At 39.7% G+C, this 72,089-nt stretch overlaps 2 long non-coding RNA genes across 2 annotated transcripts; one reads left to right on the top strand and one right to left on the bottom strand.

Annotated features, from left to right (window-relative positions):
- Positions 1–18,359: 18,359 nt before the first annotated feature.
- Positions 18,360–50,181, bottom strand: LOC134485955 (uncharacterized). Its single transcript, XR_010064400.1, has 3 exons — positions 50,112–50,181; positions 47,801–47,961; positions 18,360–20,033 (listed from the first exon to the last, which is right to left on the bottom strand). It is a non-coding gene; the product is annotated as an uncharacterized LOC134485955 (long non-coding RNA).
- A 100-nt stretch (positions 50,182–50,281) lies between these two features.
- LOC134485956 (uncharacterized) lies at positions 50,282–52,980 on the top strand. The gene is made up of 2 exons (XR_010064401.1): positions 50,282–50,371; positions 52,598–52,980. It is a non-coding gene; the product is annotated as an uncharacterized LOC134485956 (long non-coding RNA).
- Positions 52,981–72,089: the final 19,109 nt, after the last annotated feature.

The raw sequence follows: 72,089 nt of genomic DNA, 5'->3' as shown, positions 1-72,089 counted from the left end.
ATGAGTCTTGTTCTATTGGGATATGAACAAGAACCTCACTCTCTCACTGCTGTGGATTCACCTGAAACCAGACTTTCTCAGCATGATTGACTGTTTTCTTTCAAACCAAAAGCCAAAATAAAATTTTCCTCCCTTAAGTTTTCTGTATGAGGTAGTTGGTCACAATAGTGAACAAAGCAAGTAAACAAGCCTAAAAGCAACAGAAAACTTCCCATAGCCAGTAGGCAGGTCTTAAATTGCCTAGTTCAGAGACCTTGTTCAATTTTATTTATGCAAGATTCCCTCCAAAGATACTTCATGTATCTGGAATTTAAATATGGATTTTATTCTTGAGCTCCATTTCCCTGCCTGTTCTCACATTAATTTTGAGAAAGAGAGAGAGAGAGAGAGAGAGAGAGAGAGAGAGAGAGAGAGAGAGAGAAATTGTTCTTTAAGCACTAAGTTCTTAGATTTATGGATTCAATAAAACACAGTGCCTCTTCAATTTTTCAGGGCTTGTGCTGATTTATATGGGCTTTGCTGGCACAAAAATTAGATTAAAAATTTTTTATTGAATCTTGTCTGAAATGCTTAAAGTTGAAGGGAGACTTCAAAAAAAAAGAAAGAAAGAAAATTCATTCTTCTAATTCTCTCAGTGGATCTGGCTTAGGAACTACAGAACCTGGGCACACTAACTAGGCGACTTGTTTATTTCTGGACACATCCCACTCCTTTCAGTCTGTTAGAGGAATAGCTTCTCTGAGCCATTCATAATCTTACCAGAACTCTGGGCTGGGCTGGATATTACAGAGCATGTCTGTCTCTGTTATCATCTCTTGTGACAGGCATTTGAATTAGCCAGGATCTCACAAGTTGATGCCACCTCCTTCCTACTTGTGCATAAGTGAGATAGTGATCAAGAGACTTCTTTTGTGAATTTGGAAGAACCTGTTTGCCTGAGCTCAAAATTCAGATTTCTGGGTTGCAACTCCCTGCTGCTCTAATCATATCTCTTCTCTGCTTGGGTATGATTTTCTTCATTTCAGCTTGGTTTGGTCTCTAGAAGTCCAGTCGCGCTTCATGCACCTGGATGAGCATTGAGTCAGGAGGACAATTAAATCTCAGAGAATGGACTCAGGGCACTCTGCCTTTCTTCTTTGTTTAAATCTAGGAATTCTTCTAGGCTTCACTTGCAGGATGATCAAAACCTTTTGGTTTCTATCCTTCGGTGGCAGACTACCAGCAAAGTGTGGAATTGGTTTCATTACCTTGTGAGATTGCAGGCGACAGTGGCTCATGCAGGGACAGTTATTTGCTTCCTGTGATTTTTCCTGCCATGCAGGTGGTTGGTTATTAAAAAAAAAGTCCTGAAATAATATCACCTCTGTTGGGTTGTCTACGGTAATAGGACACTGAAGGATGAGAGGTAGGGGGTTTGGTCTTATACAATGGCAGCAGAAAGGTAAGGTAAAGAAATGGCAGTATGAGGTAGAAGACCTGGATGCAGACTATAATGCTGGGGTGGCTTGGGTCTTAAAAATATCAAGAAATCTTTAATAACACAGTTATTCACTTGGCTGACCTGGTACAAGGTGGCAGCTTTATTAATGTGATTTTTGAGTAACATTTTAATATGAAATATTCACTGTGAAAATTAGAAGACTTAATGCCCATTTTCTGCATTTTTCCAAGTATGCTCTTACTTTTGCATCCCCACCCCCACCCCACCACTGCCACAAGGAATCCTTTTTCTTATTTAGAAAAATTTTGTGGACAGAACCATTGTTTATAATACTTCTGAAGTATAGATGATACACAGATTTTCTTTTGTTTTGAAATAGGTTTTCACGTAGCCCAGGCTAGCCTTGAATGTTATGTATAGCTGAAGATTTGAACTTCCAATTCATCTTCTAAGTGCTGGTATTAGATGCGGCTGAAACCATACCCAGTCATTTGGTACTAGCCATGGTGTATATGAGGCAAGCACTCTATCAATCGAATCAGTTGAGCTCTATTATTACCCTGTTAGATGGATTTTATACATGGACACATCACTACAATTTGTATATCAATATGGCTAGTAAGTTGGAAGTATGTTTTTAAGAATCCATTTCTACAGACTAGACATGTGGGCATTTCATCTTGGCATAGATTAGCAGCTCAAGTTCTAGTTGCTCCACTTTCCTATGTGGTAAACACACTAAATTCAGTTGTCCTTATAAATTATATCAACCCCACAAAATGGTTCCTGGGAGCTATGAGTGAGGCACTGTAATGTCTTGGTATCTGGAAGTCTCGGCTTGTCTGGCTGTCTTTGTCTATGTTTCTATCTATCTTTCTTGTTCCCTCTCTGTTTCTCTGTGTCTGTGTCTGTGTCTGTGTCTGTGTCTGTGTCTGTGTCTGTGTCTGTGTCTGTGTCTGTGTCTGTGTCTGTGTCTGTGTCTGTCTCTCTCTCTCTCTCTCTCTCTCTCTCTCTCTCTCTCTCTCCTTTGAGTGTGGTTGAGAGGTCAAGGCAATCCAAATTCACCTCTCTTCCACGGTCAAGAAGTTCTTCCAGGAAACAATGGGAAAGTGACCCTTGCTTGGACCAGCAGCAGCCTGCTTCCTATGGTTGTTGCTTTCAAAGGCAGTATTCTTTCTCTAGTTCCTTTTACACTTGGGTTTTATTACCTTGTAAGAACACAAATGTCAGAAGAAGTGCAGATTTACTCTGAGAGGGTATCACTGGCTCAGTCTCCTGAGATCCCGTCACTCCCACACATTTGTTTGCCATTGTTATGGATGGGATGTTTTACATTAATCACGAAGAGTATGATCCCTGAAATTGGTGCAGTTGGCAGTTTTTCCAGTGCAGGGTTCTATCATTTTTAAACATTTGATGGCAGTAAAATTTCTTTAGATTCTGAGTCAGAAAAGGATTTGGGGAAAAATGAGGTGTTTGTGTTCTTAATTGAAGAGCCTGTTTCTCACAGTGAACTCATGGACATTAAAGGTGTGGTTTTGTGTTTTACCTAAAGGTCAGATGTCAAGTTCTTTTTTCCACCAAACATTTAATTTTTTATGCCTAATTTAAAGCCTGAGATTTGAGAACTGTTAGTTTATAAACAAAATGTATATTCCTTTTTTTCTTTTTCCTTTTTTTTTTTTGAGTTCAAACATTGCTGAGAGAAAGAGGGAAAGTGGGATCCGACTTTTGGTTTGCCTACTTCTCATTCCCTGGAAAGATAAGGAACTTGGGCTCATTTGTGTGATCAAATGTCCAAGAACATATTGCCATAATGAGATAATGACTTTCTCACTTAATACTGAGAATAGGGAGGTGAGAGGAAAAACTCATTGGGAAAAATAATTGCTCCTGATGGTTGGGGTTTGTCTGAGCTGTGTGTTTCAAGGTTCTGGTCTTTTACGCAAAGGACTGGGAAAAAAATAGGAACCGATTTGTAAGGGAGATGGGAGAATTGTATCCAGATTAAAGTGACAGATTAAAGAGGGATACGATGTGAAGATTGACAGTGTGACATGACTGAAGATACCCACGGGCCCAGATGACAGCTTGGGGTCTAATAGAAGGAAAGGCTGTTTACTACGAGGCAATTTGTGTGGTTCTCTACTTTTATTGGTAGATTAGGTTGTAGAACTGTTTTGTTGTTGTTTTTTGGGTTTGTTTTTTGCTTTTGCTTTTGTTTTTGTTTTTTTGCTATATGTGTTCCTTTCCATATTACATCTGATCTTAGTCCTACACATGCCTGTTTTACATAGGTATAAGATGATAAATACGGGGTCCTCCCTTAAAGGTTACTAGGGGACATCGTTTTGCCATACTGTGTGCATTATCCAAAAGTAGTGCAGGCTAGACACACTACTTGTTTCTTGTCTTCACATTCAGATGTGACTGGAATGCATGTAAATATAAACTGAGATTTATTGTTAACAGGGACAGGGAGACTCATACTACTGTTCAACATCCAGGTCTAGTGTTTCAGAGGTTGTCCTGGGGCATGGTTTGTAGAGAGGTACGTGTACCTGAAGGAACCAAGAGTATTATTACAACAAGAAGAAGGAATGCATCACCCTAACCCAAATGGGGCTCCCAGGGTACTAAACTGTCTCCCTTGCCTTATTATAGGTACTCAGAAACTGTTTTTGATAAAAATGTATTTACTCCTCACTCAGGCCTATACAGTAAGTCACAGCAGGGTCAAAGTTCAAATCTTCACCTGAATTTTGTGTATGTCTCCTTTCTTTTGGTTAAGCTCTACCTAGGTATTATAGTTACTCAAAGAATTATTAGAGTACCTTACTTGTCTTATCCTCCTTCAGTATGGAGGGGCAGTGATGTAATTGTTCCAAACCTTTACACACTCTGGTTTCAGGGATAGAAAAACTTGGGTGACAATCACCCCTCCTCCCAAGGGCAATCTTCTCTGATGGGCAGTCTGTACTCTAGATGAAGAGTAATCAGGTCTTGTGAACAACAGGACTTCTTTTTTTTCTTCATCTTTATTAAATTGGGTATTTCTTATTTACATTTGAAATGTTATTCTCTTTCCCGGTTTCCAGGCCAACATCCCTCTAACCCCTCCCCCTCCCCTTCTATACGGGTGTTCCCCTCCCAACCCTTCCCACATTGCCGCCCTCCCCCCACCAGTCTAGTTCCCTGGGGGTTCAGTCTTGGCAGGACCAAGGGCCTCCCCTTCCACTGGTGCCCTTACTAGGCTATTCATTGCTACCTATGAGGTCAGAGTCCAGGGTCAGTCCATGTATAGTCTTTGGGTAGTGGCTTAGTCCCTGGAAGCTCTGGTTGCTTGGCATTGTTGTTCATATGGGGTCTCAAGCCTCTTCAAACTCTTTCAGTCCTTTCACTGATTCCTTCAACGGGGGTCCCGTTCTCAGTTCACTGGTTTGCTGCTGGCATTCGCCTATGCATTTGCTGTATTCTGGCTGTGTCTCTCAGGAGAGATCTACATCTGGTTCCTGTCAGCATGCACTTCTTTGCTTCATCCATCTTATCTAGTTTGGTGGATATATATATATATATATATATATATATATATATATATATATATATATATATGGGCCACATGTGGGGCAGATTCTGAATGGGCGTTCCTTCAACATCTGTTCTAAACTTTGCCTCCCTATCCCCTCCTAAGGGTATTTTTGTTCCCCTTTTAAAGAAGGAGTGAAGCATCTGCATTTTGGTCATTCTTCTTGAATTTCATGTGTTCTGTGCATGTAGGATAATTTGAGCATTTGGGCTAATATCCACTTATCAATGAGTACATACCATGTGTGTTTTTCTGTGATTGGGTTAACTCACTCAGGATGATAGTTTCCAGTTCCATCCATTTGCCTATGAATTTCATAAAGTCATTGTTTTTGATAGCTGAGTAATATTCCATTGTGTAGATGTACCACATTTTCTGTATCCATTCTTCTGTTGAAGGGCATTTGGGTTCTTTCCAGCTTCTGGCTATTATAAATAAGGCTGCGATGAACATAGTGGAGCATGTGTCTTTTTTATATGTTGGGGCATCTTTTGGGTATATGCTCAAGAGAGGTATAGCTGGGTCCTCAGGTAGTTCAATGTCCAATTTTCTGAGGAACCTCCAGACTGATTTCCAGAATGGTTATACCAGTCTGCAATCACACCAACAATGGAGGAGTGTTCCTCTTTCTCCACATCCTTGCCAGCATCTTCTGTCACCGGAGCTTTTGATCTTAGCCATTCTCACTGGTGTGAGGTGAAATCTCAGGACAACAGGACATTCTTAAGGAACAAGGTTCTTCTGGTCATCTTGTAGAATCAGAGGTAGTACACCGATGCATTAGACAATATCTTAACCCAAACTACTTAAGTACGTTTCTGTGATTCTTCTGTTTGTATTTAAAGCTCATGGCAGTATTCTTGGCTTCCTGAATCTCCTTCTGCTGTTTTACTAGCATTCCTCATCTGCTTACTTGTGCAGAGATTGGGATATCAGTGATGGGGAATAAGTAGCTGTTGGGACTGCCAAGGTATGACCTTTTATTTTAAAACACCAGCTACAGAGTCCTAAACCGGCGTTCAAGGACCAGATAAGAGCATCACTGTAGACTAAGTCAAGACAGATGTTTTGTGTTTATCAGGTTATTATGAATTTAAACAAGAGTTCCATGCAATAAATAAATGATCCACACTGAAAACAAAAGATCAGAAAATGTGTCATTATTAACTTGATTCATCCACTCAGAATTTCAAATCACTTTCTGCATCCCGTGTTTGCGCTGAGCAGAGCACCTCTAGCATGTTTTGGAAATGGTTTCAGGTCGAATAGTTCTTGCTGTTAGTGCTGCTGCTGCTGCTGCTGCTGGTGGTGGTGGTGTAAAGCTGCAGAGAGACTTGATATACCGTACTCAACTTCTCTTCCATCGCAAGTTTAGGATCTCTACTGTGACCCTCAGAATATAAATACAGCCAGGTTGGGGAGAAACACGATCAACTCCCCAAAGTCCAGGCTCAAGGCAATTTTGTGTGTGAGATTATATCCTATTTAGTAACTTTCTGAACTAGCACATAACAGCCCTAAGAAACATTCACCCTGTAGGAAGAGTTTATATCTAGTCAGTGAGTACTCCATTAGAAAGTAAACAGAAGTAATGAATCTTCTTGGTTATGCAGGTGGTTTTGGGTCTCTTACCCCAAATTCTTTTGGTCCAGGTAGCCAGTTTCTATTAATACTGAACATAATATTTATTATTTACGACATCCACAGCATCTAGCATCTCATTCAACCTTCTTCTTTACAGTTTTTCTTTTAACTATCGTGTCTCAGATTTTAGAAGATATCACCAGAATAATTTAACTTTCCTTGTCTTGACCATGCATGGAATGTTTATTGTAGGAGTCCTCTGGGTCTTCTTTCTCCTTTTTCTAGTTTGCTATCTATCTGACCAGCCTGGTATCTCAGCTTGTCTGGCTTAGATGCTCAGAGAATGAAATGTCCATTCCTCTTTGAAGGCTGGCTTACATGTTTCTGGTTACACTTGGATTGTTTCAACAGAATATAATCCCTAACCTGTGAGTTACCAGAACTTTCAGTGTAGTGACTAAAATCAGAATCCTCTGAATCTCTCTACTTGTCAAATAGTTTTCTGAAAGGAGAACTTTCACTTTTCAAGTGACACTTTGCATAGTACCAGTTAATGGAAGTGAAATGGGTTAAAGAAGGGTTACTTGCTTAAGCAATTGGCAGGGGTGGGGGAGCAGAAAGGTGCATTCCAGAGGCAACTCTCTTTTCAGTATGGTTGCTAAACATCTTTGTCTTGAAGTGCTCTGAGTATAACTAACTAGAAACCAATCCTAAGAGTTTTTTCTTTTCTTTCATGATGCTGGGAATCCAACTTCTACATGCCAATAATCCTTCTTCTACATATAATCCTAATTTACTTGACCATTTTGTCTGTCAGTGCCATGAGAATCACTGCATCTCTACATTGCAAAAAGGAATGTGTTGTTTATTTCTCTCTGGAAGCAAGCATTAATTAATTAGGTAATCAAATTAAAGACTTCTTGAAAATATTTATATGGATTTTCTAAAGTAAGATTATGAAGAAATGATCTGACTCAGTGGGTAAAGTTGCTTGCTGAAAAGCCTGGTGCCATGAGTTTGATCCCTAGTAATACAAGGAAGAGAGAACCTACTTCTTCAAGTTGTCCTCTGACTTCCACATGAATGGTGTAGCATGCACACCTTTTCTAACTAGTTAGCTAACTAACTTACTAGGTAGCTAGCTAGCTAGCTAGCTAACAAACTAACTGAATGTAATTAAAACATAAAGCAAGGTTATAATGATATATTTTGGGCAAAAGTCATGGTTCCTGGAGCCCTAACAAATCAGCTTCAGCCACCTGCCCCACCTGATTAATGAGACCAACACTGGTGCAAGGCAGGGAGATTTGTTCAATGCCTCGGGAAGAGGAACAAATAAATGGGTTCAGTGACTGACTCCAAGACTGTTTTTAGGCTACTAACTTGAATGACTAAAGAATACACAAGTATTTGGTGCAGGGTACAAGAGATCTACATAATTAAAAAGTCCTGAGAAATGGTGGGGTGGTTGGTTACTGTCTTAACTCTCATTCAAGGAGGCAATCTGAGGACACTGTTGTGACTGACAGAGGTTGATAGCATCCATGTGGCTCTTACAGGATGATGACTTCTGCTCTGTATGAAGCATCATCCTCCAGACTGTCTTTGTTTAGGGAGGTTGCTGGCCTGCACAGTGAGGCTGTGCTATTCCTGGCATCTTGGTGAGTCCAGGTTAAGAAAACAACTTATTTTTGTGTCTTCATCTTAAAAGAGGATGATATCAGTTAACTAGACAGCAGCTCCTTTAATTACTAACATTTCTGTATACAGTCAAGAAAGAATTGGACCCAAAGTAGAGAAGAAATAAAAAATAAAGACAGAAAAATCAAGTCTCTCTCTTGCTTTTAGTTACTTCATGGGTCCAAAGAAGAGTCAATTCCTTTTAGCAAAAAACACCCTCTCAATACCTGTAACAATTAGACTTAACACCTATGTTAACTTGTTGGTTTTACACAATAGAAAAACCACAATGTGTATTTTTGACAGTGTGTGTGTACAAATATAGGGAGGCCTGAGGTTGTCAGAAATCATCAACAGCACTTTCTTCTACCTTTACTTTTGCAGTCAATATCTTTCCATCAGACACAGAGTATAAACTGGCCTATGAGAGCACTGCCCATTTTAAAGACTTGCATCCCAAGCCCTGTAGAGATTTTTCTGAGACATGAAGGAAATGAGTGACTTAGTCTTCAGAAGAATTGTCACCCATTTAGATGTGAAGAAATACTTACAGCTGTTGACTGAGTAAAATATTCTGTGGGAGTGCAAAAGGATAAATTCTTTCTCCAACTTTCAACACAGTAAATTAAGCCTTTCATTTTAAACATGTATCTGCTCCTTCACAAGCAAATTTACAGAAGTACCAACAATTGTTTTCAGAATTACTTGCTAATAAAGTCTGGTGTGTAAATGCTTTTGTCTGATTATTAGAATCATGTTCAGTGTTTTGATGCATTCCAATTTCCTGGACATTTGGAATCTTTACTGGTAAGGACTTTCACTGGAGAGTCTAAGGATTAGACTTTGTAAGAGACAAGGGCTTTGATAGGCACATGTACACAGTCACACACACATATCTGTATCTATAGATTTATGTACATCTACATGCAAATACGTCTTTGTTTCTTGGTTAAAATTTAGCACCATATCGGATTTTGAGATCCTTAATTGATATAGTGAGTAATTTCTGTTTGATTTGCCCAATATAATTGTTATTAATGTAGCTATGCTTATTATATTTTGTTTGTTGTCTATAGCACCAACTCTTTCATTTTTTTTTCTTTTCTTTTTTTTTTTCGGAGCTGGGGACCGAACCCAGGGCCTTGTGCTTGCTAGGCAAGCGCTCTACCACTGAGATAAATCCCCAACCCTCTTCTTTCATTTTATTTTACAGCACCAACTCTTAACACTGGCTATACCTGATAGTCTTCGATGGATCTTTAACTATGATGCTTAATGGAAAGTAAGGCACTTTTGAAACATTTCTCTCTGTCTCTCTGTCTCTGACTCTGTCTCTCTGTCTGTCTCTGTCTCTGTCTCTCTCTGACTCTCTCCCCGTCTCTCCCTGTCTCTCTCTGTCTCCCCCCCCCCTCTCTCTCTCTCTGTGTGTGTGTGTGTGTGTGTGTGTGTGTGTGTGTGTGTGTGTACTGCCATGATGAGGTCAGGGGAAAATTTTCAGGGATTTTGTTAAGTTCAGAAATGTGTTATTTCTATCTTCTTCCATTATGTGGGTTCTGGATCAAACTTAGGTTGTCAGGTTTTGTGGAAAGCATATTCATGAACTGAGCTATTGATCTAGCCTAGACAGATTTTTAAAGGTGGTAGTTGTGTCTAGGATCCCATTTTCAGACCTTCGCATTTCTTTGATTGTCAATGGAACCCAAATATCAACTTTTTAAAGATTGTGTCTATGAAATTTCGAGCCACAGGTTAGGATAAGTGATCAGCCGTGAAAGGACTCATTAATCACAGCGATTAGTGTGTACAATACTTCCATACTCATCTCTGTAGAGATGAATATTGGGAACTTTGGGAACTTTGTTTTATTGGATTTTTCTACAATGGGGGGCATTTTCTAGAGAAGTTCACATCACACATTATCATTCCATCAGCACTGACCCCCGCTGTTAATACAAGTTACACGTTTGAGGTCTTGGTGCTTTAAACAGTCTGGGAATCATTTGGTAAACATTTATGGAGTGAATAGCAATGGCCTAGTTATTAGACAGTGAGCATCAAAGAGGCAGAGCACGTAGCTCTTGCATGTAAAGAAGGTCTCTTCTGAAATTCCAATTCTAACTCTGGGGATGTGGGATCACAGCCAAACTCAAGTACATGGTTCTTTGCTGTTGAGAATAATTAAGGTGTGATCATAAGCTTTGAGGATCTAGTAAAGGGGGGAACTCAAAGTCAGAGAAATGTGAATAGTAATTAATTCCTGGATTTTCAAACATTTTAGTTATGAGATATCAATAAGATCTTTTCTGCCATAGTCTATTCATCTCTCTACTGAGACAGGCAGGGGAAAAAACACCACCTGGATTCCTTGCTAAATCATCACTATTTCTTCCACTCTTGACTTGAGTGGGAAGGGTAATAGAGAAAAATATGTCAAGGAGAAAAATAAGGAAAATGTGTCTTTAGGGTTGAGGAGGAGCGAAGTAAATGAGAGAGGAAGCCAGAAAATTGATAGAGTGGGGCTTTGCTCTCAAGTCACGGAGAGTTCGAAGAGGAATTTTTCTTTTACACAAATGCAGTAGTGTAGTGGCTTAAAAGACATAAAATAATTCCAGAACTGCCTCTCTTATTTGTATTTATCTTGTACTTTTAGTAAATCTGCTTACTGGCTCCTGCACCACCCCCAAATTCACTTAGGACCCAGCCTAATATGCTCTTTTGAAAACTGCAGTGGTTTTTCCTCCGTTTGAATGACAGAGATTTAAGCACAGACTTATTTAAAGATGACCCAGTGACTTCTCATCCCCCACTGTGATGTTATAGTCTCACACATTCAGATATACTGAGAAGCCTGAGAAGAAAGGAGAAAGAAGGCATGCCAAATATCAGCCTACTATTCTGCAAAACTATGACAATGGAGAAACCCATGTGTAACACATTTACAGGGTGAGTGACCTGACCTGTGTAACATGTAGACAGTACTACATTCACTTACTTTGCCTGTGTCATACATCCTGCTCCAGGTCTGTAATAAAACCTTGGTATTTTCTGTTATGTGTTGTAATAACATCCTTTATCTGTGCTGCTGAAAGCCTAAGAAAGAGGGAGAAATTGAATTTAGGGAGATGGTTTAGGAAAAAGAGGATGACAGGACCAATGAGATGCCTCAGTGCACAGAGGAGCTTGCTTCCAAGCCTGATGACCTGAGTTTGAGCCCTAAAATTCACATAGTAGAATGAGAGAAGCAACTCTTATGTGTTATCCTCTGACTTCCACATGCACAATGTGCTATGTCCAGACCTCCATTGCCAATAGCTATTGACAGAGGGAGAGCGAGAGCGAGAGAGAGAGCGAGAGCGAGAGCGAGAGTGAGAGCGAGAGAGAGAGAGAGTATCTAGAATTGTAACACTGTTGACATAGACCTAAACACAGGTAGATTTAGTGAGTTAAAACCGTTGTATGCCACTTAATATGAAGAGAAAGAAAGAGATTGAGAGACTAGCCTAGCCTTTTAAGTTTGTAATTATAGAACTGCTACTCTGTTCAGATGCAATCTTGCTTTCAGACACAGAGCTTGTTCAAAAGAATTTTGATGAACATGAGCTGAGCATGTGTTGAGTGTTTTTGAGGAAAATTTAGGACACTGAAGGAAATACTTAGATTTCTGATGATTTTATAATTTTTAAAGAAATCTCATTTGGGTCATATGGTCTTTTTTCTTCTGTCTGCCACTTCTTTACCTGCTAGAAATTTATTATGTGCCAAGCACAATTAACAATAATGTGGTTTTTAATGAGAGAGATTTTATTTATCACTCCACACTTAAAAATGACAAACCTACAAAAGAACGCAAGGTAAAGGATTTGTGTGATGTGCAGGTGACCAGACCTATGAAATCAGTCTCTGAAGGGCTTTGCATTGAGTGCCTAATTTGGTGCAGATGAAGCATTGTGATGATCTTAGTTTGTGGATGAGAAGTTTAATGATTTGCTTGAGATCCCATTGCTATGACAGCCTGCACCCAGACTCAGATCTTCAGGCTCCTAATTCGATCTCCATTTTGATATAAGCACAGCCTTTTTTCATCCCAGATCTTATGCCGTTACAGTAAACAGACTCTCAAATTTCATGTAAAAATGACCACATAGTGTCATAATTACTTTTCTGTAGATAGCATGACCAAGATGACTTTTAAAAGAGTTTTGGGGGAGCTTGCTTACAGTTTCTGAGTGTATATTCATGACCATCATGGTGAGGGGCATGGTAGTAGGCAAGCATAGTGTTGGAGTAGTAGCTGAGAGACCAAACCCTTTGGGTTCAGACACCATCTTAGAGAACTTGACCTAAGGTTGAACTCAAGCTAAATAACAGGCCAGTACCTAGAACCAGTTTCCAGGCTATCCCCCAACAAGACTTACATCCAGCACCAGTTTCTAGGTTATTCCTTCAACAAACCTGCACCTCCCGGCTACAGCCTTCCCCTGACACTTCATTTCCTAACAACAACCAACTAGGAGGAAAGTAGAAGTTAAGTTTGTGGTTTGGTTCTCAGCACCAGTCAATTATGTTAAAGGCCATAATGGCCCCCAATCATATGTGTATCAGCTAGATACCCACTTCTTGCCTCTATAATAGCTTGCCAATAACTAGGCTCAGGGCTCTACCTTCCTGCTATGTCAGGAATGTCAAGGAGCCCAAACTTGAGCTTGAATAAAGAGACCCTAATATGATTTCTTCAGATTCACCTCCTTGGTGGCCCTTTAGAGTTTTGAACATTTCCTAACACTGCAGTGACAACCATGAAGCACTGGTGCTGGTGCAGGCAGCACTAAATAGAATAGTGTGAGATTTTGAAACTTCAAAGCCTACTCTAGTAACACACCTCCTCTAAAAAGGCCCCGCCTTGTAAGCCTTCTCAAACTGTTCCACCAACTGGGGCCATTTTCATTCAAACCAGCACTGTTAATCACCAATAGCTTATGGCTGCTAAGGACTCAATATATTTGTTGGAAGGTTTATTCTATGTCTCCTTCACTTAGCTCTCACAATATTTTTATGTACCTTTTTTATTTCTACATATTTTTTATTAACTTGAGTATTTCTTATATACATTTTGAGTGTTATTCCCTTTCCCAGTTTCCGGGCAAACAACCCCCTCCCCCCTCCCCTTCCTTATAGGTGTTCCCCTCCCAACCCTCCCCCCATTGCCACCCTCCCCCCCACAGTCTAGTTCACTGGGGGTTCAGTCTTAGCAGGACCCAGGGCTGCCCCTTCCACTGGTGCTCTTACTAGGATATTCATTGCTACCTATGAGGTCAGGGTCCAGGGTCAGTCCATGTATAGTCTTTAGGTAGTGGCTTAGTCCCTGGAAGTTCTGGTTGCTTGGCATTGTTGTACATATGGGGTCTCGAGCCCCTTCAAGCTCTTCCAGTTCTTTCTCTGATTCCTTCAACGGGGGTCCTATTCTCAGTTCAGTGGTTTGCTGCTGGCATTCGCCTCTGTATTTGCTGTATTCTGGCTGTGTCTCTCAGGAGCTATCTACATCCGGCTCCTTTCGGTCTGCACTTCTTTGCTTCATCCATCTTGTCTAATTGGGTGGCTGTATATGTATGGGCCACATGTGGGGCAGGCTCTGAATGGGTGTTCCTTCAGTCTCTGTTTTGATCTTTGCCTCTCCCTTCCCTGCCAAGGGTATTCTTTTTCCTCGTTTAAAGAAGGAGTGAAGCATTCACATTTTGATCATCCGTCTTGAGTTTCGTTTGTTCTAGGGATCTAGGGTAATTCAAGCATTTGGGCTAATAGCCACTTATCAATGAGTGCATACCATGTATGTCTTTCTGTGATTGGGTTAGCTCACTCAGGATGATATTTTCCAGTTCCAACCATTTGCCTATGAATTTCATAAACTCGTTGTTTTTGATAGCTGAGTAATATTCCATTGTGTAGATGTACCACATTTTCTGTATCCATTCCTCTGTTGAAGGGCATCTGGGTTCTTTCCAGTTTCTGGCTATTATAAATAAGGCTGCGATGAACATAGTGGAGCACGTGTCTCTTTTATATGTTGAGGCATCTTTTGGGTATATGCCCAAGAGAGGTATAGCTGGATCCTCAGGCAGTTCAATGTCCAATTTTCTGAGGAACCTCCAGACTGATTTCCAGAATGGTTTTACCAGTCTGCAATCCCACCAACCATGGAGGAGTGTTCCTCTTTCTCCACATCCTCGCCAGCATCTGCTGTCACCTGAGTTTTTGATCTTAGCCATTCTCACTGGTGTAAGGTGAAATCTCAGGGTTGTTTTGATTTGCATTTCCCTTATGACTAAAGATGTTGAACATTTCTATAGGTGTTTCTCAGCCATTCGGCATTCCTCAGCTGTGAATTCTTTGTTTAGCTCTGAACCCCATTTTTAATAGGGTTATTTGTTTCCCTGCGGTCTAACTTCTTGAGTTCTTTGTATATTTTGGATATAAGGCCTCTATCTGTTGTAGGATTGGTAAAGATCTTTTCCCAATCTGTTGGTTGCAGTTTTGTCCTAACCACCATGTCCTTTGCCTTACAGAAGCTTTGCAGTTTTATGAGATCCCATTTGTCGATTCTTGATCTTAGAGCGTAAGCCATTGGTGTTTTGTTTAGGAAATTTTTTCCAGTGCCCATGTGTTCCAGATGCTTCCCTAGTTTTTCTTCTATTAGTTTGAGTGTGTCTGGTTTGATGTGGAGGTCCTTGATCCACTTGGACTTAAGCTTTGTACAGGGTGATAAGCATGGATCGCTCTGCATTCTTCTACATGTTGACCTCCAGTTGAACCAGCACCATTTGCTGAAAATGCTATCTTTTTTCCATTGGATGGTTTTGGCTCCTTTGTCAAAAATCAAGTGACCATAGGTGTGTGGGTTCATTTCTGGGTCTTCAATTCTATTCCATTGGTCTATCTGTCTGTCTCTGTACCAATACCATGCAGTTTTTATCACTATTGCTCTGTAATACTGCTTGAGTTCAGGGATAGTGATTCCCCCTGAAGTCCTTTTATTGTTGAGGATAGCTTTAGCTATCCTGGGTTTTTTGGTATTCCAGATGAATTTGCAAATTGTTCTGTCTAACTCTTTGAAGAATTGGATTGGTATTTTGATGGGGATTGCATTGAATCTGTAGATTGCCTTTGGTAAAATGGCCATTTTTACTATATTAATCCTGCCAATCCATGAGCATGGGAGATCTTTCCATCTTCTGAGGTCTTCTTCAATTTCCTTCTTCAGTGTCTTGTAGTTCTTATTGTACAGATCTTTTACTTGCTTGGTTAAAGTCACACCGAGGTACTTTATATTATTTGGGTCTATTATGAAGGGTGTCGCTTCTCTAATTTCTTTCTCTGCTTGTTTCTCTTTTGTGTAGAGGAAGGCTACTGATTTATTTGAGTTAATTTTATACCCAGCCACTTTGCTGAAGTTGTTTATCAGCTTTAGTAGTTCTCTGGTGGAACTTTTGGGATCACTTAAATACACTATCATATCATCTGCAAACAGTGATATTTTGACTTCTTCTTTTCTGATCTGTATCCCCTTGACCTCCTTTTGTTGTCTGATTGCTCTGGCTAGAACTTCAAGAACTATATTGAATAAGTAGGGAGAGAGTGGGCAGCCTTGTCTAGTCCCTGATTTTAGTGGGATTGCTTCGAGTTTCTCTCCATTTAGTTTAATGTTAGCAACTGGTTTGCTGTATATGGCTTTTACTATGATTAGGTATGGGCCTTGAATTCCTATTCTCTCCAGGACTTTTATCATGAAGGGGTGTTGAATTTTGTCAAATGCTTTCTCAGCGTCTAATGAAATGATCATGTGGTTTTGTTCTTTCAGTTTGTTTATATAATGGATCACGTTGATGGTTTTCCGTATATTAAACCATCCCTGCATGCCTGGGATGAAGCCTACTTGGTCATGGTGGATGATTGTTTTGATGTGCTCTTGGATTCGGTTTGCCAGAATTTTGTTGAGTATTTTTGCATCGATATTCATAAGGGAAATTGGTCTGAAGTTCTCTTTCTTTGTTGTGTCTTTGTGTGGTTTAGGTATAAGAGTAATTGTGGCTTCGCAGAAGGTATTCGGTAGTGATCCATCTGTTTCAATTTTGTGGAATAGTGTGGATAATATTGGTATGAGGTCTTCTATGAAGGTTTGGTAGAATTCTGCACTAAACCCGTCTGGACCTGGGCTCTTTTTGGTTGGGAGACCTTTAATGACTGCTTCTATTTCCTTAGGAGTTATGGGGTTGTTTAACTGGTTTATCTGTTCCTGATTTAACTTCGGTACCTGGTATCTGTCTAGGAAATTATCCATTTCCTGAATATTTTCAAGTTTTGTTGAATATAGGTTTTTATAGTAAGATCTGATGATTTTTTGAATTTCCTCTGAATCTGTTGTTATGTCTCCCTTTTCATTTCCGATTTTGTTAATTTGGACGCACTCTCTGTGTCCTCTCGTTAGTCTGGCTAAGGGTTTATCTATCTTGTTGATTTTCTCAAAGAACCAACTTTTGGTTCTGTTGATTCTTTCTATGGTCCTTTTTGTTTCTACTTGGTTGATTTCAGCTCTGAGTTTGATTATTTCCTGCCTTCTACTCCTCCTGGGTGTATGTGCTTCTTTTTGTTCTAGAGCTTTTAGGTGTGCTGTCAAGTTGCTGACATATGCTCTTTCCTGTTTCTTTCTGCAGGCACTCAGCGCTATGAGTTTTCCTCTTAGCACAGCTTTCATTGTGTCCCATAAGTTTGGGTATGTTGTACCTTCATTTTCATTAAATTCTAAAAAGTTTTTAATTTCTTTCTTTATTTCTTCCTTGACCAGGGTATCGTTGAGTAGAGCATTGTTCAATTTCCACGTATATGTGGGCATTCTTCCTTGATTGTTATTGAAGACCAGTTTTAGGCCGTAGTGGTCCGATAGCACGCATGGGATTATTTCTATCTTTCTGTACCTGTTGAGGCCCGTTTTTCGACCAATTATATGGTCAATTTTGGAGAAAGTACCATGAGGAGCTGAGAAGAAGGTATATCCTTTTGCTTTAGGATAGAATGTTCTATAAATATCCGTTAAGTCCATTTGGCTCATGACTTCTCTTAGTCTGTCTACATCTCTGTTTAATTTCTGTTTCCATGAACTGTCCATTGATGAGAGTGGGGTGTTGAAATCTCCCACTATTATTGTGTGAGGTGCAATGTGTGTTTTGAGCTTTAGTAAGGTTTCTTTTACGTATGTAGGTGCCCTTGTATTTGGGGCATAGATATTTATGATTGAGAGTTCATCTTGGTGGATTTTTCCTTTGATGAATATGAAGTTTCCTTCCTTATCTTTTTTAATGACTTTTAGTTGAAAATTGATTTTATTTGATATTAGAATGGCTACTCCAGCTTGCTTCTTCTGACCATTTGCTTGGAAAGTTGTTTTCCAGCCTTTCACTCTGAGGTAGTGTCTGTCTTTGTCTCTGAGGTGTGTTTCCTGTAGGCAGCAGAATGCAGGGTCCTCGTTGCGTATCCAGTTTGTTAATCTATTTCTTTCTATTGGGGTGTTGAGGCCATTGATGTTGAGAGATATTAAGGAATAGTGATTATTGCTTCCCGTTATATTCATATTTGGATGTGAGGTTATGTTTGTGTGCTTTCATTCTCTTTGTTTTGTTGCCAAGACGATTAGTTTCTTGCTTCTTCTAGGGTATAGCTTGCCTCCTTATGTTGGGCTTTACCATTTATTATCCTTTGTAGTGCTGGATTTGTAGAAAGATATTGTGTAAATTTGGTTTTGTCATGGAATATCTTGGTTTCTCCATCTATGTTAATTGAGAGTTTTGCAGGATACAGTAACCTGGGCTGGCATTTGTGTTCTCTTAGGGTCTATATGACATCAGTCCAGGATCTTCTGGCCTTCATATTTTCTGTCAAGAAGTCTGGTGTGATTCTGATAGGTCTGCCTTTATATGTTACTTGACCTTTTTCCCTTACTGCTTTTAATATTCTTTCTTTATTTTGTGCGTTTGGTGTTTTGACAATTATGTGACAGGAGGTGTTTCTTTTCTGGTCCAATCTATTTGGAGTTCTGTAGGCTTCTTGTATGTCTATGGGTATCTCTTTTTTTAGGTTAGGGAAGTTTTCTTCTATGATTTTGTTGAAGATATTTACTGGTCCTTTGAGCTGGGAGTCTTCACTCTCTTCTATACCTATTATCCTTAGGTTTGATCTTCTCATTGAGTCCTGGATTTCCTGTATGTTTTAGACCAGTAGCTTTTTCCGCTTTACATTATCTTTGACAGTTGAGTCAATGATTTCTATGGAATCTTCTGCTCCTGAGATTCTCTCTTCCATCTCTTGTATTCTGTTGGTGAAGCTTGTATCTACAGCTCCTTGTCTCTTCTTTTGGTTTTCTATATCCTGGGTTGTTTCCATGTGTTCTTTCTTGATTGCTTGTATTTCCATTTTTAATTCCTTCAACTGTTTGATTGTGTTTTCCTGGAATTCTTTCAGGGATTTTTGTGTCTCCTCTCTATGTGCTTCTACTTGTTTGTTTCTGTTTTCCTGGAATTCTTTCAGGGATTTTTGCGATTCCTTTTTGTAGGCTTCTACTTGTTTATTAATGTTTTCCTGCGTTTCGCTAAGGGAGTTCTTCACGTCTTTCTTGAAGTCCTCCAGCATCATGATCAAATATGATTTTGAAACTAGATCTTGCTTTTCTGGTGTGTTTGGATATTCCATGTTTGTTTTGGTGGGAGAATTGGGCTCCGATGATGCCATGTAGTCTTGGTTTCTGCTGCTTGGGTTCCTGTGCTTGCCTCTCGCCATCAGATTATCTCTAGTGTTACTTTGTTCTGCTATTTCTGACAGTGGCTAGACTGTCCTATAAGCCTGTGTGGCAGGAGTGCTGTAGACCTGTTTTCCTCCCTTTCAGTCAGTTATGGGGACAGAGTGTTCTGCTTTCGGGCTTGTAGTTTTTCCTCTCTACAGGTCTTCAGCTGTTCCTGTGGGCCTGTGACTTGAGTTCACCAGGCAGGTCACTTGCAGCAGAAAAGTTGGTCTTACCTGTGGTCCCGAGGCTCAAATTCGCTCATGGGGTGCTGCCCACGGGCTCTCTGCAGTGGCAGCAACCAGGAAGATATGCGCCGCCCCTTCCGGGAGCTTCAGTGCACCAGGGTTCCAGATGGCCTTTGGTGTTTTCCTCTGGCGTCCGAGATGTGTGTGCATAGAGCAGTCTCTTCTGGTTTCCCAGGCTTGTCTGCCTCTCTGAAGGTTTAGCTCTCCCTCCCACGGGATTTGGGTGCAGAGAACTGTTTATCAGGTCTGTTTCCTTCAGGTTCGGGCAGTGTCTCAGGTAGGGATCCTGCCGCTCCTGGGCCCTCCCCCACGGGAGCCCAGAGGCCTTATACAGTTTCCTCTTGGGCCAGGGATGTGGGCAGGGGTGGGCAGTGTTGGTGGTCTCTTCTGCTCTGCAGCCTCAGGAGTGCCCACCTGACCAGGCCGTTGGGTCTCTCTCTCAGTAGGTCTGGGAGCAGAGAGATGCTACGGGCAGGGATCCGCGGGTGTGGGACTTCCGGTAAACACAGGACGTGCCCGGTCCTAGAGGAATTCTGCCTCCGTGTGTCCCGAGCTCACCAGGCAGCTTTCTTGCAGCAGAAAAGTTGGTCTTACCTGTGGTCCCGAGGCTCAAGTTCGCTCGTGGGGTGCTGCCCATGGGCTCTCTGCAGCGGCAGCAACCAGGAAGTATTTCTACATTTTATTTAAGGAGAAGAAAGCCTAGGTGAGCTGAGGTCTGGAATTGAGTCTTAGGTCTGTTTGACACTAGGATTCACAGTTCAGTCACATACTTCCTTCTATCCATTTTCTATTGCTTCTGTCACAATTTACCACAAAGTCAAAGCTTATAACAGCATACATTTCTATGGATTAAAAGTGAACCCAAGTCTTGAGTTTGGACAGGGCTCTCAGTTTGGAGTAGTCCTGGAGACTACTTGGTTGTCTTTCTAGCTTTTATAAGCCAGTCACATCCCTTGGCTTCTGGTCCCTTCTATCTGAAAAATTATGTAAAAATTACCAAATATTATGCTTCTTTCCATATTGGATCTTCCTAATTTCTTCTAAAAAAATAAATCTTGGGATTATTTTGATCATACCTGGATAACCCAGTATAGTCTCCTTGTGTTAAAGGAATTAAGCACCAACAGTACTAATTCCATCTGTATCCTTAACTTTCTTTCTTTCTTTCTTCCTTCCTTCCCTTCTTCCTTCCTTCCCTTCTTTCTTTCTTTCTTTCTTTCTTTCTTTCTTTCTTTCTTCCTTCCTTCCTTCCTTCCTTTCTTTCTTTCTTTCTTTCTTTCTTTCTTTCTTTCTTTCTTTCTTTCTTTCTTTTATCATTTTCACCATTGCAGAGGTCAGATGAGAACTGCTTTGGAGAAGACTGCTACTATGGTACTCTATTTTTCTTTCTCTTTTTGCATAAATGGAGATTTGGAGTATCATACTTTATTTACTTATATAGACGATATTACAATATTTCAGAAGAAATTTTACTAATAATATATATATTATAATTATAATAATTATAATAATATTATATATATTATATATATATGGGACCAAAATATCATAGTTAACAGTAAAGAAACAGAAAGTATTGTTTCAATAGAACTGTCTAAATTGTACATAGCACAGCATAAGGCTTTTCAGTCTACAGCATATTTTCACAGACAACAGTTGCATACAGAGAACACATGAAAAAAAGGAACTGAGGGCTGACAGTTAATTAACCCTCTTCCTATTTGCTCTAACTCTTGTTCTCCTCCCAAACTTGCTTGTGTATATAAATGTTCCCCTCTAAATACATTATACTGTCCAGACATAGAGAAAATGGTAACTTCAAACTAAACATTAAAAATTTCCGCTTTTTCCTCTTAATCTCATTTTTTTCCTTTTTTTTTTCTTTATTAACTTGAGTATTTATTATTTACATTTCGAATGTTATTCTCTTTCCTGGTTTCCAGGCCAACATTCCCCTAACCCCTCGCCCTCCCCTTCTATATAGGTGTTCCCCTCCTCATCCTCCCCCCATTACCGCCCTCCGCCAACAATCACATTCACTGGGGGTTCATTCTTGGCAGGACCAAGGGCTTCCCCTTCCATTGGTGCTCTTACTAGGATATTCATTGCTACCTATGAGGTCAGAGTCCAGGGTCAGTCCATGTATAGTCTTTGGGTAGTGGCTTAGTACCTGGAAGCTCTGGTTGGTTGACATTGTTGTTCATATGGGGTCTCGAGCCCCTTCAAGCTCTTCCAGTCCTTTCTCTGATTCCTTTTAATCTTGTTTTTAAGGAAAACGGTGGGAGGGGTTTTTCAAGTACTATTTGTTGATGGTGGGCTCTTGAGCTGTCTTATTTATCAAGAGGAAAGTGAGAATAAAGTAGCTATTACTAGGCAAAAAGTGAAGTTGATTTGTAAAATTACAGCCAAGAGCTCATATCTTGATCCTTGATTAGGGACCCTGAGGATAACATGAGTCTTTTGAAACCTCAAAGCCTGCCTCAGTGACACACAACCTCCAATGAGGCCACACTTCCTAATCTTTCCCAAACAGTTCCACCAATTGGTGACTGAATATTCAAATATATGTCACTATGGGGCCTTTCTCATCAAAACCACCATAAAATTAGTCAAGTTAGTATTTACTTATTTGAAAGAAATGCATTGAGAATGCAGTATAGACCAGACAATGAACTGTGTAAGGAATTCAGTAATTACACAAATTTCTAGAAGAGATAGAGATGAACAGGCAGGACATATAAGATGTGCAGAAAGGAAAAGTGCTGGAGATAAGGTAGTAGCTGTTGTGAACATGAGGGAGCTGAAAAGAAAGCACCCTGACGTGGTTCAACCAGAATCCTGAAGGAAGAAAGAGACAAAGGTCATGCAAAAACTTATGGGGAAGAGATTTCAGATAGAAAGAGCATAAGGTAAAAGTATGCTGCGTGTATTGGAGGGAACCTGGACAAATGACCTGACATGATACAAAGGAAGAAAATTGGAGGGAAATAGAAACTGATGTCAGAGACATGCTAGGTTCTCAACCCCAGGTAAACATTTGAGAAACTCAGCTTTATTCTGACTGAGATGAGGGCTTCAGGGAGGATGTGGAAGCAGGAATGTGATGAAAAATTACTTTAGTTATGAGTACATCTCTCTGACTGCTAAGGATGGGGAAATGAATGCAGCAGGTAAGGTGTTACTCATATTTGTCTTAGTCACTGTTTTATCGCTATTATAAAACACCATAACCAATCAACTTATAAACAAAGGCATTTAATCTTGATTATGGTTTCAGAGGATTACAGTCTATGATGACAGGATGAGGAAACAGGCAAGAACTCACATCATGATCCTTGATCATGGGGTAGTAAGAGGACCCCGAGGATAACATGAGTCTTTTGAAACCTCAAAGCCTGCCTCAGTGACACACAACCTTCAATGAGGCCACATGTCCTAATCTTTTCCAAACAGTTCCACCAATTGGGGACTGAATATTCAAATATATGTGACTACAGGGCCATTCTCATCAAAACCACCATAAAGGTCAGAGCATGAAAAAAAAATCTGAATGTGTTTCTTTGAAGACTGCTGTTGATAATGTAATGTGATATTAAACTAAACATACCAAGGTTTCTAATTTTGTCTCACTTAAAGAAAGAAGCTCACATTTTCCTAGCCAAATAAGCCTGGAAGCAGAGTAGATCTGGTTCATAAAATGAAGGAGTCACATGATGATATCTAGTGGTCTGTTGGAAATTCAAGCAGCTATCTCAAGTAGGTAGTTGGACTTCAAAGTCAAAAATTTAAGTTGAAAATCATCAAAATTCTAGATCATAGTGTGCATGTTATGAAGAGGCTTGAAGAAAGAGAAATGTCAGAAAAAAGAATTGAGCTTGGCTAGTATGAGAGGAGGAATACCAGAAGAGACTAATAACTGGAGATGAAGTGACGGCCATGTTTCCAGAATGAGCAAGAAGTGGCTGCTGCCAGGGAGGAAGGCATAAAACTGAAATTTGATCTATAGGTTTAGAAACACAGAGAAGCCTTTGACACCTCAGCAGAGTTTCTTTTCTTTTCTTTTTTTTTCTTTATTAACTTGAGTATTTCTTATTTACATTTTGATTGTTATTCCCTTTCCCGGTTTCCGGGCCAACATCCCCCAACCCCTCTCCATCCCCTTCTATATGGGTGTTCCCCTCCCCATCCTTCCCCCCTACCGCCCTCCCCCAACAATCACGTTCACTGGGGATTCAGTCTTAGCAGGACCAAGGGCTTCCCCTTCCACTGGTGATCTTACTAGGATATTCATTGCTACCTATGAGGTTGGAGCCCAGGGTCAGTCCATGTATAGTCTTTGGGTAGTGGCTTAGTCCCTGGAAGCTCTGGTTGCTTGGCATTGTTGTTCATATGGGGTCTCAGCAGAGTTTCTTATGGCAACAGAATGAAGGGTGAGTGGGCATGAGATGGTGGGAAGCAGCCAATAGAAGGCCGGGGATGAGTTTACTGATGCAGACACACTGCAGGACATCTTAGGGACCCATGGTTCCTCTGACAACTTCTTTCCCACAGTCTTTATTGAGAGCGGTGAAGAGGAACCAGCTTTGGGCAGCTTTTGGAAGGAGCTCTTACGGGTGAGGAGAGCAGTCAGCTGGTCCAGTTTTTGTGTGGTTTTATTTTTTCTTTTGCTTCCCCTAGGAAATGGAGGTTACAAATCAATCATAATAATTGGAGTGGTAATATTTTTAAATTTGTAAAAATAGTGTCACTCCCTGGATCTTAATAAAGTATTACGAATGAAGTCTTTAATGTGGTCCACCCTCTGGGGACATTTGCGTTTTCAGCAGTAAGAGAAATCTGTACTCACAGCCTCACAATTTAACAGTAGAATTTCACACGTCAGTAATGAGGTTGGAAGGGAAATGTGTTTGAAAAGTGAGTCCAATTGCTGTTGTTCAAATAACCATATGTCATTATCAACCTATGCATGAGTTTGAAGCCTCATTTATAAGCTGTTCTAATTTCAGATAGTCACGTTCTGACAGAGACTGTTCATTGTCACCAGTATAAGCATACCCTTTAACTGCTTTATGAAGAAGTAAAATAAAGGCCAAGTAGCATTTGAGAAGCTGAGACAGCTGCAGACCTTCCCTGGTACTGTCCTGGATTTGTCTTTTGTAGTTCATCCCCACAGTTTTTCTCTAAAGAAGAATGATAAATGTCAACAAGATTGTCCATCATTTCTACTGAAGTCGTCCCTTGGCCAATTATCAGATGCCAACTTTAATGTCTTTGGAGAACAAGAGCATGACTGTGTCCTATCAATGTGGGCTGCTAATTCAGATCACTGTTTCCATTGAATAAAGAGAGGATGATATCTTTCTGTACTGTAGCTGATAACTTTATAATCTGTCATAGTTCTGGGAGAGCAAAAAAAAAATTTCCGAGAAAAATCTGACACTCTTTTCCCTAGACTTCTGGCAAAATTGTATATAAAGGAGATGATGTGAAGACAGCTTACCACTCTGTCATTTTGCCTTAATTGGAAATGCTGTTTCATAAGAGATTGCTTTATTTTCGCATACTCCAGGCATAGACATCATAGTTTGATTAAACCAAGAAAACTCGTTGTGAGTGTGTTGTTTCATCCTGTTAGTGTGATAAAAAACACTTTGACCAACAAGCAATTTAGAAGGAGGGAAGGGTTTATTTTAGCTTACGGGTCTGTCATTGTGGGAAGTCTGCAGCAGAACCGAAGCAGCAATTAGAAGCAGAAAACACAAAGGATCAAAAAACACTGGTCTCTGGCTCACTTGTGTAGCATTCCATGCTTAGCTGACTTTCTTATATGGCCCGGGACTCAAAAAATGGTGCCAGCTACAATGGGTTGGACCTCCTATACCAATTAACAATTGAGACAATCCCCCAAAGAATTGCCCACAGACCAGTCTGATGTGGGGACTTCTTTAATCAAGACTCCCTTCTCAGGTAGCTCTAAGGTGATCCTAAGAAATAAAAAGTCCTTAAATACTATCTGTCAAAGTTATATAGATATCCAAAGAGAGGCTGAGGGCATGAAAACACTTGTCATGGGGTGTATTAGTTACCTCTGTATACTGTGACTATAATCCATGACAGAAAACCCCTCACAGACATGATCAGAAGTATATTTCATGACTCTCCTAGATGTTTCTTAGTTTAACCAAATTGGAAATCAAAATTAGCCATCTTACTATTATTCTGGATGAATCCTGAATGGATTATTCCCAATGTGAGACAAATATCACAAAATATATTAAAAGACAAAGATACCACTTACTTCTTTTCTTGCTTTTATAATTTATTAGTTGTTTATCAACAAAGTTATTATGTAGCTTTTAATTCATTTATATGTCTACACTGGTAGGCATTGTAGGAGATGCTATGATACAAAATAAAGCTGTAGAATTAATCAGTTATGGCTTTTGCCATAATTCAGCATGTAACATAGTCTTCCTAAGGAGCCTGCACTACTGGAGTGATTTAGTGTCCCCCTTCCCCACAAAGTTTATGCAGAAAAGAGACTCAGAATATAACCTTATTTGGAAATAATGTTAACATGAGACCACAAGGCGTTAAAGTGGACTCTCAATCAATGGCTGGTCAGAAGGAGAGGGCTATTTAGGTACAGACACAAACAGAGGTGAGCAGTCTGTAGTTATGCTGCCAAAAAATTAGTGAATTACAATCATCCCTGAGCAGTGCCTTGAGAAGTCAGGAAAGGTGATTCCTCAGCCTCCAGAGAACATAGTCTGACCTGCTCCTTGATTTCTGACATCCAGCCTGCAAGGCTGTGTTGAGGTTGGTACCCACTGGAGTGAACTCTTCGGTTTGTTGGTTGTTGTGGCAGCCCCTTTAAACACTGCAGAGACTCAGCCATGGTACCTCACCTCCATGTCTATCTTGTCTCCATCCTTTCTTTTGTGAAGTCTTTCCATTTAAATGGTAGATGTGCTCTCCAGGGTTCAATGAGAGACAATTTGAGTTGCTGTATTACAGAGCCCCATCCTTACTTCCCCCCTTACCTTCACCAAGTGCTTTTTTTTTCTTCATTCAAGGCTGATGTTTTCTTTTAAAAAGCACGTTTCTGAGACACTATGCTTTCACAGTGAAAGTATTTTTACGGTGGATATAAAAGCTATTAGCAGAGGACTTACTTGAAGCTGAAGGCTTTTTTTCCCTCCTTAAACCAAACAACAAGCAAATGGTTTTTATGATTCTTCTTTGAATTTCAAATATATTTTATGAGAAGCAAAAATGGAAAGAAAATGGCATCAGGGCTTCTTAAAATGAAATGAAATTTCTACTTGGCCACATCTTAATAAACAGGAGCCATCCAAGCCATATCTTTTTTCATCTGCACACAATGGATGGGTTTCAATCAATAGATCCAACAGCAAAGACAAGTCATACTGTGTGCCGTTACTCGGTCAAATACAGTTCGTACTCGAGAAGACTTCAGCTGGGACAGGTTTTGTGCAAATGCTGTTTCATGAAAAGCAAATTCTCATGGTAATTGTTGGTGACCATGGAGATCATGTTCTGAATTAACATTGTACAATTATTGATTTGCAGTAGGAGATGCATTTATTCCGAAGGCCATTACCTAGCAACAGCTAAGGCAGAGTCACCCTATCAGAGGTTGCCTCTGGCAGAACCATGGAGCACAAATGGCATGTACTGTTCTGTTGTCGTGTTCACAAAGTAGGCCTGAATTGAATGGAATATTCATGGCCATTACTTTTCAAATCTGCTGAAAGCCTGATTCTTTTTATAAAGGATAAGAAAAGACACAAAAATTCCTGTTAGAGTTTTTAGGAGATTGAAAAAAATAGAAAAAAATAGCTTCCACAGGTTGGTTTTCAAATTTTCTCCCTATTGTCTCTCACCCTGTCCTCTCTTTGTCACTATCTGTCTCTCCTTCTCCCTTTCTCCTCCCTTCTCTCGCTCTTCTATCCACTTTCATCAAACTCTTCTGTTTGGAACAATATTTAGAATTTTGAAGCCCAAATAAAATCTATTCTTATTTGGCATTTATTTAAAGATATCAACGGTCAAGATTAAACAATAGCCCAATAGTATGCAAAAGAATGCAAGCAATTTCCCCTGGTGAAGGATTTCATGAAATAAGCTTTGATGGGTTGCCAGATTCCAAGTTCCCTTGTTCACTTCATGGAGATAGGTAGTAATCCACGGAGAAACACTGTTCTTGAATGATAGTAAATGTTTCTGCAACTACTTTAAGATTCATCTAATTGCCTTGCACATTTCAGTGTGGTACAATAGTGATATTTGTCTTCACAAAAGTGAAGATCCGTTTTGGAGTCATGATGACACATATATTAAGCAATCAGCAATAGTAACCCAGCATATGTAAACACTGGACCATAAGCCAAAGACTTTGACTTTCTTTGCATAGTGCACTTAGGTGCTTGAGCATCTATCCTTCTTGAGTATCATATACTCAAAAGATGCCCCACCATGCCACAGAGGCATGTGTTCCAATATGTGCATAGTGGCCTTATCTGTGATAGCTATAAGGTGGAGACAACCCAGCTGTCCCACACAGAAGGATAGATACAGAAAATGTGGTTCATTTATACAATGGAATACTATTCAGCTATTAAGAACAAGGGCATCATGGGTTTTGCAGGCAAATGGATGGAACTAGAAAACATCATACTGATTTAGGTAACTCAGACCCAAAAGGGCATGAATGGTGTATACTAATAAGTGGGTATTAGCCAAAATGCACAGAATACTGAGGATACAATCCACAGAACTCAAGAAGAACAAACAGAAGAGCCCAAGTGAGGATGCTTCAATCCCATTTGGGAGGGAGAAGAAAGAAATCACTGGAAGCAGAAGGAGGAAAGGATCTGGGTGGGAGAGGGGCGGGGAGGGTTAGGGGGAAGATAATCAGGAATGGCATATAGGGGGAATCAGGAGAGAAGACCTGAGGGTCAGCAGAATGAATGGAAATATACAACATCTAGGAATGGGAGGTAAGGGGACCCTCCAGAAAGTATCAGAGACTTGGGAGGTGGGAGACTCTTAGGACTCAAAGGGAGGGACCTTAGATGAAATGCCCACCAGTGGGGAGAGGGAACTCATAGAGTACACCTCCAGTAGAAAGACAGGGCATCAAGTAGAGGGATGGGGTTGCCATCCCACAGTCAAAAACTCTGACCCAGAATTGTTCTGGTCTAAAATAAAACTGCAGGGACCAAAATGGAGAAGAGACTGAGGGAAAGGCAGTCCAATGATCTGCCTAACTTGGGATCCATCTCAAGGGGACCTCAAGGCCTGACACTATTACTGGTGCCATGGTGTTTTTACAGGCATGAGCCTAGCATGACTGTCCTCTGAGGGGCTCAATAAACAGCTAACTGAGACATTTGCATCTACTTACACCTATTGGACTGAAGTCAGGGCCCCTGTGGTTGAATTAGGGAAAGGCTGGAAGAAGCTGAGGAGGAGGGTGACCCCACAGGAAGACCAGCAGTCTCAACTATCCTGGATCCCTGAGTCTCTCAGGCATAGACTCTGATCATCTCAGCTGATCAAAGGCCCTCCTACACATAGACAGCCTGGTCTGGCCTCAGTGGGAGAAGAAGTACCTAACCCTTGAGAGACTTGAAACCTCAGGGAGTGGGGAGGCCTGGTGGCAAGAGGGGAAGGGGGAGACATCCTCTTGGAGATGGGGAGGAGGAATGGGATGAGGAACTGTGGGAGAATAGACCAGGAGGGGGACAACAACTGGACTGTAAAAAATAAAAGTAATAAGAAAAAATCTCAGAAAGCAAAAAATAATTATATTTTTCATATGTTCACACAATATGTTTTCCTAAGAGGAAAATGAAGAAATAAATGTTTTGTTCTGTAAAAACAATACTTGCTTAGATTACACCTTAATGAAATGGTTACTAGGAACAAACTCTACCCTAATGTGTGCTCTAAAATTATATGAGCCATGTTTGTAATTATATCCTGGACCATTAGACACTAGTCACAGATCTTTCAAAAGTTTAATTCTTAATCCTTACAGAATCCACAGACACATCGTTCATTGTGCTGGATGTTAGAATTTTCTAATTATTTGTTGACTGTTAGCACATGCTTGGAGAATTTGTTCTGTCCAATCCCAGCTACTGGTTATTGAACTAACAGTTAAGCTTATAACCAATTAACTAGTAAATGAATACTTCAATTCCCAGTTAGGACACTATGATCCAACCAGCTCCACTATTTTGCCTTGTGACTGCCGCCTTTCTCTACATGGTTAGAAGCAGAATGATGTATATAATTTGGATTTCAGATCTTTAGGTAATATCAGTGTCATGTTCCTGAATGCTTCCTGGGTACCTTCTGAGGGCCAGGCAGTAGGTAGGGAATGACAAACAAACAAAATAAAAATTCTTGTCACATATTTCACAATGAGTTGAGTAAAATTAAAGATAAAATATTTAATGAAGATCCTGCTTACTTTTAGCCATGTATCTGAATTTTTAAGAATTGACATATATAGTGGGCTGGAGAGATGGCTCAGCGGTTAAGAGCACCCGACTGCTCTTCCAGAGGTCATGAGTTCAATTCCCAGCAACCACATGGTGGCTCACAACCATCTGTAAAGAGATCTGATGCCCTCTTCTGGTGTATCTGAAGACAGCTACAGTGTATTTATATATAATAAATAAATAAATCTTTAAAAAAAAAGAATTGACATATAGAGTATAATGTCTAGACACGATGATAGTTTTAATGTTTGGGTAATTTATGTACCTATAATTACAATTATAGTCACACCAATAGATATTTCATATAGCCCAGAAATTTTCCTCAAGCTCTTTACCATGAACACATGTTCATAATCCATTTAAAAATGCCTGTTTTAATTTTTGTCAGCAAAAATTTGTTCACTTTCATATGGATGTAACTGTAGTTGATACTCTTTCTTGCCCTGTCGCTTTTGCTCAGCATGAGGTACTTAAGATTCATTCATGTCCTATCAGTAAATCTTTCCTTGTCTTTTTTTTAAAGCTTTATTTTGTTTTTATTTGCATCTACGTGTCTGTGTCATTATCCATGTGCGCCACATGTGTGCAGGTGGCCATGAAGGCCAAAAGAGGTTGGGAGATGCCATGGAGCTGGACTTAAGGGTGAGATGCCCTGGAGCTAAAGTTAGGAGTGATTGTGAGTCCTCTGACTTGGGTGCTGAGAGCCAAACTGGTCCTATGGAAGAGCAGTAAGAGCTCTTATCCCCTGAACTATCTCTCCAGCCCTCTTCCCTCTATTGCTCTGGATTATCTCATTGGCTGAGGACCTCACAATAGAGCTATCCATTTGAATGTTGATAGACATATGGGTGGGTCCCAGTTTCTGGTCCTTGTGATTAACATCCTGTAAACAATCTGGTATAAATTTTTTCCATGTATATTTGTTGTCATATATATATATATACATATATCTATATGTGTGTGTGTGTGTGTGTGTGTGTGTGTGTGTGTGTATAAAACAATTGGTGCTTTATACTGCCTCTTTATGACATCTTGCCCTTATTGAGCTACAGAGACATTTTGTTGCTCTAGAGAAATATGTTTTAGTTTTTTCTATAGATTTATGCTGTTATACTCATTTATTGCTTTTGTGTGTATGTGTGCCTTTGCACACATGTAGATGTCATGACCCATGTATGGAAGTTAGAACATAGCTTTTGGAAGCTGGTTCTCATTTTCCACCATTAAGACCATTAACTTGTTGAGTCATCTCACTGTCCTATGTCTATGATTTATTTCAGGTTAATTTTTTTTGGAAAGATTTTTCTTATTGTATTGAATTGTGGGGAAAGATTCTGAAGTTTTTAAGTCTTAATGTAAATGCTTCTGGACTATTTTTCTATCTCTTTATTCTTTTCTCATTGATTTAACAAACAGTGGAAGATAGTGCATAATGTCATGACTATGATGAAACAAACTTCCCATACTCGTGGGAATACATGATAGACATATGATGGTCTACTTTTAACAGTGCAGTGGAAATAAGGCAGAGTTCAATGTCTTTCTTTTTCAACATTACTTAAGTTAGTTTCCTTATTCGTTTTGATTAATATTTTCTTTAATTCACCAATTATTTACTTCATTTACATCCAGATTGGATCTTCTCCTCCCATCTCCCCTCCAAGTCCCCCCTACTCACACTCACTTTCCCTTCCCTTAGGTTCCCTTCATTTCTCCTGAGAGGAGACATGCCATGGATATCAACTTGCCTTGACATAATCAAGTTGTAGTAAGACTGGGCACATCTTTTACTATTGAGATTACCTAAGATTGACTAGTTAAAGGAAGATTGAAGTAAACTTTTTCCTTAAAAGTCGACTTTGAAATAAATAAAGCCATTAAAGAAATACAGGAAAATAAAATCAAGACCTGGAAATGGATGTAGAGGTAATAACGGAAACACAAATGGAGGCAACCTTGGAGATGAAAAACCTAGGAAAGAGAACAGGAACTACAGATGCAAGCATCGCCAGCAGAACACAAGAGATGGAAAAGAGAATCTCAAGCGTAGAAGATACAATAGAAGAAATTGATATATCAAGCAAAGAAAATGCCAAATCTATAAAGTTTCTAACACAAAACATCCAGGAAATTTGGGACACTATGAAAAGACCAAACCTAAGAAAAACATGAATAGAAGACAGAATATTTCCAGCTCAAAGGCCCTAAAAATGTCTTCAATAAAATCATAAAAGAAATCTTTCCTAACCAAAGGAAAGAGATGGCTATAAATGAACAAGAAGCTTACAGAACACAAAATAGATTAAACCAGAAAGGAAAATCATCCTGACACATAATAAACAAGGCATTAAATGGATAGAACAAAGAAAAAATATTAAAAGCAACAGGGGGAAAAGGCCAAGTAACATATAAAGGCAGATCTATGAGAATTACATTTTTTGTTTTTAATTGTAGTTTCATAAGGTCCGATTTATTATTTTTAAAATTGTTTTATTTATTTACATTCCAAATGTTGCCCCCGTTTTTGGTCCCTGCTTCAAGAGTTCTTCACTCCATCCTTCTCACCTTTGCCTCTTAGTGGGTGTCCCTCTACCCCCAACCCCAATGACTCAGCCCCTCTCCCACTCACTCATATTCACCTCACCTGCCCTGAAATCAAGTCTCTACAGGATTAGGAATATCCTCTCCTGGTGAGGCCAGATAAGGCAGTCCTTTGCTACATATGAGCTAGGGGCAGTAGACCAGCCCATGTATGCTCTTTGGTTGGTGGCTTAGTCTCTTGGAGCTCCCAGGGGTCCAGATTAGTTCTTCATATGGGATTGCCATCCCCTTCAGCTCCTTCAATCTGTCTAACTCTTCATAGGGGTGCCTGACATCAGTCCAATTGTTGGCTGTAAGTATCTGCATCTGCCTCAACCAGTTGCTGGTAGACCCTCTGAGAGGACAGTCATGTCAGGCTCCTGTCTGCAAGCACAACATGGCATCAATAATAGAATCAGGGTTTGGTTCCCACCCATGGAATCCCAAGTTGGACAGGTCACTGGATGATCTTTTCTTCAATCTCTGTTCCATTTTTTGTCCCAGCATTTCTTTTGACAGGAATAATTCTTGGTAAAAATTTTGAAGGTAGTTTGGCGACCCCATCACTCCACTGGGAGCCCTGTCAATCTACTGGAGGTAGTCCCTTCAGATGCCATCTCCACCCTGTTGGGCATTTTGGATAAGGTCATCCCCATTGAGGAGCTTCTCACATCCCAGGGCTCTGGAACTTTTTAGAGGTTCTCCCCAATCCCCACACATTCATTCTCTTGACCCTATGGGCTTCTCTCCTGTCTCCCCCATACCTGTTCTTTCCACCATTCCCACCCCCCCATCTCCCTCCCAGATCCCTTCCACCCTCTGCATCCTGTGATTATTTTGTTCCCACTTCCAAATGGGATTGAAATAGCCTCACTTGAACCTTATTTCTTGTTAAACTTCTTTGGGTCTGTATATTGTATCATGGGTATTCTGTACTTTTGGGCTAATATCAACTTATCAGTAAATACATACCATGCATATACTTTTGGTTCTGGGTTACTTTACTGAGGATGATACTTTATAGTTCTAGCCATTTGCCTGCAAAATTCATGATATCTTCATTTTTATTAGCTGAATAGTATTCCATTGTGTAAATAAACCACATTTTTTTGGCATCCATTCTTCAGTTAAATGAGATCTGGGTCATCTCCAGTTTCTGGCTATTATGAATAAGGTTGCTATGAATATAGTGGAGCACATGTCCTTGTGGTATCTTAGAACATCTTTTGGGTATATGCCCAGGAGCAATAAAGCTGGGTCTTCAGGTAGAACTGTTTCCAATTTTCTGAGAAACGATTTCCAGAATGGTTGTACCAGTTTGCAATCATATCAGCTATGGAGTAGAGTCCTTCTTTCTTCACATCCTTGTCAACATGTTCTGTCACTTGAGGTTTGATCTTAGCAATTCTGATTGTTGTGAGGTAGAATCTCAGGGAAATGCAAATCAAACCACCTGACTTCTTAACAGAGACACCAAAAGCATGAAGGGCTTGGACAGATGAATTACAGGCACCAGGAGACCACAGAAGTCAACTCAGACTACTATACCCAGCAAAACTTTCAGTCACTATAGATGGAGAAACCAATATATTCCATGACAAAATGAAATTTAAACAATAGTTTTCTTGTAATCCAGCCCTACAAAGGATACTAGAAGGAAAATTCCAACATGAGGAAGGTAACTACACCCAAGAAAACACAAGAAATTAATCATATCATAGAAAGAGGGAGAAACCACCTCACCACAGACACATATATTAACATTACCACCATCAAAATAACAGGAATTAGTAATCATTGGTCATTAAAATATCTCAACATAAATGGACTCAATTCATGGACACAGGTTAACAGAGTAGATGTGTAAACAGACAACACTGCCCATTCTCTCCTTATCTATTCAATATAGTACTTGAAGTTCTAGCTAGAGCAATTGGACAACAAAAGGAGACCAAGGGGATACAAATTGGAAAGGAAGAAGTCAAATTATCATCATTTGTAGATAATATGATAGTATATATACGTGACCACCAAAATACTACCAGAGCACTTAGGGCTAAATATGAGACTTGGTTGCAAAATGAAAACTAATGAAAAGAGTAAACTCTGTGATTTCAAATATAAAAAACGTCACATTAAAGGTTTTATTAAAACTTTTGGACTGATTTAATATAATCAAATTACCTAAATCAATAAAGAAATTTAACTTTGAAAATTCAGCCCATTCATCTATAAACATGGTGTATCTTTCCACTTATTTAGGCCTTTTAAAATTTCTCTTAGGAATGTTGTATATCCTTCAATTTTGATTTTGATTTGTTTTGTATATTTTAGTGCTGTTTAAAAAAGAATCAGTTTCAATAGAATCAATGTCTTAAATTATTTATTGTTGATATATGTGAATTTACTTGATTTGGTATATTACTTCATGTGTCTCATGAACTTAATAGGTCTATTGAGTAAATTCCTTTGAATTTTCTATTTGAAGATTATAATTGCGTTTTCAAGAGCTTATTAGAAACCAAATATTCCTGAGGTGCTAAAATATTGATTAAGTGATTATAAAACAAACCAACAAACCTTTGTCATTTCCAACTGTAAAATGAGTTAGGCCAAATTTATATATTTTAAAACAAAGACCAGTGTTATCCATTAGTGTTACAATGTGCAGCATAGAAATAAATAGAACTGAAAACAGCGGCGCAGATCTTCCTGGTTGCTGCTGCCACGGAGAGCTCGTAGGCAGCGCCCCACGAGCAAACTTGAGCCTCGGGACCACAGGTAAGACCAACTTTTCTGCTGCAAGAGACCTGCCTGGTGAACTCAGGACACACAGAGGCAAAATTCCTCTAGGACCGGGCACTTCCAGTGTTTACCGGGAATCCCAAACCCACGGATCCCGGCCTGCAGCAGCTCTCTGCTCCCAAACCCCATGGGAGAGAGACCTCACCGCCTGGTCAGGTGGGCACTCCTGAGGCTGCAGAGCGGAAGAGACCACCAACACTGCCTACCCCTGCCCACATCCCTGGCCCAAGAGGAAACTGTATACGGCCTCTGGGTTCCTGTGGGGGAGGGCCCAGGGGCAGCAGGACCCCTGCACCTGAGACACCACCGGAACCTGAAGGGACAGACCGGATAAACAGTTCTCTGGACCCAAATCCCGTGGGAGGGAGAGCTAAACCTTCAGAGAGGCAGACAAGCCTGGGAAACCAGAAGAGACTGCTCTATGCACACACATCTCAGACGCCAGAGGAAAACACCAAAGGCCATCTGGAACCCTGGTGCACTGAAGCTCCCGGAAGGGGCGGCGCATATCTTCCTGGTTGCTGCCACTGCAGAGAGCCCATGGGCAGCACCCCACGAGCGAACTTGAGCCTCAGGACCACAGGTAAGACCAACTTTTCTGCTGCAAGTGACCTGCCTGGTGAACTCAAGACACAGGCCCAAAGGAACAGCTGAAGGCCTGTAGATAGGAAAAACTACACGCCCGAAAGCAGAACACTCTGTTCCCATAACTGGCTGAAAGAAAACAGGAAAACAGGTCTACAGCACTCCTGACACACAGGCTTATAGGACAGTCTAGCCACTGTCAGAAATAGCAGAACAAGGTAACACTAGAGATAATCTGATGGCGAGAGGCAAGCACAGGAACCCAAGCAACAGAAACCAAGACTGCATGGTATCATAGGAGCCCAATTCTGCCACCAAAGCAAACACGGAATATGCAAACACACCAGAAAAGCAAGATCTAGTTTCAAAATCATATTTGATCATGATGCTGGAGGACTTCAAGAAAGACGTGAAGAACTCCCTTAGAGAACAAATAGAAGTCTACAGAGAGGAATCGCAAAAATCCCTGAAAGAATTCCAGGAAATCATAAATAAACAAGTAGAAGCCCATAGAGAGGAGACACAAAAATCCCTGAAAGAATTCCAGGAAAACGTAAATAAACAAGTAGAAGACCATAGAGAGGAGTCACAAAAATCCCTGAAAGAATTCCAGGAAAACACAATCAAACAGTTGAAGGAATTAAAAATGGAAATAGAAGCAATCAAGAAAGAACACATGGAAACAACCCTGGATATAGAAAACCAAAGAAGAGACAAGGAGCTGTAGATACGAGTTTCACCAACAGAATACAAGAGATGGAAGAGAGAATCTCAGGAGCAGAAGATTCCATAGAAATCATTGACTCAACTGTCAAAAATAATGTAAAGCGGAAAAAGCTACTGGTCCAAAACATACAGGAAATCCAGGACTCAATGAGAAGATCAAACCTAAGGATAATAGGTATAGAAGAGAGTAAAGACTCCCAGCTCAAAGGACCAGTAAATATCTTCAACAAAATCATAGAAGAAAACTTCCCTAACCTAAAAAAAGAAATACCCATAGGCATGCAAGAAGCCTACAGAACTCCAAATAGATTGGACCAGAAAAGAAACTCCTCCAGTCACATAATAGTCAAAACACCAAACGCACAAAATAAAGAAAGAATATTAAAAGCAGTAAGGGAAAAAGGTCAAGTAACATATAAAGGCAGACCTATCAGAATTACACCAGACTTTTCGCCAGAAACTATGAAAGCCAGAAGATCCTGGACAGATGTCATACAGACCCTAAGAGAACACAAATGCCAGCCCAGGTTACTGTATCCTGCAAAACTCTCAATTAACATAGATGGAGAAACCAAGATATTCCATGACAAAACCAAATTTACACAATATCTTTCTACAAATCCAGCACTACAAAGGATAATAAATGGTAAAGCCCAACATAAGAAGGCAAGCTACACCCTAGAAAAAGAAAGCAACTAATCATCTTGGCAACAAAACAAAGAGAAGAAAAGCACATAAACATAACCTCACATCCAAATATGAATAAAACAGGGAGCAATAATCACTATTCCTTAATATCTCTCAACATCAATGGCATCAACTCCCCAATAAAAAGACATAGATTAACAAACTGGATACGCAACGAGGACCCTGCATTCTGCTGCCTACAGGAAACACACCTCAGAGACAAAGACAGACACTACCTCGGATTGAAAGGCTGGAAAACAACTTTCCAAGCAAATGGTCAGAAGAAGCAAGCTGGAGTAGCCATTCTAATATCAAATAAAATCACTTTTCAACTAAAATTCATCAAAAAAGATAAGGAAGGACACTTCATATTCATCAAAGGAAAAATCCACGAAGATGAACTCTCAATCCTAAATATCTATGCCCCAAATACAAGGGCACCTACATACGTAAAAGAAACCTTACTAAAGCTCAAAACACACATTGCACCTCACACAATAATACTAGGAGACTTCAACACCCCACTCTCATCAATGGACAGATCATGGAAACAGAAATTAAACAGAGATGTAGACAGACTAAGAGAAGTCATGAGCCAAATGGGCTTAACAGATATTTATAGAACATTCTATCCTAAAGCAAAAGGATATACCTTCTTCTCAGCTCCTCATGGTACTTTCTCCAAAATTGACCATATAGTTGGTCAAAAAACAGGCCTCAACAGGTACAGAAAGATAGCAATAATCCCATGCGGCTATCAGACCACCACGGCCTAAAACTGGTCTTCAATAACAATAAGGGAAGAATGCCCACATATACGTGGAAATTGAACAATGCTCTACTCAATGATAACCTGGTCAAGGAAGAAACAAAGAAAGAAATTAAAGACTTTTTAGAATTTAATGAAAATGAAGGTACAACATACCCAAACTCATGGGACACATGAAAGCTGTGCTAAGAGGAAAACTCATAGCACTGAGTGCCTGCAGAAAGAAACAGGAAAGAGCATATGTCACCAGCTTGACAACACACCTAAAAGCTCTAGAACAAAAAGAAGCAAATACACACAGGAGGAGTAGAAGGCAGGAAATAATCAAACTCAGAGCTGAAATCAACCAAGTAGAAACAAAAAGGACCATAGAAAGAATCAACAGAACCAAGAGTTGGTTCTTTGAGAAAATCAACAAGATAGATAAACCCTTAGCCAGACTAACGAGAGGCCACAGAGAGTGTATCCAAATTAACAAAATCAGAAATGAAAAGGGAGATATAACTACAGATTCAGAGGAAATTCAAAAAATCATCAGATCTTACTATAAAAGCCTATATTCAACCAAACTTGAAAATCCGCAGGAAATGGACAATTTCCTAGACAGATACCAGGTACCGAAGTTAAATCAGGAACAGATAAACCAGTTAAACAACCCCATAACTCCTAAGGAAATAGAAGCAGTCATTAAAGGTCTCCCAACCAGAAAGAGCCCAGGTCCAGACGGGTTTAGTGCAGAATTCTATCAGACCTTCATAGAAGACCTCATACCAATATTATCCAAACTATTCCACAAAATTGAAACAGATGGAGCACTCCCGAATTCCTTCTATGAAGCCACAATTACTCTTATACCTAAACCACACAAAGACCCAACAAAGAAAGAGAACTTCAGACAAATTTCCCTTATGAATATCGACACAAAAATACTCAATAAAATTCTGGCAAAGAAAATCCAAGAGCACATCAAAACAATCATCCACCATGATCAAGTAGGCTTCATCCCAGGCATGCAGGGATGGTTTAATATACGGAAAACCATCAACGTGATCCATTATATAAACAAACTGAAAGAACAAAACCACATGATCATTTCATTAGACGCTGAGAAAGCATTTGACAAAATTCAACACCCCTTCATGTTAAAAGTCCTGGAAAGAATAGGAATTCAAGGCCCATACCTAAACATAGTAAAAGCCATATACAGCAAACCAGTTGCTAACATTAAACTAAATGGAGAGAAACTTGAAGCAATCCCACTAAAATCAGGGACTAGACAAGGCTGCCCACTCTCTCCCTACTTATTCAATATAGTTCTTGAAGTTCTAGCCAGAGAATCAGACAACAAAAGGAGGTCAAGGGGATACAGATTGGAAAAGAAGAAGTCAAAATATCACTATTTGCAGATTATATGATAGTATATTTAAGTGATCCCAAAAGTTCCACCGGAGAACTAATAAAGCTGAAAAAACAACTTCAGCAAAGTGGCTGGGTATAAAATTAACTCAAATAAATCAGTAGCCTTCCTCTACACAAAAGAGAAACAAGCAGGGAAAGAAATTAGAGAAGCGACACCCTTCATAATAGACCCAAATAATATAAAGTACCTCGGTGTGACTTTAACCAAGCAAGTAAAAGATCTGTACAATAAGAACTTCAAGACTCTGAAGAAAGAAATTGAAGAAGACCTCAGAAGATGGAAAGATCTCCAATGCTCATGGATTGGTAGGATTAATATATCAAAAATGGCCATTTTACCAAAAGCAATCTGCACTTTCAATGCAATCCCCATCAAAATACCAATCCAATTCTTCAAAGTGTTAGACAGAACAATTTGTAAATTCATCTGGAATAACAAAAAACTCAGGATAGCTAAAACTATCCTCAACAATAAAAGGACTTCAGGGGGGAATCACTATCCCTGAACTCAAGCAGTATTACAGAGCAATAGTGATAAAAACTGCATGGTCTTGGTACAGAGACAGACAGATAGACCAGTGGAACAGAATTGAAGACCCAGAAATGAACCCACACACCTATGGGCACTTGATTTTTGACAAAGGAGCCAAAACCATCCAATGGAAAAAAGATAGCATTTTCAGCAAATGGTGCTGGTTCAACTGGAGGTCAACATGTAGAAGAATGCAGAGCGATCCATGCTTATCACCCTGTATAAAGCTTAAGTCCAAGTGGATCAAGGACCTCCACATCAAACAGACACACTCAAACTAATAGAAGAAAAACTAGGGAAAGATCTGGAACACATGGGCACTGGAAAAAATCTCCTGAACAAAACACCAATGGCTTATGCTCTAAGATCAAGAATCGACAAATGGGATCTCATAAAACTGCAAAGCTGCTGTAAGGCAAAGGACACGGTGGTTAGGACAAAACGGCAACTAACAGATTGGGAAAAGATCTTTACCAATCCTACAACAGATAGAGGCCTTATATCCAAAATATACAAAGAACTCAAGAAGTTAGACCGCAGGGAGACAAATAACACTATTAAAAATGGGGTTCAGAGCTAAACAAAGAATTCACAGCTGAGGAATGCGGAATGGCTGAGTAACACCTATAGAAATGTTCAACATCTTTAGTCATAAGGGAAATGCAAATCAAAACAACCCTGAGATTTCACCTTACACCAGTGAGAATGGCTAAGATCAAAAATTCTGGTGACAGCAGATGCTGGCGAGGATGTGGAGAAAGAGGAACACTCCTCCATTGTTGGTGGGATTGCAGACTGGTACAACCATTCTGGAAATCAGTCTGGAGGTTCCTCAGAAAATTGGACATTAAACTGCCTGAGGATCCAGCTATACCTCTCTTGGGCATATACCCAAAATATGCCCCAACATATAAAAAAGTCACGTGCTCCACTATGTTCAACACAGCCTTATTTATAATAGCCAGAAGCTGGAAAGAACCCAGATGCCCTTCAACAGAGGAATGGATACAGAAAATGTGGTACATCTACACAATGGAATATTACTCAGCTATCAAAAACAATGTCTTTATGAATTTCGTAGGTAAATGGTCGGAACTGAAAAATATCATCCTGAGTGAGGTAACCCAATCACAGAAAAACACACATTGTATGCACTCATTGATAAGTGGCTATTAGCCCAAATGCTTGAATTACCCTAGATGCCTAGAACAAATGAAACTCAAGACAGATGATCAAAATGTGAATGCTTCACTCCTTCTTTACAAGGGGAACAAGAATACCTTTGGCAGGGATTAGAGAGGCAAAGATTAAAACAGACACAGAAGGAACACCCATTCAGAGCCTGCCCCATATGTGGCCCATACATATACAGCCATCCAATTAGACAAGATGGATGAAGCAAAGAAGTGCAGGCCGACAAGAGCTGGATGTAGATCTCTCCAGAGACACACAGCCAGAATACAGCAAACACAGAGGCATATGCCAGCAGCAAACCACTGAATTGAGAACAGGACCCCCGTTGAAGGAATCAGAGAAAGAACTGGAAGAGCTTGAAGGGGCTCGAGACCCCATATGTACAACAATGCCAAGCAACCAGAGCTTCCAGGGACTAAGCCATTACCTAAAGACTATACATGGACTGACCCTGGACTCTGACCTCATAGGTAGCAATGAATATCCTAGTAAGAGCACCAGTGGAAGGGGAAGCCCTGGGTCCTGCTAAGACTGAACCCCCAGTGAACTAGATTGTTGGGGGGAGGGCGACTAGGGTGGGAGGATGGGGAGGGGAACACCCATAAAGAAGGGGAGGTGGGAGGGGGATGTTTGCCTGGAAATCGGGAAAGGAAATAACACTCGAAATGTATATAAGAAATACTCAAGTTTATAAAAAAAAAAAGAAAGATAGAAATTGAACTTTTCAGCAGCCACATTTGAACAAGATAATAGAAACAGACACAATTTCATGTCTGTTATTCAATTTAATGTTTTCTTTTCATTTATTTCTTTTTTCATTGTGAATATGTACATGCATGTGAGTACGAACCTGCCACAGAGGCAGAAGAGATCACTGTATCCCTTGGAGCTGAATTTGTAAATTGTTGTGTATGAGCAGCCTGAATAAGGTGCTGGAAACTGAGCATGGGTCCTCTACAAGAGGGGTGTGCACTCTTAATTGCTGAACCATCTCTCCAATCACATAGTTAGTTTTAGTATAGTTTATTTAATGTGACATAATCTAACAATTATCATTTCTGTATGTAATCTATGCAAAAACTTATGAGACACTATACACCTCTATAAAAGGTTTTCAGCCTTTTAAAATCTACAGTACAACCTAAATTGTATCAGACCTTTCAGATACTAAATAATAGTGTCTGGTGGCTTTCCTATTTCCTAATAGAGAGTTCATGCCTTAAATGGTATAGAAACATAGCTTGTGGCTGAATGATTCCATATGATCTCTTTCTACAAATTCATCTACAGATAATGTAGTAACTTTGTAATGGTGAAGAGAAAGACAAAAGAAGGGATGTAGGGAAGATTGGGGAGGGGAAAATGATTACACTAAGTTATATCTGTGTATAGAATGTATGCTACCTCATGTAACAAATACATACAAATCAAATTTAAAAGTAATATAGAGCCCACAATATACCTATATTATATTTTACACAATTGTCAGTATAAAGAATAATTATTTTGAGACAAATTCTCATTGTGAAGCTCTGGCTAGCCTGGCCCTTGCTATGTAGAGCAGGCTATCCTGGAACGCACAGAGATTGACTTGCCTCTGCCTTCTCAGTACTGGAATTATAGGTACAAGCCACCATAGCCATCATGAACAATACTTTAACAGGACAATTGCAGTAATTGAGCCCAAGTCCTAAACCTAAACCAATTGTTTCCCAGTCTCATCTCTATCACTTCCAATGTGTCTTTGGACATATTCATTGTTCTTTGTGTTATTTGATTCACATGCAAAATGGGAACAATGACAAAAGTCACACTGGACAATGGCTGAGAGCTTATGTGGGATGGAACACAGAAAGGAAAGGTAATGACATTAAACAGCCTAAGAGGTACATTATAAATATCCAAGGACATTGATTAAAATGATCTGTTTGTGTGTGTGTGTGTGTGTGTGTGTGTGTGTGTGTGTGTGTGTGTGTGAATGTGCATGCTTAGAAACAGATTTATAAGACATAGGTTCAAAACAATCCAAAGGAAAGTCTTGTGCTTTTACCTTCTCTTTTCTTGGTCTTATATCTAAACTGAGCCACAAAGAACAGGTTAATACATTAAAATAGGATAATTAAAAAAGCTCAGAACACCCACGACACAACTCACAGACCATGTGAAGCTCAAGAAGAAGAAAGACCAAAGTGAGGATGCTTCAGTCCTACTTAGAAGGGGGAACAAAATAATCATGGGAGGTTGGGGGAGGGAAGGACCTGAGAGGGAGGGAAGAGGAGGAAGGAAAAAGGGGGGCAAGATCAGGTATAGGAGGAGACAGTAGTGGCAAGAGTATAAAGGATCAGAAAATTGAACAGAGATGTGTAGCAGTAGGGGATGGGGAACTAGGTGTAGCCACTCGGAAGTCCCAGATGCCAGGAAATCAAAAGGCTCCCATGACCCAGTGGGGATGAGATTATCTGAAATATCCAACAAAGGGGAGAGACAACATATAGAGACCATATCCAGAGTTTAGGTACGACCCTGGTTGAGGGATGGGACTACCCACTCATCTCAAAAATATTAACCCAGAATTGTTCCTGTCTAAAGGAAATGATGGTACAGAGTGGAGCAGTGACTGAAGGAAAGGCCATACAGAGACTGCCCCACCTAGAGATCTATCCCATCTTCAGACACCAAACCCAGCCACTATTGCTGATACCAAGAAGTGCTTGGGACAGGAGCCTGATATAGTTGTCTCCTGAGAGACTCTGCCAGAGCCTGATCAATACAGATGAGGATGCCTGCAGCTAACCATCAGTCTGAGCACGTGGACCCCAGTGGAGGAGTTAGGGAAAGGCCTGAAGGAACTGAGGGGGTTTACAACCCCACAGGAAGAACAATATCAACCAACCAGATCCCTAGAGCTCCTAGGGACTAAACCACCACACAAAGAGAACACATGGAGGGACCCATGGCTCCAGCTTTATATGTAGTAGAGGATGGCCTTATCCTACATCAATGGGAGGGGAGGCCCTTGGTTCTGTGGAGGCTGGATGACATAGTGTAGAGGAATGCTAGGGCAGTGAGGTGGGAATGGGGTGGGTGGGAAAGGGAGCTCCCTCAGAAGCAGGGGGAAGAGGAAGAGAATAGGGAGTTTGCAGAAGGGGAACCAGGGAGGGGGATAACATTTGAAATGTAAATAAATAAAATAACCAATAAAAATAGTATAATTAGGAACATGACTCTTAGGAAGAAAACACAGGAGGAAACCTGAACTAAACAGAGGCAGCTGCTCAGCCCTCCAGCCAAGGCAGGCTGCCTCCAGGGTCCCCCAGTCACTCTGCATTTGGAGTTGGATGGACTTCTTAGATCTTTTCTATAGACACATTTACTCTAATTTCTATTTCTGGTCCCTGGCTCCCGGTAACCTCTGCTGGCTCGATTGACATCTGGCAGCTCTCTGGCTCAGTAACTTAAGTCAAATTATAGTTTTTGCTTTGTTTTAATGAAGATTCTTTTCCACCCTCTGCCTCTCGAGCCAGAGAAAGGACAGATGAAAGAAGCAAAACCCCTCTGGGGCAAAGTCTTAAATTTTTGAAAGAATTTATTTTGGATTCACTTTAAAATCCTTTCATTTTGATAAACATAATCTAGCATGCATCTGGAGCCAGCCCAGTACATGTGTGAATATTCTCAGCTTCATCTCAGTTCTCAGAGAGAGAGAAAGGGAGAATAATTCCATGCTTTGCAGCATAATGAGATTTATTTGCACAATGTCCACAGGCATATCCATAGAATGTGCTCTTGGGGGAGAAGGGTTATTCAAGTGTGATCATTCGACTTCCTTGCTTTCAGTAAATGTTTGCTATTTGAGATATTTCTCTATGTATGTGTCTCTTAGAGTTTCTTTGCTTTGTGATGTGTTCTCCTCTTGGGAAGCTGGCTGTGTAAGTGGTTGACAAAAAAGCTAATAAATCTGAGGTTAATAGGACTCTAGACAGCAAAGTACATAGAATAAGGAGCCTCACTAGCTTCGGGGTTTTGTTGAAGGAGGGACTGTCAACATGGCAGCTGATTATTTTAAAGGGCAGGATGGAGTTCAGAAAAAGTCCAGATACGTTCTCACTTCGCTGAGGTAGTATCTCAAGTAGACAGATGCCTCTCCCAGGGACTTTGTAGCTGAAGAGAAAGGAGTCAGAGACCTCAGTGTAGCTTGGACTCAGAAGTTTTTCAGTAAAGTGGAACACCTAGACGGCGCGAAAGTTCATAAGAATGAGTAGTGTAAAGGCTCAGATAATACATAATGCCGTGCAAATGGCCTAGAGGAAGAGCTAGCACAGTGCAACCTCATGTACCTTTGCAGTAACGAAAATGACCATTTGTTTGTTTCTAATTGTGTGTGGTATTTATGTGTGGTCTATTAACATCTGAGTGTGTAACTATATATACAGAAGCGATAGAAGGATGGATATCCTGCTCTATCATGCTCTGTCTTATTTTCAATCTGGCCACTCACTGAGTCTGTCCCTATGCTGAAAGCCGGAAAGCCACAGAAATCATCATCCTGTCTTCACTGCCCAGAGTTCTGGGGTTACAGTCACAAGCATGGATATGACTGTGGGAGTCGAACATTCATATTCATGTTCTTATCAGAAAACAAGGGCTCTTATTTTCTGAAGAGTTCTCCAAGCCCTTTGTATGGATTTTGAAACAAACAAACTAAAAAATTCAGGTGCACTTACATATCAGCTACTGATGGCTTCACAGAATGCACTGGGGGTACTCCTGCAGTTTCTACAGCTGACTATGCAGACAATGACTAATATGGCCTTTAGTGGTCTGAGGGAGACCTGATGCATTTGGCTTTTGGGACCTAGGGGTGACTTGATAGCACAGAGAGAGAGAGAGAGAGAGAGAGAGAGAGAGAGAGAGAGAGAGGAAGGGAGGGAGGGGAAGGGAGGGAGGGAGAGGGAGGGAGGGAGAGAGAGAGAGAGAGAGACAGACAGACAGACAGACAGACACAGACAGACAGACAGACAGAGTTTTGATATCTGAGCAGGTGATCTGTGATGGAGGCAGAGAAAGAGTTTTGCACATTCTTTAATAAGAAAACATTAAGTATCTGAAATATTATACATCAGAGAAGAGTAAGAGAAATAGCTTAAAAGGTGTATCTCACAGAGTAAACTCTGTGATTTCAAATATAAAAAATCACATTAAAGGTTTTATTAAAACTCAGAGCAATTCTACATCAAAGAGGAATTCTTCACAATGAAAGACTAGATGTCCTTGTTTTAGAATAGTATATCAGGCAACAACATAAGTTCAGACTTCCATATAAATCATAGGTCTCTTAGAATTTATTTGGGTAGGAAATTTTGTATATTTATTGCTAGGTACAGCAGTTGTCAGATTCTGTAGGATGTCCACCACTAACTCATTGTTTCCTGGGTGTTTAGCTTTGTATAAGGCACCGGTTCATATGCTAGGAGACAAGGAGGAAATACATAACCAGATCCTTAGGGTAATACCCTATATATACCACATAGGTTTCCCTAGGTACCTCTTGTAACTCTGAGAGAGAAAGAAGGGAAGGGAGAATATCACTGAGAAGAATCCAGCACCCTTAGCTCTGAACAGCTCTCTAACATGTATCTTGAGCCAACTTCTTGCATTCGAATTAGTTCATTTATTTACACTTCCTCCTTGAACCAATTTCCCATTCAGCTTATGCCAGTTTAAATATCTGTTCTTCTTTTTATTGAGAGAAGCCAGACATGATTACAATTAACAAAGGAAAATGAACATTAAGATAGGAAGAATCCTTCCTATTCTAATTTCCACCTTCCTGCCTTGTGCGTATGTAGGGGGAGTCCACCCCCACCATCTTGAATACTTATTATTTTGAACTGCTCAGTGCCCTCCTGATCTACCATGGTCCTTTGTAATTTTATCTAATATCCTGCTTCTAATAACAATGTCTCTGTGGATGAGACTCAAATTTTTCCTCTGGTATCTGCACATTAGGATACACTATTTCAACCTGTGGCTGAAGCCAGCTGCCCTCGTATTAGACTGCAAGTTATTCTCAGGCTGAACTACAATTTACAACACAGCTTCCTCTGTGTGTCTCCAATCCCGTCTGTCCATGTCCCACTTATCTAAGTCGCTTTAACCTCTGAATCTTCTCAATTCTTGTTCATCCTACCCTTACTTTTCTGATCTCTTCCTAAAATATTCTACCCACTGTGGAAACAATCTCTCTCCTTGAACTTCCTAGACCACTCTAAGTACTTTGCATAGCCTAACTCATTCGTTATTGACCATTGTCTAAAATGTTTATAACTCTCCACTCACCTCAGTTTAACAGTTTAACAGATGAGTAAACTGAGGCAGATGATCCCAAATTCAGGTTTTAGTAAGTAATGGACCCATTATTGAGACCCTCAGTGGCCTATTTTCAGGAGAGATGTTTTAAAACCCTTCTTTTTTAACGACTAAATATCTTCAGAGCTTTCTACTTAATTTAAAGTTGTTGATGGAGTCTGCCTTTTCTATAAGTTGCCCACTAGAGTGTCTTGCATGTTTTACAAACTCAGTAAACACTGGGTGGAGGATTGATTACCTTAAATTGTTACTGTATCACTTGTAGGTGCTCTGGTTGTCCTCAAATTTAAGCAAACAACCCATTAGTTGATGGTCAATATGTTGATGTGTCCAAAGCCTTGTTAAGAGGACAGTAAGCCGTCTAATACATCTTTCATGTCATCTCTTAGCTCCTCCTGCCTGAAGAAGAAAGTGAAATTGGTTTGACATGAAAAATCTTGTGTGCTGCTTCTAAACAACTCAATAACCTCCAGGATTTTTACAAATTGATCTTTTCCTTAATGAATTGCCCTAGAAACTTTCAGATTTCAGAGTCAGACTAACTGTTCCATAATTCATGAGTTAGGACTGTTGTTGCTCCTCTTGTAATGCAGGATGAACTGATTAATTTTTTGGACATTTTGGCAAATCTGATCTGGATGACTAAGTCCCTGGCCTGTTTTAAATCTTATTTCTTAAGTCCTCTGGTCGGAATTGTATTATGTCTCTGACAGCAGTAGTTCTCATAATGAGAGCTGAAACAAAACAGGCATTAAGCATGTCGAGCTGCCCAACCACTATTCATTTCTCTTTTAGCTGGAGTGAGCATCTACCCTTTATTTTGACTTAGTTGAAATATGTTTTCTGGTTGCTAAATGTTACATCCTTCTTGCTGAACTGATCTTGTGTATCAGGAGCATATGCATAGTCTGTAGTTTTGGATGGTAGAATTTGGATTCATTTATTCTTTGAAGGTTAAAGTTTGGGGATTATTTATGATAGCAGCACACTCATGCAAGCATGACCTTTACCCTGCTCATGAAGAAAGGCTGGCCACACAGACAACAACCTACTTAATCTTGCCTCATTATAATACATGAATGCCTGGTAAAAATTCAGAAGCCCATGATACACTCAAAATAAACTAATACACTATAGGTGAAAACACTTTCTTCTTGCCTCAGGACTATAGTTCCAACAAATTTAAAATAAGGAGTTCATTTCTTCACTCATCCATTTTTCAATAAATATGTCTTGGCATTCTTCAATGTGCTGGAGGATCAGGTAATAGGTCTGAGAAATACAAAAATTACTAAGAACTTACTCTTCCTGAGGTCAGTCTGGTGAGAGAAGACAGGTAAGTTATGTATCAACAAATAATGGTAACTACAGATGGAGGGGTGACTTCCAAGGGGTCTTAGAGAAGGGAAATTTGAACCAGGTTTTTATAGTTAGATAATAATACATGAAACAGAAGGGCGGGTGATAAATATTGAAAAGACTAGAACAATGAGATTGAAAATGAGAGCTTGGATCTGATGCAGAGGGATGTGTAATAATTCTATAAGGATAACATTATATTCTGGAGAGTCAAAATGAAGGAGACTGCCTTCTACCTTTTGATGATTATAGCTATTTGCTCTATAGCATAACAATGGTCTCTGGCATATTGTTCCTGCTTGCAGAATGGAAAATGTTTTTTTCACCTATAGCTCATCTTTGAAGTTCAACCAAAACTCTTGACAATTAAGTCAATTCATGATCATTTGTGAGCTGTTTGAATAACAGGATTCAAATAATCTTTAATGCTCATTTGGTCAAGAAATAGCCTTCGAAGTAATTGTGAGGCTCAAACATTCTCTGCTGATTAAAACTGAATCATGTTTTATTCAAGACACTGAGATTGTTGACTGGGGATAAGATTTGTAGAACTGATGCAGGCATTGATAACAGACCAAACACAGAAGGACCTTTTCAAATGTCTGAAATGTTAATATATGGTGATGATGATGACTATGATCACTAATATAAATGGCATCTAGGACAGTGAGTTTTCTTAGATACATTATGTGTGGTACATTTAGGCTGCTAGAACAACCTCCTGTAGATTATTATAAATAAGAGTACCAAAAATTTCAATTTGGAAATAGAGAAGTACAAGGCTGACCAGCTGATCTCCTTGTCATGCCTTACCGGTCTTTCTTCCACACGCTCTATATAAAGCCCCTGGAATAATAAGTTGATAGTACCCTGTTTCCTGGGATCTTTGCTGTCATCCAGGAGATGTCTTTAACTTTCCACCTCTAAATCTATAATGTGATTTTTTTTCCTAAGGCTTACCATCTGTGATATGTAAATTTTATTCTTTGAGTGTGAAAACATGAGCCCAGAGTCTACTGATGCAATGAAGTTTTGGGAAGTTGAGAGTCTGGCACCTGAGGTTAGAAGAATGTTCCTTTTTCACTTCATAGGCACCAAGATTTTCCCATATCAATGACACAGACATAAGGTGTCACCCACACTCCTGTCTGCTGATTGATTCACCAAGTTGGGTTTGGTTGAATTCTTACTTTGGTCTGTTGTCAGTTCCCAATCTGGGAAGAATAGTCATTTGTTGGCAATTCTCCAGGAAAACATAACACAAAACTTTGGGAGAATGAAGTGCCCAATTTATTAGTTTGGCAGATCCTGCTTGGTTCTGACATCACAATGCTAGGTAACATCACAAACAGGGCAATGAGGAAGGGACTGTCTTTTTATTCCTTCAGTTTAGGAGCTGATCTACATATCTCAGTTTCTGAAAATTAATTTTGAACATGGAATTTCTAAGGTAAAGTTTTTCACCATAAGTGAAAAAGAAGGAAGCTTGGTTGGAGTCTCTTGGTTACCTCTTTGCCATGCCCATCTATTGTGATAGATTTAGCCTTTCTGGGCCATAGTTTTCTTCTTGGTACAGCTTTGTGAATTCCATGATAGGGCAGGCTAGAGTATTTAAGGAAATCAAGATTCTTTAGTACTTTCTCTTCTATTAGATTCTGTGTATCTGGTTTTGTTTTGAGGTCCTTGATCCACTTGGACTTGAGCTTTGTGCAAGGTGACAGATATGAGTCTATTTTCATTTTTCTACATACAGACAGCTGTTTAGACCAGCATCATTTATTAAAGATGCTTTCTTTTTTCCATTGTATATTTTTGGTTTCTTTGTCAAAGATCAAGTCTCCGAAAATGTATGGTTTTATTTCTGGGTCTTCAATTCTATTCCATTGATCAGGATGTTTATCTCTGTACCGATACCATGCAGTTTTTATTACTATTGCTCTGTAGTATAGTTGGAGGTCAGAGATGATTCCCCCAGACGTTCTTTTATTGTTAAGAATTGTTTTTGCTATTCTGGGTCTTTTGCCTTTCCAGATAAATTTGAGACTTGCTCTTTCCTTGTCTTTGAAGAACTGTGTTGGGATTTTAATGGGGATTGCATTGAATCTGTAGATTGCCTTTGGTAGGATGGCCATTTTTACTGTGTTAATTCTGCGAATCCATGAGCATGGATGACCTCTTTATTTTCTGAGATCTTCAATTTCTTTCTTGAGAGACTTGAAATTATCATCATACAGATCATTCACTTGTTTGGTTAGAGTTACTCCAAGATATTGTATATTATTTGTGGCTATTGTGAAGGGAATTGTTTCCCTAATTTCTTTCTCAGTCTGTTTATCATTTGTATAGAGGAAGGCCACTGATTTATTTGAGTCAATTTTATACTCAGCCATTTGACTGAGGTTGTTTATCAGCTGTAGAAGTTCTCTGGTAGAATTTATGAGGTTGCGTATGGATATATATTATCATATCATCTACAAATAATAATACTTTTATTTGTTCTTTGCTAATTTGTATTCCCTTGATTTCCTTTTGTTGTCTTGTTGCTCCAGATAGAACTTTGAGTGCTATATTGAATAGATATGGGGAGAGTGGACATCCTTGTCTTGTCCCTGATTTTAGTGGGATTGACTTAAGTATCTTTCCATTTAATTTGATGTTGACTGTTGGTTTGCAGTAAATTGCTTTTATTATGTTTAGGTATGCACCCTGAATTCTTGATCTCTCCAATACTTTTAACATGAAGGGGTTGTATTTTGTCAAATGCTTTTTCTGCATCTAAGGGGATGATCAAGTGATTTTTTTTCTTTGAGTTGGTTTATATAGTGGATTACGTTAAAGGATTTTCGTATATTGAACCAACCTTGCATCCCTGGGATGAAGCCTATTTGTTTGTGGTGAATGATGGATTCAGTTTGCAAGAATTTTATTGAGTATTTTTGCATAGATATTCATAAGCGAAATTGGCCTGAAGTTCCCTTTTTTGATTGTGTCCTTGTATGGTTTAGGTATCAGAGTAATTGTGGCTTCATAGAATGAATTAGGTAGTGTTCCTTCTATTTCTATTTTATGGAATAGTTTGAGGAATATTGGTATTAGGTCTTCTTTGAAGGTCTGGTAAAATTATGCACTAAAGCTAACTGGCCCTACGCTTTCTTTTGTTGGGAAGTTTTTAATGACTTCTATTTCCTTATGGCATCTGGGCCTGTTTATAGAGTTTACCTGCTCTTGATTTAACTTCGATATGTGGTATCTGATGTGAAAAACAGTTTCTATTGGTAAAAAGGCAGGATGGAATGATAGCAAAAGATTAAGCATAGGAATGGAAATGAGTCTCTTACTCTGGAATCTGGTTGAGAGATCTTTGGTCTGACATCTGAGCGTCAAGAATTTCAGCAAAATTTAAATTTGATGTGAAGGCTAACAGCAAAGAGAATGCTACTATCCAATAGCAAGAAGCTATTCCTAAGTCCTATTAATATATGAATGGATAGATGACCTTTTTTCCTTTCGTACTTGTAAACCAGTAATTTTCTAGAAGTCACCTAAGCAAGAATAAATCTCATTTACATATAAAAGACACATCTTAACTTCAATTTAAAACTGTTGTGACATGGTTTTGATAGGGGCACTGAATATTCTGTATTAACATGGACTTATTTGTGCCTTGTTCTATAAGAAGTATGTCTACATGTACATAATGCAAATGGATTGCTTCCTCTGGATTGGCTGTCAGATTAGATGTAATCTAAGTTACCTGCTCAAGAGGAATGCAGACTCAATGTTCCTGGAGTATGACAGCACGCCTCTCCCAGAGAGAAGATATGGAGAAAAACAACAACAACAACAACAGCAACAACAACTACATCATAAATCTGAAATAACACTAACTACTTGACCAGAAGGTATTCTGGGAAATTGAAGCCTTGGATGAGTGATTGCCTTTGTTTCCCCTTCCTCTATCCTCTGCTGGGGGAAGATGAGATGGAAGGCACATGTCTAGGATCCTAAGCCCTTATCTCCTTGGGTTCTGGGCTTTCTGAATAAAACTTGGTTTAAAGACTCAGTTCTCAATTTTTTCCTTGTGTAATAAGGAGTAGCAGCACTTAGAGTTTTATCTATATTCTTACCCAAGGCAGCCCCAGGAAGCACCAGATGATCTCATTTACAAACAAAACAAAACAAAACAAAACAAAAAATATCTCCACCAACAAGAACAACAACCACAAGTCAAACAAACCAAAAAGGTTATTTAGAAACTCTTTGAATGCTATCAATGCCATCAATGTCATATGTATGCTGCTAGGATACTTCAGTATTTTTTCTTCTGAAACAGCTTCATCCACCCTTGGATGTATACTATCTTCCTGAACACTCCTCTACTTTTCATCTCTGTGCTTAAATCTGTGGTAAAACATCTTATTAAATTCCAGCTCTGATTAATTCTGACTTGTCCTTAAATCCTTTTCTACGGTGAAGTTAAGAATTATAGCTTCACTTGTGTTGATATCTTGCAAAAGAATTTCTTAGGCTGTTACAGGGTGGGATGTAGATGAATCTCAATTCAGAAACATGGCTGTTCTTGGCAAAGGATCATAACAAAGACCTTCTAGGTCTATGTGATCCAGCTGGAATGCAGACATGTCCAGGATTACAGGATTATCTGGCCAGAATACAGACGTGCCTTTAATCCCAAACAATTGAGGGACAGACAAAGTGATTAATCAGAGAAATTTTTGACAGAATGAGTCAGAGATAGGATATGCCCAGCTCTCACATGAACAGGAAGAGAGACTACTTAAGAGCAGGGAAAGAAGTTGAGATGAATTCAGTTGACTTTGGTGCAGTTCTAGAAAGAGCTAAGAAGAGTTTCTTCAGCAGTAAGTCTCAGAGGCTGAAACATTCTAGGCCTAGGTTAGGAGACAGAGGCTGGAAGCTGATCCAAGTAGGCAATTATGTTACTTATATATTCTTTGCCTTGCTCCATGATCACTTTTTTTTTAACTTGAGTATTTCTTATTTACATTTTGAGTGTTATTCCCTTTCCCGGTTTCCAGGCAAACATCCCCTAATCCCTCTCCCTCCCCTTCTTTATGGGTGTTTCCCTCCCCATCCTCCCCCCATTGCCGCCCTCCCCCCAACAATCTAGTTCACTGGGGGTTCAGTCTTAGCAGGACCCAGGGCTTCCCCTTCCACTGGTGCTCTTACTAGGATATTCATTGCTACCTATGAGGTCAGAGTCCAGGGTCAGTCCATGTATAGTCTTTAGGTAGTGGCTTAGTCCCTGGAAGCTCTGGTTGCTTGGCATTGTTGTTCATATGGGGTCTCGAGCCCCTTCAAGCTCTTCCAGTTCTTTCTCTGATTCTTTCAACGGGGGTCCTATTCTCAATTCAGTGGTTTGCTGCTGGCATTCGCCTCTGTATTTGCTGTATTCTGGCTGTGTCTCTCAGGAGCGATCTACATCCGGCTCCTGTCGGCCTGCACTTCTTTGCTTCATCCATCTTGTCTAATTGGGTGGCTGTATATGTATGGGCCACATGTGGGGCAGGCTCTGAATGGGTGTTCCTTCTGTGTCTGTTTTAATCTTTGCCTCTCTATTCCCTGCCAAGGGTATTCTTGTTCCCCTTGTAAAGAAGGAGTGAAGCATTCACATTTTGATCATCTGCCTTGAGTTTCATTTGTTCTAGGCATCTAGGGTAATTCAAGCATTTGGGCTAATAGCCACTTATCAATGAGTGCATACCATGTGTGTTTTTCTGTGATTGGGTTAGCTCACTCAGGATGATATTTTCCAGTTCCAACCATTTGCCTATGAATTTCATAAAGTCATTGTTTTTGATAGCTGAGTAATATTCCATTGTGTAGAATGTACCACATTTTCTGTATCCATTCCTCTGTTGAAGGGCATCTGGGTTCTTTCCAGCTTCTGGCTATTATAAATAAGGCTGCTATGAACATAGTGGAGCACATGTCTTTTTTATATGTTGGGGCATCTTTTGGGTATATGCCCAAGAGAGGTATAGCTGGATCCTCAGGCAGTTCAATGTCCAATTTTCTGAGGAACCTCCAGACTGATTTCCAGAATGGTTGTACCAGTCTGCAATCCCACCAAAGATGGAGGAGTGTTCCTCTTTCTCCGCATCCTCACCAGCACCTGCTGTCACCTGAGTTTTTGATCTTAGCCATTCTCACTGGTGTGAGGTGAAATCTCAGGGTTGTTTTGATTTGCATTTCCCTTATGACTAAAGATGTTGAACATTTCTTTAGGTGTTTCTCAGCCATTCGGCATTCCTCAGCTGTGAATTCTTTGTTTAGTTCTGAACCCCATTTTTTAATAGGGTTATTTGTCTCCCTGCGGTCTAACTTCTTGAGTTCTTTCTACAGTTTGGATATAAGGCCTCTTCTGTTGTAGGATTGGTAAAGATCTTTTCCCAATCTGTTGGTTGCCGTTTTGTCCTAACCACAGTGTCGTTTGCCTTACAGTAGCTTTGCAGTTTTATGAGATCCCATTTGTCGATTCTTGATCTTAGAGCATAAGCCACTGGTGTTTTGTTCAGGAAATTTTTTCCAGTGCACATGTGTTCCAGATGCTTCCCTAGTTTTTCTTCTATTAGTTTGAGTGTATCTGGTTTGATGTGGAGGTCCTTGATCCACTTGGACTTAAGCTTTGTACAGGGTGATAAGCATGGATCGATCTGCATTCTTCTACATGTTGATCTCCAGTTGAACCAGCACCATTTGCTGAAAATGCTATCTTTTTTCCATTTGATGGCTTTGGCTCCTTTGTCAAAAATCAAGTGCCCATAGGTGTGTGGGTTCATTTCTGGGTCTTCAATTCTGTTCCATTGGTCTATCTGTCTGTCTCTGTACCAATACCATGCAGTTTTTATCACTATTGCTCTGTAATACTGCTTGAGTTCAGGGATAGTGATTCCACCTGAAGTCCTTTTATTGTTGAAGATAGTTTTAGCTATCCTGGGTTTTTTGTTATTCCAGATGAATTTGCAAATTGTTCTGTCTCACTCTTTGAAGAATTGGATTGGTATTTTGATGGAGATTGCATTGAATCTGTAGATCTGCTTTCGGGCATGTAGTTTTTCCTATCTACAGGTCTTCAGCTTTTCTGTGGGCCTGTGTCTTGACTTCACCAGGCAGGTCACTTGCGGAAGAAAAGTTGGTCTTACCTGTGGTCCCGAGGCTCAAGTTTGCACGTGGGGTGTTGCTTATGAGCTCTCTGCAGTGGCCGCAACCAGGAAGATCTGGGCTGCTCTTTCTGGGAGCTTCTGTGCACCAGGGTTCCAGATGGCGTTTGGTGTTTTCCTCTGGAATCAATAATGTGTGCGGAGTGTAGTCTCTTCTTGTTTCCCAGGCATGTCTGCCTCTCTGAAGCTTTAGCTCTCCCTCCCACGGGATTTGGGTGCAGAGAACTGTTTATCCGGTTAGTCCCTTCAAGTTCTGGTGGTGTCTCAGATGCAGGGGACCTGCTGCTGCTGTGCCCTTATCCAAGGGAACCCAGAGGCCGTATACAGTTTCCTCTTGGGCCAGGGATGTGGGCAGGGGTGGGCAGTGTTGGTGGTCTCTTCCGCTCTGCAGCCTCAGGAGTGCCCACCTGTCTAGGTGGTGAGGTCTCTCTCCCATGGGGTTTGGGAGCAGAGAGCTGCTGTGGGCAGGGATCCGCAGGTTTGGGACTCCCGCTAAAAATCCCATGATCACTTTCTGAAGACTTCCTCTGTATCCTCTCTGCTGGAGCACAAAGTTTCCTAAATCTGGGTTGCCTGATCCAGTAACCATTTTCTTCTCAAATGCACTCTGAAATCTTATTGAGGTTATCTTTTAATGGTTGAAAGAAAAGGGAGAAGAAGGAGTACAAAAAGGTTTTTTTTTTAATTTTTAAATTTTTTTTAATTATTTTTTTAGCTCTGTAGTTTCATCTAGTGTCAGCCTATTTTCTTCATTTTCCCATCATTCCTAAGCACATGAACTTTGAAAATGTGGACAACCCTTGGACTTTCAGAAGAAAATAACAATGATGTACTTAGAGGGAATGGGCTATTTGCTAGGTATAAATGTTCATAAATATTACCATCCATCCAATTAGCCAATGTCTAGTTTTTTTCAATGTGAAGAAAAGAATTTGATTATTTTCTATTAAGTGGACTTAATTTGGGGTGGAAAAAATACTGTAGGAAATCAACTACAATGACCATATATGATATATAATATGATATAAGGAAAATCTTCTCCTTAAAATTCAGTTGTGTTTTCTCCTTCAATATTATAAATGAAATGCAAGGAGAAATTTAAACAATGGCTTATTAGTCCCTTACTTTGTAGTTCACACATATACTATTAATTTGTCCTTGTTTTATGTTGAGGTCACATTAAAACATTGCCTCCAAAGTGAGCCAGATGTGTTTCTGATGGCATGGGGTAGATTTGGTTCAGATGAGGACTTCCAAACATGGCTGTATGTTATCTAGAATACCGAGAAGGGACTTTCCCTGGAGAACTATGAAAGGAGTCTAGGCTTTTTCCTGTTCCTATTACTTTCTGTACAGAGGCAACTGAAAGAATGTACATATGTGTGTGTGTGCTGGGAGGTTTTGGGAGGGGTGGGCTTCCAAAGCCTTTTATACAGTGTAACTCTTCAGTTACCCCAAAGGGCAAGGGTGCTTCACAGAGAGCTGTTATCATCAGTACCAAGTTAATGACCAAGAGCAATTAAGCATTTCTATGGCGGGTAGGATTCTGTGTCTGTTAGCTATTATTAAACTTATTGAGTTTTTGAAGGGATTTATCTCTTGTTGCCTCCCTTTGCCTTTGGCTCAATAGGGCAATGAAATCGGAATTGCATGCCAGAGACAATATGGGGCTTTGCCACAGAATGAAAGATGTTACCAATTTAGCTTGCAGACCACTTCAAAGTCAAGAGGAAGAACAGATGGGTCGGCATTGGGAAATTCTCCTACTTGCTTAAATGAAGATAACTCAGAAAATAATAAAGATGGAAAATTGATTTAAAAATTAAGAAAACATAATTTAATTTTTAATTTATATTGGCATATTTCCTAGATAATAAAGATATATTTGATCTAAGATCAATGAAATTGTGTCATTGTAGGCTTCCTATCTATGTTGTGAGCCATGGTGTTCAAAATTAATGAACGCTGAAGATGTGGATTGCTTCTGAGGAGAATATTAGATCTATCATGATGAGTTTCATATGTATACATGTGTAAAATACGTATATTTATGTATTGTCTCTTTTTCTGTATATATATATTAGAATGATAATTATATTAGACATATATAAGGTATTATTGAGAACTCATATTAAATAGTGAGGTACAGGTTTCTACTTCTGGATACTTTATGCAATATGCAATGCAAATAATGTAAAATAGAATTTCAAGAGGAGGTTCACATAAACTGTAGCATTAGGGTGCATGACTAGCCATTGATGTGCAGAGGGACAAATGCATGTGAGGAAGGAATGAAGAAAGCAATTAGGTATGACAAAGGAGTTGGAGCCAAAGTAGAATCCAGGGAGAATTTTAAAAAATTCTTCATAGAGTCTAGTATTTCTTGAGTTAGAATTTTAACAGGTCAAGTAAACCTGGAGGATGAGTTTGGGGAGCTTGGTATGTTGGAGTTAATATGAGTCCTAAATATAGGGCCCTAAAGGGAGGGCATCACATTTAGTGGTTGGAGAAATTTAAAATTGGAGATCAGATTCTCCCCTGACGTTATTTTGCAATGTTAGAGACATTTGTTATTGGGAATTAGTGAAAAGCTGATAAACACAATACCACAATGGAGGCAAACCTTCTGTTCGGTTTTAAAGACAGATCTAAATTGGCATAGATGTTCTTGCAAGTTTTGTGACAAAAATATTTGCAAAACGTTTTTCCAGGATTAACTCTGTGCTGGGCACACCTGATAGACAAGCCTGTCCTCTTGGAGAGTACACCAAAAGTGTCTGAATTTGATGCATGTTACCATTCCTGTCTAGAGGAACACATGTCTCCCCACAAACTGATGCATTTTTCTTACATCTCTCTTCCCACTGGGTAGGAGGGAAGTGTAAACTTGTGAATGAGCAAAGTTTTCTCCCTCTTCTGCTTCAGCCTTAGTCATTTAACACTTCCTGTGGGTTAACACTTCAGTAAGTTTAGGATTGTATACTCCCTACCTGCCATTCAGATGACTTTTAAAAGAAAACTAGGTCTTTTAATATAGTCCTTAATATTTATCATTAAAAGTAGGCTATCCTGGCACCCTTCTGATCATGACAAAGAAGGAATAATAATATGATCAACCAGTCGTGGTCTTGAATTACCAATGCTTGTGTCTGATGAAACAAAACTAGCTTGGTTGAAGCTTTGGACTGTTGAGTGAAATCTATTCCTCGGCTCCGTGATGAGACTGCCTCCTTTGACCTCAGACTGGGGACCTGTCCAGTGGCTATGAAAATCTACATCCATCTCAGTCAGGTGCTGGCAGAACCTCTCAGAGGACAGACATACCAGGCTGTGTCTGCAAGCTCTTCTAGGCATCAGCAATAGTGTTGGAGTTTGTTGTCTGCAAATGGGATGAGTCTCAGGATGGGAGAGTCTCTGGATGTCCTTTCCTTCGGTCTCTGCTCCATTTTTGTCCCTGCATTTTCTTTAGACAGGAACAATTCTAGGTTAAAAATTTTGAGATGAATGGGCGGGCCCCATCCCTCCACTGGGGGCCGGGTCTATCTACTGGAAGTGATCTCTTCAGGTTCTCTCTCACCACTGTTGTGTATTTCAGCTACTGTCATCTCCACTGGGTCCTGGTAGCCTCTCGAATCCCTGGAGGGTGGGACTTTCTAGTGGTCCTTCCTGCCCCCTGCTTCTTCTTTCTACTCATTCTCTTGGCCCTCTAGGCTTCTCTCCTGCCTCTTTCCATACATGGTCCTGCCCTCCCACTTTTTTTCCTGTCCCCTCCCCTCTCCCACCAAGGTCCCTCCCTCTCTCTGCCTCCTGTGAATATTTTGTTCCAGCTTCTAAGTGGAATTGAAACATCCACACTCTGGGCTTTGTTCTTGTTAAGCTTCATATGGTCTATGAGTTGTATCATGGGTATTCTGAGATGTTGGGCTAACATCCACTTAAAGTGAGTACATACCATGTATGGTTTTTTTTTTGTTGTTGTTGTTGTTTTTTGTTTTTTGTTTTTTTTTTTTTTGGTTTGGGTTACTTTACTCAGGATAATATTATCTAGTTCCATCCATTTGCCTACAAAATTCATGAATTCACCCTTTTTAATAGCTGAGTGGTATTTCCATTGTGTAAATGTACCACATTTTCTGTATTCATTCTTCTGCTGAGGAACATTTGTGCTGTTTACAGATTCTGGTTATTATAAATAAGTATACTAAGAATATAGTGGAGCAAGTGTCCTTGTTATATGTTGGAGCATCTTTTGATGCCCAGTAGTGATATAGCTAGGTCTTCAGGTAGAACTAATTTCAATTTTCTGAGGAACCACCGGATTGATTTCCAAAGTGGTTGTACCAGCTTGCGATCCAATCAGCAATGGAGGGGTGTTCCTCTTTTTCCTCATCCTTGCCAGCATCTGCTGTTGCCTGAGTTTTTAATCTTAGCCATTCTGATTGGTGTGAGGTGGAAACTCAGGGTTGTTTTGATTTACATTTCCCTGATGACTAAGGATGTTTAATATTTCTTTAGGTGCTTCTTGGCCATTGAGATTCCTTCCTTGGTTGAGAATTCTTTGTTTAGGACTGCAGAGATGGCTCAGCCTTTAAAGGTTAGGCTCACAACTAAAAATATAAGAGAAACCTTTGTTTAGCTCTGTACCCCACTTTTTAATTGGGTTATTTGGTTTTCTGGAGTCTAACTTTTTGAGGATTTTGTGCAGGTTTTTTTTTTTTTTGGTATATTTTGGGTGTTAGCCCTCTCTTAGATGTAGGGTTGCTAAAGATCTTTTCCCAATCTGTAGGTTGCCATTTTGTCCTATTGACTGTGTCCTTTGCTTTACAGAAGAAGCTTTTCAGTTTCATGAGGTCTCATTTGTCATTTTGATCTTAGAGCATTGGTGTTTTGTTTAGGAAATTTTCTCCTGGGCTGATGTGTTCAAGGCTCTTTCCCAATTTCTCTTCTATTAGATTCAGCATATCTGGCTTTATGTGGAGGTCCTTGAATTCCTCATCTTTCCAAGACTTTTAACACGAAGAGTTGTTGAATGTCGTCAAAGGCTTTTTCAGCATCTAATGAGATGATCGTGTGGTTTTCCTCCTTGAGTTTGTTTATACAGTGGATTGTGTTGATGGATTTCCATATATTGAACCATCCCTGCATTCCTGGGATGAAGCCTACTTGATCATGGTGAGTGATAGCTTTGATGTGTTCTTGGATTTGGTTTGCAAGAATTTTATTGAGTATTTTTGCATTGATATTCTTTAGTGAAAATGGTCCGAAGTTCTCTTTCTTTGTTGGGTCTTTGTGTGGTTTAGGTATCAGGGCAACTGTGGCTTCACAGAAGGAAATAGGTAGTGTTCCTTCTGTATTTATTTTGTGGACTAGTTTGAGTATTAAATTTTCTTTGAAGGTCTGATAGAATTCTGCACTAAAACTATCTAGTCCTGGGCTTTTTTGGGGGGGTGGGGGTTGGGAGACGTTAATGATTGCTTCATTTCCTTAGGGGTTATGGGAGTGATTATATAGTTTTTACCTGCTTTCGATTTAACTTTGGTACATGGTATCTGTATAGAAAATCATCCATTCCATCTTGATTTTCCAGTTTTGTTGAGTACAGGCTTTTGCAGCAGGATCTGGTGATTTTTAAAAAAAATTTTCCCCAGCTTCTGTTGCTATATCTTCCTTTTCATTTCTGATTTTGTTAATTTGGATACACTGTGACCTCTGGTTAGTCTGGCTAAGGTTTTATCTATCTTGTTGATTTTCTCAAAGAACCTGCTCTTGGCTTTGTTGATTCTTTGCATAGTTCCTTTTGTTTCTACTTGGTTGATTTCATCCCTGAGTTTGATTATTTCCTGCCTTCTACTCCTCTTGGGTGCATTTGCTTCTTTTTGTTCTAGAGCTTTCAGATGTGCTGTTAAGGTGTTGGTGTAGGAGTTCTCAAATTTCTTTATGAAGGCACTCAGTGCTATGAATTTTCATCTTAGCACTGCTTTTATTGTGTCCCATAAGTTTGGGCATGCTGTGCCTTAATTTTAGCTAAATTCAAAGAAATCATCAATTTCTTTCTTTATTTCTTCCTTGACCAAGTTCTACTGAGTCGAGAGTTATTCAGTTTCCATGAATATGTGGGCTTTTTGTTGTTTTTGCTGTTATTGAAGACCAGCCTTCGCCCATGGTTATCTGATAGAATGCATGGGATTCATTCAGTCTTCTTGTATCTATTGAGACTTCTTTCGATTATATGGTCTGATTATATGGTCAATTTTGGAGAAGGTACCATGAGGTTCTAAGAAGATACATTCTCTTGTTTTAGGGTAACATGTTCTGTAGATGTCTGTTAAATGCATTTGATTCATAACTTCTGTTAGTTTCACTTTGTCCCTGTCTAGTTTCTGTTTCTAGGATCTGTCTGTTAGTGAGAATGGGGTGTTGAAGTCTCTCATTATTATTGTCTGGGGTTTGATGTGCTTCAGTAATGCTTCATTTACAAATATGGGTGCCCTTACATTTGGGGCATAGATGTTCAGAATTGAAACTTCATCTTGTTGACTTTTTTCTTTGATGAGTATGAATTGCTCTTGTCCATCTCTTTTGCTAACTCTTGGTTGAAAGTCTATTTTATTGTATACTAAAATGGCTACTCCAGCTTGATTTCTTGCTTGCATAATTTTTTCCAGCATTTTACTCTGAGATTGTGTCTGTCTTTGTCACTGAGATGGATATCCTATATGCAGCAAAATGCTGGGTCCTGTTTATATATCCAGTCTGTTAGCCTATGTCTTTTTATTGGAGAATTGAGTCTGTTGATCTTGAGAGATATTAAAGACCAATGATTGCAATGATTGTTGCTTCCTGTTATTTTTGCTATTAGAGGTAGTCTTATGTTTCTGTGCTTCTCTTCTTTTGTGTTTGTCATGACATGATTAATTTATTGCTTTTTCTAGGGTGTAGTTTCCCTCCTTGTGTTGGAGTTTTCCTTCTATTATCATCTTTAGGGCTGGATTAGTGGAAAGATATTGTTTAAATTTGATTTTGTCATGGAATATCTTGGTTTCTTCTTCTATAGTAATGGAGAGTTTTGCTGGATATAGTAGCCTGGGCTAGCATTTGTGTTCTTTTAGGTTTTGCATGATATCTGTCTAAGATCTTCTGGCTTTTAGAGTTTCTCTTGAGAGATCTGGTATAATTCTGATAGGTCTGCCTTTATATGTGACTTGGCCTTTCTCTCTTCTTTTAATCTTCTTTGTTCTGTGTATTTAATGTTTTGGTTATTATGAGATGGGACAGATTTCTTTTCTGGTCCAATATATTTGGTGTTCTGTAGGTTTCTTATATGTTTATGTCCATCTCTTTCTTCAGCTTAGGGAAGTTTTCTTCTATGATTTTGTTGAATATTTTTTCTTGCTCTTTGAATTGGGAATCTTCACTTTCTTCTATTCCTATTATTCTTAGATTTGGTTTTTCATTGTGTCCTGAATTTCCTGGATGTTTTAGGTTAGAAGTTTTTTACACTTTGTATTTTCTTTGACTGTTGTGTCAATATCTTCTATAGTATCATCTATTCTTGAGGTTCTCTCTTCTAACTCTTGTATTCTGTTGGTGATGCTTACATCTGTAACTCCTGATCTCTTCCCTAGGTTTTTCATATCCAGGTTTGACTACTTTTGTGATTTCTTTGTTGTTTCTATTTCTATTTTTAGTTCCTGGAAATTTATGTTCAATTCCTTTACCTGTTTGATTGTGTTTTTCTGTATTTCTTTAAAGGATTTATGTGTTTCCTCTTTAAGGTCTGCTATCTGTTTACCTGTGCTTTCCTGTCTTTCTTTAAGGGAGTTATTTATGTCCTCCTTAATGTCCTCTATAATCTTTATGAGATGGAACTTTAAGTCAGAATCTTGCTTTTCAAGTGCATTAGGGTATCTAGGACTTGCTGTGTTGGAAGAACTAGGTTCTGATGGTAACAAGTGACATTGGATCCTATTGCTTATATTCTTGTACTTGCCTTTCACCATTTGCTTATGTCTGGTGGTAACTGGCCTTGTCTCTGCCTGGAACCTGTCCATCCTGTGAGACTTGTTCTGATGGGCCTGCTCAAGTCAGACTGTCCCTGGGTATGGGATGGGGTCTGGACCTCCAAATCTTCCCCAGGCAGAGTTGGAGGCCAGAAGGAAGATGTGTCTCTGGCAGGAGAGAGGGTTCCCACCTCCACTAGGCCAAGTGGTAGTCCTAGTTAGGCCAGGTATTGGGATGGGAAGTGTCTCACCTGAGGGTCTCCAAGGAGTCAAGCTGTCTCTGGGTGTGGTTATGGGGGGAAGCTATAGCACCTGATTTGTCCCTGGGTACAGGTATGAACTGGAAGGTCCCTTAAAATCATATATTGAATTTCTTTTTCTTTCTAAGGTCTCAGAATGTGACTACAAAGGGAGTCTTTATACAGGTAATTGAGGTGACATCCAGTTATATATTGGGGTTTATTCCAGTTTGAGCAATGTGCATTGTAGGACACAGAGACATAGACATAGAAATACACATCATGGTTTGGTGCAAATGGAACAAGGAGGCAGGCAACAATCTGCAAGCCAGAGAGAGACAAGAGCTTCAGAAAAAAGCAGAACTACTTAAATTTTGATCTTGGACTTCCAGTCTTCATAACTGTGAAAAAAATAAATTAGTGTTGATTCAGCTTTCTTGATTCTGAAACATTATGACAGCCCTAACCAGCAAACCCGGCTCTCATGCAGAACACTGAGCTACTACCTGCAGAACCTTCTGACTCTGCCCTCTTTTTTCCCACAATTTATTGAGACAGAAAAGTAAAACTTTTTATTTTCTATTATCTGTACATGAAGTCTCCTTTCCCATCCTCTCTTTTTACCTATTCACCAAGCCCCAGTCTTTACTCACCATAAAAAAAGCAAGATATAAGAAAGGGCCTCTCTTCCTACACTAATGAAAAGAAACCCTTGACCTAGGTCTGCCAGACTTGATTGATCTTAAGGAGACAATGGAATAATTTCCAGCTCATGATGAAACTAGCATGAAAATACATTGTTTTCAGTTCTTAAATATTACTTTGATACATAGCCTTGTGGGAGAAAAAAATCAAATTTATCATACAAACACAGAAGTAAAACTGTAATCATGAAGTAGAAAACATGAAATGAAAGGAAATATAGAATCTTCTAAGGTAGAGGTAGGTAGCAGTCAGAGATTTCTTCTTCCAGAAGGCAACATCTCCACTGAGGCCTGAAAAATGGTTACGATTGGAGTCGGAATGGGGGAGGAGTGTTTTAGGGATATAAAGGTATAAAAGAGGGAGGTAGCTTCTCTGTGGAATGGAAATGATCTCTGAGTTATGTGAGCTGCTGGGGTAGGGTAAACAGGAGGGTAGCATGAAATGAGACAGTGTGCTGAGCCCAGACCAGAGCAAGAACTGGTTGACTGTTAGAGCTTAGGATTTTGATCTTAGTGCCAAGAAAACCACCATGTGCATATGGCTGCTAATGGCAATTTACACTGATGGACACTCTACAGAAAAACTGTATTTAAAGACAAAGCAGTAGCATCACTTTCTGTATGCTTCCTTTGTGTCAGGAATTTTGTATGCTGTTTTCTTAATTCTTAAAATACCCAATGAAGTAAAAATTGCCATATATTAAGCAGCAGAGGGACCATATAAAATGCTTTGCTAACATTACAAGTATTCAATTACATTTATTAATTAGTGTGTGTACATGTGGGCCTGTGTGTGTGTGTCTGTGTGTGTGTGCACGAGTGTGTATGTGTGTGTGTTTGTGTGTGTCTGTGTGTGTGTGTACATGCGTGCATACACACGCATGCACGTGTACATAAGAGGACAGTTTAAGGGAGTCAATATTTTCCTTTGCTGTGTGTGTTCTGGCAAGGACCTCAGACTGTTGGGCTTGATGAAAAGCATCTTTCCCTATTGAACCTTTCACTAGTCCTTACAAGGATATCTAATCTCAAAACTAACCGGCACAGATGATGGTTCTTAGTGGTGACTGAGGTTATATGCCAGAGCTGATATGCCAGTCCTAGACTACCCAAGCTATACATTGTCCCACAATAGGAGACCCATAGTGTACCTAGCTGGATAAAGCACCCAAAGGTGATAATGGTAGAAAGAAGTGAGACCAAAAAAGAAAAAAGCCTTTAAACACTATATTTTAATCACATGAGCCCAAGTTGGACTAATGATCACAGCTGACTTCTCCCAGTATGCCTGGCTTGCTTACTCTCTGTGACACTTCTATTTCTTCTATCTTCTTTGGTAACCTGGCATTACCAAATCAACCTTACCTTGATTAGGCCTACACATTTATTTTCCAATCCACTCTCATACACAGATTGTTCATCACAGACTCACCATTTTCTGACTTACCTATGTACTTTATCCCAGGAATTTCCCACCCATGCTCTGAAGGAGCATACCTAGAAAGAAAAATAACAAGGGACCAGATCAGTGCCAATCAAGTTGTGATGGCTTGACTACTCCAAGATGGAGACTTCCCTGCACAGTTTTTTTGTTGGGCTTAAGGCACCAGACTTTGTGCAAGAAGGTTAAAGGGCCACAGAAAATCATGTGACAACCTCCCTGTAAACGGGTGCATTTGTAATATTATACAAGACCATACAACTTTCTTTTTGTCATCAGCAGGGAGTAACGCTCATAACTTTATTTTCTGTTCCAGTGTGTAGACAGGGCATTAGAATTTGTCGTTATTGAACCAAGGAGTGAAAAGTGTGTCTAGTGTAACAACAGCAGTTATGACTTGAAGGTTGTTTTGTCTTTCTTCTTTAATTTGTTGATGTTAGCCCAGTGAACCAAAGTGAGAAGAATCGTCCCACAGCTCCCAGTTACCACAGTCCATCTTCATTCATACATCAAAGCACCAGCAAGAAGGTTTAGTATGTGCTCAGAACGAGATTCTGTAATCTGACCTGCAGATCAAAAAAGTGCTAATAAGTGGCAATCAATCCATCAGCCAACAAATGGTTTTATTTTCACTCTGTGCGGGTTTCACGCTTAAAGGGGAGATAGATAATTAAGACTTCATGTTTCAAAATATTAAATATTGATTTGTAGACATTTAGCAGCAGGCGTAATGCTCTCCTGAGGGATGGCAACAACTGTCTCAAAGATTATAAAAGATTTTATTTCTCTTGGTAGAATTTAGCATTTATTTCTTATTTAAAAGATGTGAAATGAGAGTTAGTAAAATATTATATCAAGGCGATAGCTTGGAGCTCTGCAGACGGATGTCTTGTCTGCACTGTGTGGCTAGCTTGAGCTAAAATAAAACCACTTTGCTGGTTTCATATCGGCTTTTGGTTTATTGAAGTGTCAGAAGGTTTATAAGCTCTTCAACTCAAGTTTTGATTGTTTTATCCAACTACTGTCACTTCTTATCAGAATTAAAGGCAGAAATCAAAGAAAAAGCCCAGGGGAGGAAGACTTCCAAGTGTTGCTTTTTGCTGTCACAGTTGTAGCACGGATACTCTCTTGACAGGCCTCTTTCTTGACACCACAGAGTAATTAGGGAGATTTTTTTATAATAGGCCTCACCAATTAGTTAATACATTTCATGATTAAACATTCCTTTGTTTCAGCCTCAGAGAAACTGCCTACATGAGTTAAAGCTAGAACCGGGATCTGCATCTGGAGCCAGGGGAGAGACGACACAAACAGAGCAGATGTCAGGCTACTTTTGACCTTCGCAAGACCTGGAGTCACAAATCCTCAGTAGTGCAGGTGTTAAAAATACTAGCGCCCCGTGTAGTGCGTAGACCTCACATGGGCACTTTGCAGTTAACAGACCCCACACAATGTGTGCACTGTTGTAATATCTTAGGAAATTTTATATCTTTAAACAAGATTATTATATTGCTATCATATTATTTATTATATATAACATAGTGGCATATTTTGTACGTATTGTTTCATAGTATATTATTGTGCACAAAATATTAATTGTATTACATTATTATATGACAATTCACATTGTTATATGTATCATTGTATTATTGCATTAATTAGCTCTTTTGGTTGATGACATGTTTATATATGGAAAAGACATTAAATTGAATGCATGTGGAAAAGTGTACAGAATCTTTTTAAGGTTCAGTTAATATCTAACATAGAAAGTCCATTAAAGTTGCCAAGCTTCCCGGTGGGGCTATCACATTCTCCTAGGTAGAATGCCATTTTCATTTTTATTTATACTGTTTAACTCGTTTCTTTAAAAACAAGTACTATATGAGAGTTTTATGCCTTCCAGTTTGTTGACTCACATTTTTTATTTTTTAAACTTTTTTCATTAATTCATGCATTAACTTTATATTCTGATTAAAGGTCCTCTCCCTCCTCTCATCCCAGTCCTACCCCTCTTACTCCCATTCTTCCATTCCTTTTTCCTCTTCTCTGAGAAAGTACCAACCTACCCTGACACATCAAGTCACATCAGGACTAGGCATATCCTCTCCCACTGAAGCCAAAGAAGGCAGTCCAACTAGGGAAAGGGATCCAGAGGGAGAAAATAGAATCTGAGTCAGAGATGGCCCCTGCTCCAATTGTTGAAAGACCTACATGAAAGCTAAGCTCCACATCTGCTACATATGTGTAGGGGACATAGATCTAGTCCGTGCATGGTTTTCGGTTGGTATTTCAGTCTCTGTGAGCCCCCATGAGCCCAGGTTAGTTGGCTCTTCTTGTAGTGTCCTTCACCTCTCCAGCTCCTTCAATCCTTTCACTGACATTTTTTCCCACAAGACTCCTTCAACTCTACTTAGTGTTTGGCTGATAGTCTTTGCATCTGTTTCCATCAGCTGCTGGATGAAACCTCTCAGATGACAGTCGTTATAGGCTCCTGTCTACAAGCATAGCAGAGTATCACTAATAGTGTCAGGGTTCGGCTCCCTACCCTGGGGCTGGGTATCAAGTTGGGCCAGTCATTGGTTGGCATATAAATAGACAGGTTGATCAATGTAATAGAGTCAAAGACCCTGAAATAAAGCCACATACCTACAGACACTTGAATTTTGACAAAGAAGCCAAAGCCATACAATGGAAAAAAGAAAGCATCTTCAATAAATGGTGCTGGCTGAACTGGATGTCTGTATGTAGAAGAATGCAAATATATTAGTTATCATCCTTGTACAAAACTAAAATCTAAGTGGATCAAAGACCTCAACATAAAGCCAGATACACTAATAGGAGAGAAAGTAGGGAAAATCTTTGAATGAATTAGCATAGGAGACAACTTCCTGAATAGGACATCAACAGCCTTGGCACTAAGATCAACAATTAATAAATGGGACCACATGCTGGTTAGAGCATGGCCTTGTGGGAGCAGAAATGAATGGTTCCTGCCCCTGGGACAGGACCACTAGATGTGGGTCTCTATGAGTATCGATGGCTGCCATGGGCATAAGGCTTATTTGTATTATAATTAATGTACATATTTCACATTCCTCCTTTAATGAATGTCCTTCCTATTAATGTCAACGACTCCATGATAATCAGACAACACACATCCAGGAGGCAAAGGTGTAGCTAATGTCTCAGCTAAATGGTAAATGCTAGGACCCTCTAGACAGCCCTTAAGACTGTGGAAAAGAACTCTAAAAACGTGAATTAGAAAGTATATAATTTCTCAACTATGCAAAAATATAAAGAAACAATATGATCCAGCACCATTTGTTGAAAATGCTATCTTTTTCCATTGAATGGTTTTAGCTCCTTTGTCAAAGATCAAGTGACCATAGGTGTGTGGGTTCATTTCTGGGTTTTCAATTCTGTTCCACTGATCTATCTACCTGTCTCTGTACCAATACCATGCAGTTTTTATGACTATTGCTCTGTAATACTGCTTGAAGTAAGGGATGGTGATTCCCCCAGAAGTCCTTTTATTGTTGAGTATAGTTTTTGCTATCTTGGGTTTTTTGTTATTCCAAATGAATTTGCAAATTGCTCTTTCTATCTCTATAAAGAATTGAGTAGGAATTTTGATGGGGATTGCATGGAATCTGTAGATTGCTTTGGGCAAAATGGCCATCTTTACTATATTAATCCTGCCAATCCATGAGCATGGAAGATCTTTCCATCTTCTGAGATCTTCCTCAATTTCTTTCTTCAGAGATTTAAAGTTCTTGTCATACAGATCTTTCACTTGCTTGGCTAAAGTCGCACCAAGATATTTTATGTTATTTGGGACTATTGTGAAGGGTGTCATTTCCTTAATTTCTTTCTCAGCCTGTTCATCCTTTGAGTAGAGGAAGGCTACTGATTTTATACTCCAACACTTTGCTGAAGTTCTTTATCAGGTTAAGTAGTTCTCTGTTAGAACTTTTGGGGTCGCTTAAGTACACTGTCATATCATCTGCAAATAGTGATACTTTGATTTCTTCCCTTCCAATTTGTATCCCTTTGACCTCCTTTTGTTGTCTGATTGCTTCTGGCTAGGGTTTCAAGTACTATATTGAATAAGTAGGGAGAGAGTGGGCAGCCTTATCTCGTCCCTGATTTTAGTGGGATTGCTTCAAGTTCGCAACCCCATAAAAACAACAATGCCAACCAACAGAGCTTCCAGGGACTAAGCCACTACCGAAAGATTATACATGGACTGACCCTGGACTCCAACTGCATATGTAGCAGAGAATAGCCTTTTTGGGGCATCAGGGGAAGGGGAAGCCTTTGGTCCTGCCAAGGTTGGACCTCCAATGCAGGGGAATATGGGGGGCAATAAGGGGAATGTATAGGGGGAATATCTGTATGGGGGAGGAGAAGGGAAGGGAATGGGGGCTTATGGACAGGAAATTGGGAAGGGAAATAGCCTTTGAAATGTAAGTAAAGAAATATATCTAATAAAAAATTTTAAAAAAGAAGCAATATGAATTGTATAAGGGATTTCATGAATCTGAAGGAACAAGGGAATTAATGAACCTATTTGTCAGAAAGATACAAAGGTAGGTAGATACAAATGTAGGCAGATTCCTGAGTACAAGGTCAGTGCTGGGATATAGTAGTCCAGACCCAGGTCTGGTAGAAATGGGAATTTCTGGACAGAATCTCACCCAGCTTGCTTACTGTCTGTGTTTAACAAAGGCAGGCCGATCTCTGAATTCTTTTACAAAGTTACAAGAAAATCATTTCTGTTTCAGGGGGCTGGGGTCATTGGATGCGGATTCTTAGGATAAACAAAAGGAAACCTGAAGCAAATGACTCTAATGATATGTTAAATAAAAGACTGGGCTTTTGGTCTGCAGGAGATGAGCTATTTAGAGAATATTTTAGACTAGCAAGAGAGAACTGCTTGGAGAACTGTTTGTAGTACACACACACACACACACACACACTCACACACACACACACTCACACACACACTCACACACACATACTCACACACACACACTCACACACACACACACACAGAGAGAGAGAGAGAGAGACAGAGAGAGAGAGAGAGAGAGAGAGAGAGAGAGAATTTTGGAAATCTCCAGAGAAAGCAGATCAGAGAGAGAAGAGAAAAAGAAAACAGAACAGAGAGAAAAACAGGTTGGAAAGATGTCTCCAGAAGAACATTGGCTGCCAGCTTGCACCCATGATTTGACTTTGAATTACTCAGACACCCCTTCTCTCAAGCCCCCTCTCCAAGCCAATTTTGGTCCTTGGCAACTTTGTGGAATTGAAAAGCTTTTGTGAGGCAAATGTCCTTGTTAATAGGACAAAATGTCAGCCTACAGAATTGAAAAATATCTTCACCAATACTACATCCAAGAGGGAGCTATTATCCAAAATATAGTAAGAACTCAAGCAACTGAACATCAACAGCACAAATAACCCAATTTAAAAATGGGGGAAAGAGCTAAACAGAATTCTCAACAGAGGAATCTCAAATAGCTGAGAAGCACTTGAATGTTCAACATCCTTAATCACAAGGGAGATACTAATCAAAATGACTC

This window comes from Rattus norvegicus, chromosome 2, assembly GCF_036323735.1.
Source record: "Rattus norvegicus strain BN/NHsdMcwi chromosome 2, GRCr8, whole genome shotgun sequence".
In the NCBI taxonomy this organism is placed as follows: Eukaryota; Metazoa; Chordata; class Mammalia; order Rodentia; family Muridae; genus Rattus; species Rattus norvegicus.
Note: the sequence above shows the minus strand (reverse complement) of the source record. Positions and strands in the feature narration are given on the sequence as shown.